The sequence below is a fragment of the Haemaphysalis longicornis genome, unplaced genomic scaffold, assembly GCF_048455015.1.
Source record: "Haemaphysalis longicornis isolate Haplotype H1 unplaced genomic scaffold, Haemaphysalis longicornis Haplotype H1 scaffold_13, whole genome shotgun sequence".
NCBI classification, from domain to species: Eukaryota; Metazoa; Arthropoda; class Arachnida; order Ixodida; family Ixodidae; genus Haemaphysalis; species Haemaphysalis longicornis.
This window is the reverse complement of record NW_027526233.1, coordinates 13,668,917-13,741,005: the sequence shown is the minus strand read 5'-3', so window position 1 is coordinate 13,741,005 and position 72,089 is coordinate 13,668,917. Positions and strand designations below refer to the sequence as shown.

Sequence of the window (72,089 nt, the reverse complement as noted above, 5' to 3'; positions counted from 1 at the left end):
CTGGGATCCTACAGTGCTCACCAGCAAGGACTTCTGAAGCTTCTTTAAGGACAGAAAACCCCTTGTTTTTGTCCAAGACCGATTGCAGCTTCGCACGTGCCTTTTCGGCGACGGGTCCTTCGGGAACGGTGGCGATTCTTTCCTGTGCGTGGAGAATTAGCGCAACGTTCGTAACAAGAGTTTCTCCCGCACTTTCAAGTTTTTTGATAGAATCCGCTAAGAACGTGAAGTTGGCGCCAAGGTACACGGAACTCCTGGAAGGCTATTCACGGAGAGGACAGCTTGAGCCTTTGTGACTGCAACACTCTCGTCAATTGGAAGGCCGTTGATCACGGCCTTGATGTCCGAAAAGTAGCAGTTGTAGTACTCAACAGCTTCTAGCCACGTTCCCCATCGTGTGACGACGGGTTCTGGCGGAAGGGGCACATCAGGCAGCATCTCCTTGAAGACGCGCGCGCGAGAGGGTGCCTTCAGGAACGCGGCCTTGGCTGAACCAATACGCTCGTTGACGTCAGTGAAGTGCTTCCTCAGTTCCTCGCAAACACGATGAAGCGCATGCGCTAGGCAGGTGACATGGAGCATCTGCGGGTAGAAGGCCTTCAGGAGATGAGCGGCCTTGTGCATGTAGGCTGCTGCGTCTGTGTAGTGCAACAGAACCTTGGAGGCCTCGACTCCTGTAGGGTAAAGAACCTTTAGGGATTCGTGTACAAAGAATGCTACAGACTCCCTATTTGTTCTCTCCAAAGGTTTCGAACACACGAGGAAAGCCCTTGTCTTCTCGTGCGCCGCAAGCTTCCCAGCAAGAAAGTGAGCGACAAAGCGCCCTTTGACGTCTGTTGTTTCGTCTACGGAAATCCAAATGCAGGAGTCGCCAAGCTCTTCTCTGATTCTTGCTAATGTCTGTTCATACAAAGGCCGGAGGTAGTTCTTCCTCAAAGTAGACTCAGACGGCACGTTGTGATTGCAGTATTTCTGTAGAAATTGTTTCAGCACGGGATTTTCAATTTTGGTCCAAGGGATGTTTGCGGCCACCAGGGCCTCGCACAAATCAACGTTGAAAGCGTTCGTCCTGTCGTCCTTGAAGGCTGTTGTCAAAAAAGACTGTTTGGATGTTGAGGGCTTGTCCCGCTTAAGGTTTGCCAGGTGACCTGCCGTCTTCTCATGCTGAGCCAGGTGGTACTTCTTCTCGCAAGGAATCTGCGCAAATGCGTTAGGATTTCTTAAATACGAAGCGTATATTCAACATCACAGCGCAGATAAACATGCTAGCATACTAAGCGTCTTGACATGCTAACAGAAGACAAATAAATACGATAAGCATCAATAAACATTTTAACTTCCGCAGAGAAGCGCTCGAACACCCCTGCTGCGTCCTATTTGATGGTATAACTGCACTTGAGCGCCGCGCTGCTACGCGTGTCATACCACCAAAACGTACTTGAAAAACAAGAAGGTGAGATTCCATTCACGTTCTGTTCAACAGACTCGGCGCGCGCCATCAATACCCTAAATTTCACGGTGGCACGGCGGGGGAGTAAGATACCAGATTAAATTGCGTGTTAACTTAGCGTGGCGTACTTCAGTAATTCTAGCTAGCGTCTGCATGTAATTAACCGAAAAGCTACGAGGTGGACTTCGATTTAACGAATGTCCAGTGCATATCTTAAAAACACGCTCCGTTCATCAGCGCTAGTGTTGAAACATCATCCTTCAGTACCAACCGATCAATTGCTCGTTTGATTAAGAAATTTCTGGATTTCCACTTAACGCAGCACACAGGGACGGTACATAAAAATGTGAATCTCCTTCTCAAGGTATCAAAATATTTCACTTCAATAATCTCAATGGTATTCAAAGTTTAGAACTTATAAACAACGCTAGCAATCAAAATAACCAACGTTTGAAAAAATGCAGGCACCGAAAGGAACGCTGTCTGCCGTATTCAAAATACAAAGGTGCCTCATTTCTTTTTTCAGAAGAAGGGGCAGTATAAACAAAAAACAATAACAGCGAATTGCGGCCATGACGCCAAGGCGCCAACCAAGGCGGCGCAATGGACAACTTTGCATAGTTTCGAGTTCGACCACGGCCCCTGGATCAAGCGCACTTGATCGAGGGGCCGTGGTTTCGAATAACACATGAAACACTGACGCCAAGTAAAAACTCGTCGGCTTACATTTTTTCCGCACGGTTGGCAGAACACGATCTCTCCGTCTATTCTGTAGCATGGTGAGTTAAGTGTCCACTGTCGGATCAACGCACTTCTGGGCGTCTTCGTTTCGGCATGGCTGAAAAGGGCAGCGGAGAAAGCCAGACCGTGCACGATGAAAGACCGGACAAGAAGGGAAGGGTGCCTCCTATTGGTCGGGTCCAATCGCCTAGAGCCAATTTCTCCCCTGGTGGTGAACCTTTCAACTAGTAAATTACAAACAAGATAAGGGCGTGTACGTCACAGTGTTTTTAGATACGTCACAGTGTGTTCTTGCTCGGGGCTATGTCACTCCTGCGTCTGTCCGGCGGCGGCGTCCGTCTCTCCTCCACTCTCCTCCTGTCCTCTCTCCGATAGCGAACGCTCTCGCCTAACAGCGGGGGCGGCGGCGGCGGCGTCGGCACAGGTGCGTCTCTCCTCCACTCTCCTCCTCTCCTCTCTCCGATAGCGGACGCGGTCTCAGTCGACGGTCGTCCGTGCTCTGTTTGAACTCTCTCGCAGTACTCGACGATTGCTTGATGCGACGGTTCCTTTAGAGAATCAACCCAACGGAAACACCAATTGAACCACCCAGATGCGTTGCATCACACCAGGGTTCCCGCGAGGGGAGGTGGGCGTAATTTTTCCCCGTCACTTTCTTTGCCCCTGACGGTATCATAGTTCCCCTGGGGAGTAGAGTTGTGCGTCCACCGCCAAGTCCTGCGGGAAAGCCACCCGTAAAGCATGCAGAAGCCGCCGCTCCGGTTGCACCGGCGCAAAGGGAGAGGGGGGGGTGTAAAAAAGAGGACCAGGTTCAATCCCATAGAATTCAGAACAGTAAATATTTCCAGGTAAGTTAATAAAGGTATCAAATTGCACTCGAAAGTGAAAACTGACGCTACATAGTGCTGATTTAGGCGCCAATTTGGGAAAAAAGGCATTTATAGGCATTTATCGGAGTTTCGGCACCAACACCCAAAATAGGCATTTATAGGCACTATAAAACCACCATAAAAGCCATCCTTGACCTCCAATTCGTGCTCATATATCCAAATGGGGCGATAGGAACGCAAGGAAAAAAATAGGCATTTGCCTAAGATCCGGTCTCTACTTATAATCTACAAAAGCATGAAGTAGCAACATTCGGGGACTTTTATACGAAACCAAGTGCGATTGCACGCAGCCACTGCTTTTGTTCGCCACCCGCCGCGGTGGCTCAGTGGCTAAGGCGTTGCGCTGCTGAGCACAAGGTCGCGGGTTCCATTCCCGGCCGCGGCGGCCGCTTTTCTGATGGAGGCGAAAAGCAAAAGCGCCCGTGTGTGCGAGATTTCGGCGCACGATAAAGATCCCCAGGTGGTCGAAATTAATCCGGAGTCTTCCACTACGGCGCGCCTCATCGCCTGCGTTGCGTCGGCGCGTTAAACCCCACAAATCAATAAAATCTTTTGTTCGCCAAACAAACACGGCACAATTGTTTAAGTTATGCGCAATTAACGACAGCCCGCATGCCAGAAAATAGCCAAAATAATAATACCTAATGGCTCTCACACCAAACGGTCAAATCAATATAGTATTAATATGTTGTTTCCAGTCGCTGGACCCGAATTGGTGGCCATAATTAACACACTGAAGCACTTGGCGCACCATGGTACGATAAATGCATGGATGCCAGTGTGCGCCCTCCAAAGCTATTCCTGAGGCTCTTATATAGTTCCTATCACGTAACTATGTGTGTTCTATAGCTTTCGTTAGCGATCCTGAAAACGCAGCGGCATTTTCTCTGTTCAGAGAGCGAGGGAAGTTGAATGCAGTAGCCTTAATCCGTGGCCATAGAAAGTCGCCTCAAAAAAGCAAGCGCTTCCCCCCCTCCCGCCCCCCACTTATAATCAATTACATTTAAAGAAGGCGAAAGATGGTTCTGCCAGTACAGCACTGCCGGGGACATGCTCTTTTTCTTGACTTACGTTTACGGTTAAATGGCGAAACAGATATGTGGCTTAAATCTGATAGCTAACTTATGGTTAAATCGCAAAACTGATACATGGCTCTTTTTCTTGACGCTCGTACTGAGGAACGTTTTATTATTTATACATTCTAGAAGTATAACTCAGCTTTAAAGCGACACTGAAGTGAATTTGTCAAGCTCCAGTTTTTGCTTGCACTGCGTAGACTGGCTCAAATTAGCCCACTTTTCATCGTTTATCCTTTTACAAGTCGGTAATTAATTTATAAAGCGCGAAAGAAGAAAAACTACCATGCGGGGTTTGCGGCGCCCGCACCAACTAAAGACTGTGACGTCGGGAGGAGGTGGCGCCGCTATTGGACGATGTCCAAGGTTAGCATTCAAACAAGTTTCGGTTTCGGTTCTGGAAACCAACATGCTTGACATCCGACGCCATCGTTGGATGGGCATTCTCGATAACTCAGTCATCGTCGTACCGCGCTTCTGCCATGATGTGGGCTGTAAAATGCATTAGATAAGCCTCCCAGGACGTCTTGGAATCGTAGCAATCACTAGCCGAGGCCTACGACGTGGATGAACGCCCTCCGTGTCCCCGGAGGCGCTCAAATGCCATGCGCTTTTCCCCCATATTTGGAGCTTGCCTCACTCATGCCCGTATCGTAAAAAGCGTGTTCGCACCAGGCCAAGGGTGTGTTGATTCTGGCCTGTCCCCACTGCCCGCAAGCCGTCGGTGCTTATGGCAACAGCACGCCAACGAGAACTCGCTAGCGCGTCAGTGTCAGCCTGCGCGCGTTCTGTGAACTACTACGACTACTACTAGGTGGTTCGGGTGAAAAGGAAAGTATGTGCACTGGGGTTATTATTGAGCCCAGGTGGGGGCTCACCTGCATACAACCCAGTGCAGGGAAGGGGGGCACGGGGGATGAAAGATTAGAGAGAAGAAAAGGGGTGATGAAAGAGATGGGTATTCTCTGAACTAGTTCTTGGAGCAGTGAACATTACGGCTCAAAAAAAGGTGAACTCAGAAGTGAAAACATCGGCCGAAAAGAAAAAGTCAACTTATAAAAAACAAGAATGTACTCTGAGGGATTCCAACTCGTGACTTGCACAACATTTGCAGCAAACACTCGTAGCGCTCCAGACCACTCGGCCACCGGATTAGCACTGCCGACCTTGCAAATATGAGGTATATAATGTATAACCAGTTTACATTTTTATCTACGCTTAGCATTTGAAGCAGCTTAGGTGACTATTTGTTGTACTGCGCTCGTGGAGTAAGCGTCCCCTATGTTTCCACACTATCTCACGTCTAGCAATTGCATTTCCTAGACGGAATAGCGTTCGCAGATGCGTAGTCGTGCTGCTGACCACTTGTGCTTGTTCGCCCAGTGCAAGAAAAGTGCTTCCTGCACCCTAGTTTTACGCTGTACGGTAAAAGTATCAGTTGATTTTATTTCCTTAGTAGCTATATTAACTTCGCTGACTCTTCCATCACCTTCAGGTGGCCTTAGCGACCTTGACGTGGAGCTTGATACAGTCTACAAACTAACAAACTAAAGAAAGGCACATTCATTCATTCACAAACGTGTCCTGGCTTGGTTTCAACTGAGCGAACGAATTGCGCCGACCCGTCGGTGGCCGGCGGACGGAAAGCTGGACTAACTGACCCTGTTGTAAGGGCGGCGAGCCGTGCAGTAGCGCAGCCAATTGCGAGCACCCCTCCTCCTGACGTCACACGAAAACACCACAGAAAATGAGCGAGGGTTCAGAGAGGAGGAGAGCATTTTCGAATTGATTTTTCTACTAAATAAATTCTCGTAAACGAGGTCAGAGTGGTCGAAACAGGGCCTAGGGACTCCGGACTAAAATTTACGCTCCTAATCCCGCAATGTTTACAAATCACTTCAGTGTCCCTTTAAGCATTTGTTGCTCTCGTGAAATTCCCTATGACGTGATTTCCGAATCTTAGCTTGCTAGCTTCTTACAAACTTTTGTGCACTTTGTACATTATTATGTGAGATTACATCGCATTCTCTCCAAATAAACTCGTCTCCAATCTTCATCGTGCCCTTTTGTTCCCAAACAGTGAGCCACCGATGTTTTTTGTCGGCATAGTATGTTAACCGCCGTAGTGCAAGATTTAAGACGTATCTATGACAATTATAGTGCGCGTCTAAGCAACTTACTCCAAAGCTGCATACCAACCCGGAACACACAAATTAGAAAAAAACCAATCACTTACGAGGTGAGAGAAAAATTTGCAAAAAAAAATTCTGCGAATCTTTTGCACTGGGGAATGAAAGGGCCAAAACGTAAACAAAATAAAACAAGAGACGGGAAAAAAGGGATGGGGGAAATTCAGAGGGGTGATTCCGTGCTGTGTATCATTATCCGGTTGTTTTAATATTTCTACAAAAATTGCAAGCCCATTCTCTCCGAGGGCGAACACAGTCGGTCCCTGGCGGCTGCGGGATGAACCGCTCGTAGTGTGGATGGCGCTCTCCGGTTGTCTGCTTGTTCACGTTGCGCGCGGCGCAAGACGAGTGCTGCACACGACAAAACAACCAATATGCGTACTCGTTCGACTGTAAGCAATGACGTAGCTGCCTTTGCTTGCGCACTTCCTCTAGAAACGCAATAATCAGCTGCCGTTGCGGGTTAATGCGCTGGTTTATTTCCACGAAACATCTTCGCCGTGGTCACCGCTTGAGTGTGAAACGTGTTATAAACATTGCTTCCACACATTGAACTTTTCTTATTGTTGACTGCAGCCGTCTGCTGTTTCGGGAACGTCGAAGGGGGCTTTTTGAAGGTGGCGTGGTGAATATTTAAAGGATAAAAGTTTAGTACTCGAAATGGGTAGAAGCGACAAGACCTGTGCCTACCCGTGCATTTGCCACACCCGTCTAAAATAACGCTGTTTCGTTATAGAAAGAAGAAACAAACAAATACAATTACACCGCCCACAACCCGTGTGCTATCCCCCATACATTCCTGGAAACGTATTTTGCACCCGCAAACGCCTGTGTGATCATGTTCTTCCCGTACCTTGTCTAAAACAAATACCATTTTTTGGACAGTCGTTGTTTATACTGAGTTGCTAATTTTACGTATTGATTAAAATACGTTTCTAGTGATGCGCAAGAGTCTTAGGGGGATTTCTCGGTAAAATTAGGCAGTTGTGAGTTGGCGTCTGTCATGTGGCATTTCGTGTATCATTTTCACATATAACATTTTCAAATCCCGATATGAATCGCCTGGTCCAGAAATGTCTCACTCAGCATAACGAAATGCCTAATATGGTCATGTCTTAACCTCTTACGGTTGACCTAAGTTTCCCTGGAACACTGAGAAACTTTGCTCCGTCCCACGCTGGATGCAAATTTATGTCTAGCACCGAGCGAACTTTGTCCGAATATGCCCCACGTTTCCACAGAAGAAACAAAACATGCTGCAGGAATTCAGGGTGGGGTCCAAATGAACAATCCAGTGGCAATGAAACAAAGAAACCCTAAGTTTGCCAGCCACGTTCTCACTTGGAGAATGTCTACATAGAACCTGAAAACGAAGTCCTCCACAGCTCTCTTGACTTAGTACTGTCTTACGCGTATTAATACTTCTGACTTCAGCATCTATAAATCCTCAATCAACATAGAGAAGGTAAAAAAAGCATATCTATAGCGCCCCTGTACAGCGTCATTCGCTTAACTTGGCTTAGATAGACTAAAGAGAAACGTTCTTTAAAAAACGAACCGCCTCTTGCCCCTCTTTGTAAAAACTTATAACTCTAGATCCCGGTCCATCCTCTACATTCTGCAGCCACGCCTTTGAGAACTCGCCTCCCATTTCCAAAAAAGAATGCTGAATCGTGGGGAGGCTTCGCGTTCGGAAGAAGAGATACTTTTACACCTTCTGTTTGATGTCCACATTCAATAAATCTTTTCCCCCTTTCGCAAAGCTCAAAAAACGTTTGATTGAGTCATGCGCTCAAAACGAGAGCCCCAAATAAACATTTCGCTGCACCTTTGCATTTTCTTTACATCAGCAGAATGAGTGTGGATTGGCAATGCTGCGTACAAAACTCCAGGGAAAATGCGGTGCTACATACAAATTCTCCATTTCTAAGGGGACTGTTTAGGTCAGTCCTTCTCTGCAATTTCGGAGCATGGGTACAAAAATGAATAATATCTTTTACCGCTTTGCAGAGTTTGTGTTCATATCAACCCCTTGGTGTCAAACAACCTAATTTCCCCACCTGAAGTTCGAAACGTTTTCAGGTTTGAAGTCGCACACACACAGCCGAGCACCTTCGCACTTCTGTGAGTTCACCTTGGCACCAGACACCGTAGAAACTCCGAGACCTGTGGACTGCTGGTTGCACTTTTTCCCGAGATGGACACACCAGAGTCAGATAATCAGCGAAGCAAGAACTTTTACCCGCTCGTGCCTCCCTCTGACGCCACTCACAGCAGCATCATCGATGTTGACACGACACAAAGGTTCCAGGTGCAATGCGACCATAACCGGTGACATCACGCACCCGGGCCGCACTGGCCTGTTGATAATTATAATGGAAGCATGTTAGCCGTTGATAGAGAGATGTCGTAACGTTCCTGTAGCATATGGCGATATATATGAGGAGCTTATCGCCAATGTTGCACCCTTCAAGGAGGATCAAGAGGAACTTGTGCGACACTCTGTCGAACGCTTTGCTGTGGTCTATTTTCAGTAGCGCAGTTCCGGCCCTAGTAGCCGACGCGTTTTCGCACAATATAAGTATTTGGAACGGGTTCGCTGTGATGGGACACTTTGTGATTCCATATGTTTGATGGCCTCCCACGACGTTTTCGAGGGCAGTATCCAGTATTCAGGCTAAACGTTTGGCGAAAATGTTATAGTCAGTTGTCAGCAATGCAATAGGACAGAAGTCGCTTTCAGAACATACGCTTTTCTAATGCTTTTTGGTAGAAGCAGAGTAAATTCTTGTCTCATAAATTCTGGCATAAGCTCCCTTTGCAAATATCATGGTACTCGTCCCTCAGGACTAGAAAGAGAACCCCTTCAAGCGTAATATAAAACGCGCTCGAGAGGCCATCACTTTCTAAGTATTTCTTTTTTTAAACTCCTTGATTGACCACAGTATTTGCGCAGTTGTGATGGTTTGGTTGTTTTCTTTTTCACACCCTCGCTTACTTTCGGCAGCAACACTGGACATCGTCAGGCATTGCCCTCGTCGGAGTGGTTATCTTGTTCTTTAGCTATTTTTATTTCGCTTTTTTCCTTCTAGATATTATCTCCGTCTTGAATAATGACGATTTTATTCCTTATCACAGTTGTCTTGCTTTGGTTTTAAGGATTTTCAGTGGCTACTCAATCCACTGCGTAGCCCCCATCGAATTATATCCCCCTTGTACTCTATTTCAATGAGTGATAACAGCTGTCCCTTTCATTTCTTCATTTCTGCTCTATACGTTCCCGTTTCGTTAGTTTCCATATCTATTAGGTCACGTATAGTGCGGGATAGCGGCTTCGCTTACCTTGCTTTTAAACGGGTTTTCTCCTCCCCGTCGGCGAGCAGCAACACTTTGTATTCTTCTTTTATATCCTCCCAGTTTATAGCATCCACTGGACCCCTAGCACCTCCATGTTTGAATATGTTGCTAATGGTAGCGCTCGTTTCTTTGTCATGTAGCCGAGTGCCGTTAACCTTCCACAAATACCACATACTGTGGTCTGTCCTTGGTGGTGGTGTTTTTCTGAATTTTATCCTGACACATACGTGGTTTGAGAAAGACTCTGGAATGACCTGAGCAACAGTGCTGAACCTGGCCAATTACCTGGACACGTAACAACAGTCCACTCGGGCACGAAAGCCCTCTTGCCAGTTCGCTAATACTGGTTCGCTTCTGTTATGTTTGCCGCGTCTTGTGGATCATAGTACGGCAACAACTTTCGCAATTCGGGAATGCTTGTGTTATTAGGCCTGCTTTTGGAGCAATCTCGAGCCTGCACAACATTGTTGAAATCTCCTACGAGAATTATGTGGCATCGTGTATCTAGATAACTCTTTAAATCTGAAAAACATTCCTTGCGCCATGCAGTGTCATTGGGTGTGTGGACTGATATAAGCCAGTATAGCTCGCCACAGAAAGGTAGGTCTGCACTGCATACCCACCGGCTTTGTTCACCCACCTACCCATTCTGGATATAGAGTAAATAAAGGCATTTTCTTGACCCACACTGGCGTTCCAGGGGTATCTAGAAGAATGGGACTTGTCCCCTCCTTCTGCAATGACTTCCAAAAAACTACGGCCCACTTCATCTATTCCCACTTAAAACTTACCCGATTCTTTAACCTAGTTTTCCCTACAGGAGTTCATCCCCCCTAACAAATAAAGGATTATCTCTCTCTCTTTCTCTCTCTCTTTAGGTGGAAGTTTTCTATATTGCGAAGCCTAGCATATTGAGTCTGCGCTGTAACTCGGCAGCAGCAGGTGAGGTAAGGTAAAGACAGAGATCCGCCAGGCGAGAGAACAAACCGGCGGCGGAATCCACGATCGCCGTCCACTGGAGACATACACGCATGAAATACACGGGTCGAGAAACGCGCAGCGGCGAAGCGTGTGGAAGAGTGATCGAAGATACTTGAAAGCCTGAGGTGAAGAGGATCCTTAAGCGAACCGTGTCGAAGAGCAAGAGGACAAAACACTCCGAGACACCGTCTCATGCGCGAAGTGTAAGGACTTGGCCGGTTGAGTAAACATCAAGACATCTTGCCCTAGACATATAGAGGCAGCATTTCTGGAAGCTGCAGTTCCGTCTAGGTAACAGCAGAGTCCTTCAATGTAAAGCATTGCATTGAAGGACTCTGGTAACCGTCTCGGGTTGTTGTTGGTTTGGGGTCTGTCTGAAACAGGGTCCTCATATCAAACAGCAACAATTCATCCATAATATTTTCGGACGGGAGGACAGAAACCTAATTGCATAACCTTGAATTGTATTTGTAAACATTGAATAAAAAAAACAGTACACGCATTTACTTAAACATTTGAAAAATTTAAACATTTGCTTAAAATATGTTTGTCTGCCTTTCTTTTAAAATAAAACGCTGCTAAGACAAATAACGTACAGTCTATTTTGTTAACTTTGCACACCTAAAGCAATATTACCAAATTTGCAAGAAATAACTGTTTTGTTCAATCTAAAATTTTACCGTTAAAGAACCGAAGCTTTACTCGGTATGCACGAGGCCATCATATACCCTTGAAATACATGAGTGCCATTAACGAGACGCAAGCTTTCGAATATGGCTCTACTTTGCGTTTTGGTTTCGTTCACACAGATATTTAATGTTTGTCTGCGCCCATCATGGTAATATCGGGCAGGTTCATAGGGTGCCTGGAGCATTGGCCGTCGGAAGGAGTGCATAGTACCTCCACGCCGGAATGTGAGCAGTGGGAACTTGGCAGCGGTGGCTACACCCAGTCCTCATCCGGCCCCGCTAGAGATTTTCGTCATCATTTGTCCGATGCAGATAAATTTACAGATAAAACACACAGTTTAAATAACGAATGAAAGCTGTACTTTATGATTCTTGGCTCTACAGGCCCCGTCTTTTCGGATACACTGGGTCCGGTAATGGCTTCCTACACGGCGCCGTAGTTCTGCTTGGCCATGCTGGGTCATGGACTTGGTGGCCTCCCTTGGTGCGGCAATCCCGGTGGTGCTGGATGAAATGAATGAAGGCGGTTTCACCTTCCCGTGCCGAAAGTCTTACGATAGCTTCTTCTCCCGGACCCTGGCGGGCAGGTGACGTTGGTCCAGCGCTCACTGGCATCTCGAGCATTGTGGAAACGGTCTTCTTTGGTGAAGGGCAATTCGGGGCGGGGTTAGGAGGGTACCCTTTTTGTGCTTCCTGACCAACACGTGTTCTTTGGGTGGGTGCCTGTAGGGGAGCTTCCGGGTTGGGTCGCATATATTGTGTTGGGATGCGCTTTGGTGGAACGGGATCTCTGGAGCTGGATGCGGATGCAGGAAGACTGGAGTGCTGTTTCGCGTTCGGGTCTGTTTCTCTTTCGCTAACTGATATATCTATGTACCCAGGAGAGTTTGACCGTTGATTCAATTCTGTTGTGAAGCTTTCTTGGCGCAGAGGATGTTCGATTGTATAGGATGCGTTAGTATGCATGTCGGGAATCAGTGTAGTGGTTAGACGCTTGGCACTGCTGCTCCTCGGACGAGAAACATCTGGAAAAGGACAACGCGAAGCTTAACACGGTGGGAACAAAATATTTGAAAATATTATGGTAGTATTGAAAAATGCGCCAGCGTTTTGTGCCTCCCGTCGGTAAAGTTGGAGCCTCGGGAATAATTTCATTCCTTCATCTTGCAGCAGAATTCCACAACACGGCGTTTCTTCCAAATGCCTCGTCCACGTCCCCAGTCGTTCTTAGCGCTCTGTCACTGTCTCAGGGATCACCTTTGCACGGTTTAACAGTAGTATTGGCCGTCTACGTCCCTCCTTTTGGATGTATACGACTGTCGGCATTTCGTCCCCATCACTTGCACAAATTTCCCTTTGCCGCCCTGCCCTAGCTGCACACCCTATTATAGAACGGGCCCTAGCGTTTATTGGTTTTATGCATCTGTAGAGATAACATGCGTCCGTTGTGTCGCCAGAGGCAGGTGGTGAGCTGGGCTTTGAAGTGACGTCTCCGTGGCAATGTTGGCAAAGTTACAAGGCAATCTCTCGCCACTGACAAGGCAGCTATCTCCAGCCTCTTTTAAAATTTTTCGTTCTGGGATCTTTTGTCGTTCGCCGCGCTGACGGGTACACTCCAAACTTTTTTGGTATGCCAATCGATCACTTACGCAATAATACACGGCCGTGTGAACCACCCAGATCCCTTCTTCACAACGTTCCGATGTTTTTGAGACGCTGGGTCTGTATGAGGACCCCCCTGTGTTTGAAAAGTGCAGTGGTTCGGAGACACAGACCCGCAAAAGTGATTACAGCAGAACGACGGCCCACCGAACGTACTGACCTATATGCAAGTGATCTCGGTGACATTCACGGCTCCTCTCAATTTTTGAGCTCAGGGGTGGGATGAATGGACTGATCGTTTAAGTCATCAATTAAAAAAGACATTTCATTGTTTTCAATTGACAGCTATGCAATTCCTTTACGTAGCATCACCGTCGGCTCACACCCTGAAGATCATTTTGCTATCATGTAACCGAAAATCGAAACCATAAGGTTGGGTAGCGTATGATCACATCATCTTGCAGTTTTCCTTTTGTCCGTCAATCAATTTCTTAGGACTCATTTTTCCTCTTTTACTTGTCTATCATATTTTTTTCTCGTTCTCTGTTTTCTCTTATTTTTGGGTGATCGCGGGCCAGTGGGCAGAAAATTGGCTATGGTTATTTCCGATAGCCGCAAATCGTATCAGGTATCCCTTGTGGGAAAGATACCGTTTCCCTTGATCTGTCAGCCTGGTGGTATCGCGACCCTTTGCTTTCTCTGTAGGCAGCGTCAGTGGGGAGAGGCGAGCTCTGAGGATTGACAAACTGTCGCGGGAAACATGGGGCAGACGCATATAAAATAAGGTACGTAAACAGTAAGATCAAGCTGTCAGAAAAACGGATCATGGCCTGCATTATTTCCTGTAGATATTACCGTATAGTGAACAATTATGAACCTGTATTTAAGAACTTCCAGCGCCAGCAGTGGCAAAAGGATAACACGTTGGAGCCTATAGAAAACGCATATCCGCCTTCCAACTGGTTTCGGCGTCGTTCTCGTTTCAAGTCTAATATTCTAAATGCTCACAGAACTGGATGTAGTCACGTACACAAGAAGGAAAGATGGAGGAACCGGGTTTGTTAAGGACGAGCTTGTGTCCAACAGGACAACAGAGGCCAGCGTGGCGCTCACGCTGCAAAGTTTTGCTCATAGTTCTCTTACAATTCACACACCCCACCGAGTGGAGGCTTTGGAGTCGGCAATAGTGTTAGCACTCCTATAATGCCTGGTTTAATAACGGTCACTCGAAATTTTGTCGCCGAGTCCATCGCCGCTTGCACTCTAAATTCCATTCCAAAATTCCTCCACCTCTCCAATGGAGTTTATGGCGGCATTATGAAAACAAGACACTGCATGACGTTGTTCGAGTGCTTACGATCCCAGGAGGCGCCGGGCTAGCCCTACCATGATGCCAGGTCCGCCAGGAATGGACTGACAACGTTCCATGATATCGTCACTCCTAGATATCGTCACCCCATAGTATTCAAACATTAAATCACAAGTCATTTCAGTTGTTAGTTCTTTGTTGTTTCTCTTCATTCATGTATTACGGTGTATAGAGTTACTTGTGTTGCTGCCATTTCTTTTTGATCCTGCCTCACACCTACACCTGCACCATCAATGATCACCAGTTGTAGATTTTTGGTCTTGTCCTATCCTTATTATTACCCCACAAGATGCCTTTAACGGTACAATAAATGATAATAGATTATGATTACCGCCTCGTCCGCCGCCATTATCCCCCAAAGCTCCACAACTCACCTAGTCACATTAACGTACCTGGCAGCTTCTCCAAACCCACTCTCCCTTGCAGGGCGGTACATCATCACATTCATCTGTCCCTGTACCCATCACGTAACTTCCCCTCATGCAGTATCTGTGACACGATATCCCAGTCCACATGTGGCTGCCCTCTTGACCCTTTCCCTTCAATAACCTCTGACGAGCATTCGGAGGGAGTGCTGGGTAGCTCAGTCAAGGGTGTGCACGCCTTACTCGTGGACAGAGCTGCAGCTGTAGCCCCCGGACTCGCACCGCAGCCACCCGCAGCTATCCTCGCTCAATAAAAGGTTTTTTGCTCTCTCTTTTTACTCCGCGTTGTCCCAGCGCGTGCTCACGGGGGCCATTGCCCCTCGGAGAGCTCGCGTAGCCCCCTGCGAAGCTACAGGCAGCCTATCAGGCGGCTATGTGAGCACGTGTTTCTACAAACCCTACTGCGTCAGGCGCATGGGTAAATATAACACCGTGGAGGAAAGTATTTTGCGAATTCCCAATTTCCCACTGTGACCATGTGCATGTAGCTATCGCGTGGGTTTCCACAAGCAGTATTGCAACTTTTCATCATTGTACGCTTTGAGTGTTTATTGCGACTCCGTGCTGGTTTACGCGCGCTGCTGACGATACACAGCGCCGACTGTTGAACGCAGTCCGAAACGTACGAAGCGCACTGCTTCTAGGAGGGTTTTAAAAAACAAAGAAGTACTCAAGAATTCGGCAGCTGGAAAATTCATGGTACCGTAACACGCAATCCTGAAACTAGACACCTCCAAGTTATCCTGGTTAGAGAATCAGGGTAGAATAAATGCGGCGTAGTTGAGTCAGCCGTGAATTTTTCTAAGCTTGTAGTAAGCCCGTAGTAAACCACCTGTAGTAAACCACCTATAGATGCTCTTGGAAAAGATTTGCTTCTCACATAGCAAACAAAGGGGACCGACTGTGGCTTCTTTTCCGCAAATTAGTAGTAGTACGACCTTGCTTGCATGCATATAAAATGTTTTGAGCTCTGTTCCGTCTTTTTATTTCACAACCCGGTTATAACAATTATCGGTTATAATGATGGGATTTCCTTCGCACTCGGGTATAGTTCTAAGCGGACTAGACTGTACATCAGAAAAGCTTTCCTTGTTCCATTATCATGCTGCATAAAAAACCCCTAGTGGTATTTACTGCTTGGCAGTCATAGACAAATGAAACGCGATAACGCAAACATGAACAACATGACAGAAATAGCGCTTGTTATTTTCATCTATGTCAAATTGACACGTGGCTTAAGTACAGTATTAAATATGAGAAATGCGGATTTCAAAATATACTAATAGCGTTACATTATTACACCTATGGGACGCCAATTTTTTTGTTTTTTGCTTTTCGGTTCAATTTTACCGTTCATATTTCGTTTGGTCATGACTGTACGTCCATTGAAACAAAATTTCCCTCTAAATTACAGCCACAAAACGCACAAGAAAAGGTTTCAACGCTAGAATTATTATATGGAAACCGCCTTCTCGCGATCTCTCTTTACGAGTACCTTTTTGAGGCTTATTCGAGCTATGTGCCTCAAGGTGATACATTATCGTATAATAATGTGAAGTTGTCTTGGCATGGAGGTCCCCAGGCAAACCAATTTCAATTCTCACATATTTGGGCTCAGTACACCCCCTAGACACCGCGGAAGGTATTGGGCATTACTGTTGGGGCATCTTCAATCATACAAAGAATGGCCACCTGTCCCCGAGATTACCCAGAAAGCATAACATTTTAAAATCATCCGGCATAGTCAATTCTTCCACACATACGCACATGTATACCAGAATTAGCAAGCGAGGGCTGCCTTTATTTCTCCCAAGTTCTGTATAACATGTAAATTTCAAAGCAAAATATCGAAGATGCGGGGATCTTATGAAAAGCTACATTTACGTCTTTATCGTAAATTAAGATTTGTATACTTCTGTGAAAGTCTTCGGCCGAATGAAAAAGAAAAGAGTACTGATTTTATTAAGTACTAGGTAACAGTACCAAGTACTAAGTAACAGTACTAAGAAGCCCCGGAGAACGTGAACCTCAATTCACCTTATTTCACAGCTTGGTATTAGGAATTCAAGTGCTGAAAAAACTATTTTTACTGGTCACTGAAGAATAGCAAGCCAAGCAAAGGAAACAAGATTGTTGACCAAACTCAAAACGCCACACCCCAGTGGCCGTCTCATTGCACCATCGCCCGCGTGCCGTCTAAAACGACAGTAAAATTGTTTGCAACAATGCCTTTGAGGTTTCCAGTTACAACGGCGCAAGTTAGCAGGCCCGCCTTCACGCTTCGAAAACTGTGCATGTCATTGCTTAGCGTGAATGGTCTACTGTTAAAGACAAGCTGCCGTTGTTGGTGGCACTCACCGTGGGCGACAAAATCGGCCTGAGCTAAAAATCTTGTTGCGCCAACTTTTGTCCCCCTCCGGTTAGTGTGCGACCTGGAGTAGAACGTTTGGCCCGGTCGCCGGTGCGGCAAGGGGTACGGTGACATCAGTACTAACGTGTGATGCAGGGTAGCGTGTGCGGTGAACCTTCACACACGTGTGCCGAATGCGCTGCTGTATTTTTGTGTCTGAACCGGTAGACAATGTGCCTTATCGCCGAGTAGCAAAACAGTGTCGCGTTCCGCGCTTACACGTCTTCTAATATTTTCCTTTAAAGCAAAATCTCTATCCTTCCGCCACAGTCGATAAACCTACTGAACTATCAGTAGTAGACCTGCCGCACTGAGGCTCCCATCTGAATCCTGATGGCGCTAAGCCCGGCCCTTAGGATTCTTATTGGTTCCCCGCCTTCTGAGACATTGAGTTTCTTGAACGAGCGTTCGCTTTGTGCGGTGGAAACGAAACGTCTGTGTAGAGGAGCACCTAAATGTAAATGTGCTGAGTTATCTGATGTTGTCGCCACAGGAAGCAAACAGCTCTTAGTTCTCAATGCGTCGACTTCTTTAGCTACTGCACGCACATTTCCGCTCATGGTCGTTGTCGGTGAACTCTCAAACACGCATTCGTGGCGCCACATTCGCAGTTCTGCGGTATTAAAATAAAAATGGCGGGCCACCTGCAATAACGTGAAACCTTGGGAGGGGCAACAACTGTAGTGTGTAAGTGTAATCAAAGACTTTAAGTTTCTCGCTTGCCCCACGGCACGTGCTGACCGGGTTCCGGAGAAACGCTAATAGGAGGAGCAACCGCGCGCTTGCTTTGTCAGTGGCACCTTGTCTTGCCTTGAACCAGAGTTCAGCAATTAAATGCACGGCCAGGTTAGAGCGGCCTCGCGCTGTGCGGTTACGGAATTCTCAGCAGCGGTGAGAACAATTCAGAGCAGTCTCGACGTACAGTTCCGCGACACTACGCGTGGTTGCTGCGCGAGACTAGCCCAGCCAGGCCCTTGTTTTCTGTCATTTGCAGGCCGTTTTACGCGGGCGCGAGCTGTCTCCGCACCGTTCGTGCTTAGGCGATTTAACAGCGATTCTGTCGGAGAAGAATATGGTAGCTTTGTTATATTATTGCAGGCAAAACAGCACACTGTACGCCTGGGCTTCTAGGAAATTTTTGACAGGTTTGCAAAGCCAGACACAGATGCTGACCATTCAGTCGTCATCACAGGAGGGTTGGCGGGTGCGCCTTAGAGGGGCAGCCGTTGGAGGTTTTTTTACAGGAATTAGGACGATGTTCCGCTAGATAATACTAGTATATATAATAATTACATTAGTATATTAAAACTTAAATATTGTTGCTTAATAATTTCAGATTACTATTAGTAACAATAATGAATTATTCGGGATTTCATACACTCCGAGGGACTGCCGATGGGCCTTTCTTGCTAATGCGCTATTACGCTCATAATTGTAATATTTTAATGTAGCAAATAGGGGTTGGCGGCCTTTAACAGTCTCATACAATTAGTTGAATAGAATAAGAAAGCAAATAATCGATCGTGTTCATTTAGGAAAAAAGTACTTAAAAAGGTACCATTTTCAATGGTTCAAAAGGCGTATTCAAAAAGCGTATTCGCACCCGGCCAAGGGTCTGTTGATTCTGGCCTGTGCCCACTGCCCGCAAGCCGTCGGTGCTTATGGCAACTGCACGCAACGAGAACTCGCTTACGCGTCAGTGTCAGCCTGAGCGCGTTCTGTGAACTACTACTACTACTACTAGGTGGTTCGTTTGAAAAGGAAAGGATGTGCACTTGGGATATTATTGAGCCCACCTGCGGGCTCACCTGCATACAACACAGTGCGGGGAAGGGGAAGGAGGGGTATGAAAGATTAGAGAGAAGAAAAGGGGTGATGAAAGAGATGCGTATTCTGTGAACTAGTTCGTGGACCAGTGGACGTTACGGCTCAAAAAAAGGTGAACTCAGAAATGAAAACATCCGCCGAAAACGAAAAAGTCTCCTTATAAAAAAAAGAACGTACTCTCGGGGATTCGAACTCGTGACTTGCACAACATTTGCAGCAAACACTCCTAACGCTCCAGACCACTGTTTTTTTTCTTTATTGCATGACTTGGCATAACACAAAAGTTACATGCTCAACCAACAGGTATGTAATAACACCCTGCCATACTTTAAGCAGGCAATTACATTTGTGCACTTTCCTCACACATAAATCGTTCATGATTCTTGCTACATCATCATCGCACCCCTGTGCTGCGTGCACTGTTCTAAGCTTACACACATTTTAAATGAAATAATTTACCACAGGCATAGCGCACACGTCATTGTTACGTACTGCCAGTCTGCTCCTCCATATGGCGTGAAGGCCGAGCAGGAAAAAAACATCGTATGGTATGATATCGTATTTTATGTCAAGGTAACGTATTCCATCTAGTGTTAGTGGGAGATCTTTGTGGAAGGTTCGTTGGAGTACATCCCAAAAACACCGTGTCCCAGCAATCCACAATGAGATGCTGTACATTTTCTGGCTTTTTACAAAGCCTACATTCGTAGCCCCATGGCAAATACATTCCCTTTTCATGCATCCATGTCAAAACTGGCAGGGTCTGTGTATGTAACTTAAAGAAAAAGGTTTTTACCCCCTTGTTACTGGCGTACGCTTAACTCTTTTAAGGACGTTGTTAGTATGAGCTCCGTGGTAAAGCCCCCTATACATAGGTTCCGGGCATAAAAGTTCAAATAACATCACAATACAGACGTTTGCGCTTTACCTGAGAGAAGTAGTCTAGTGTAAATCGTGCGTTCAAAAACCGAAAAGACGACACTACTTCACGTAAGTACCCACTAACAGCGTATCGTTGGACACCTCTTGTTGGCACAATAAAATTAGGCATTGCAGAGGACAATCTAACCTGAATGAATGTTCATATAAATGGGTCACACTGGTCGCGTAGAAAAAAAACCTTGACAATAACTGTTTTACAAACAGATTAGGCAGTCCCAGGCCCCCACCTTGTAACTTTCTAAACAAGCTGCGGCGCTGCCGACCTTGCAAATATGAGGTATATAATGTATAACCAGTTTACATTTTTATTTACTTTTAGCATTTGAAGCAGCTTAGGCGAATATTTGTTGTACTGCGCTCGTGCAATAAGCGTCCCCCAAGTTTCCACAATATCTCACGGCTAGCAATTGCATTTCTTAGACGGGAAAGCGTTCGCAGATGCGTAGTCGTGATGCTGACCGCTGTGCTTGTTCACCTGGCGCAAGAAAAGTGCTTCCTGCACCCTAGTTTTACGCTGTACGGTAAAAGTATCAGTTGATTTTATTTCCTTAGTACCTAAATTAACTTCGTTGACCCTTCCCACACCTTGAAGTGGCCTTAGATTTTCCTACTGGCGTACCAGTCAGCGAAGCGTCGCATGTGCGCTTGTGCAACGCTTGTGTGAAGTGACCTTGTCTTGGAGCTTGATACAGTGTACAAACTAAGAAAGTAAAGCAAGGCACATTCTTTTATTTACAAACGTGTCCTGGCTTTGTTTCAATTGAGCGAACCAATTGCGCCGACCCGTCGGTGGCCGGCGGACGAAACGCTGGACTGACTGACTCTGTTGGAAGGTCGGCGAGCCGTACAGTAGCGCTGCCAATTGCCAGCTCCTCTTCTCCTGACGCCACACGAAAACGCCACAGAAAATGGGTGAGGGTGCAGAGAGGAGGACAGCATTTTCGAACTGATTTTTCTACTAAAAAAATTGGCGTAAACGCCCTCAGAGTGGTCGAAACAGGGCCTAGTGACTCCGGACTATAAATGGCGCTCCTAATCAGCAACGTTTACAAATCACTTCAGTGTCCCTTAAGCATTTGTTGCAATGCATCGGGAAATTCTCTATGGCGTGATTTCCGAATCTTAGCTTGCTAGCTTCTTACAAACTTTGGTGCACTTTGTGCATAATTATGTGAGATTACATCGCATTCTCAACAAATAAACTCGTCTCCAGTCTGCATCGTGCCCTTTTGTTCCCAAACAGTGTGCCACCGATGTTTTTTTTGGCATTGTATGTTAACCGTCGTAGTGCAAGCTTTAAGACGTATCTATGACAATTAATTATAGTGTGCGTCTAAGCAACTTACTCGAAAGCTGCATACGAACCCGAAACACAGAAATAAGAAAAAAACGAATCACTTACGCGGTGAGAGCAAAATTAGCAAAAAAAAATTCTGCGAATCTTTTGCACGGGGATATGAAAGGGCCAAAACGTAAACAAAATAAAACAAGAGACGGGAAAAAAGGGATGGGGGAAATTCAGAGGGGTGATTCCATGCTGTGTATCATTATCCGGTTGTTTTAATATTTCTACAAAAAATTGCAAGCCTATTCGCCCCGAGCGCGAACACAGTCCGGCCCTGGCGGCGGCGGGACGAGCCGCTCCTAGTGTGGATGGCGCTCTCGGGCTGTCTGCTTGCTCACGTAGCGCGCGTCTTCCGCCGCGCGCTGCACACGACAAAACAACCAATATGTGTACTCGTTTGACTGTAAGCAATAACATAGTTGCCTCTACTTGCGCATTTCCTCTAGAAACGCAATATTCAGCGGCTGTTGCGGGTTAATGCGCTGGTTTAATTCCACGAAACATCTACGCCGTGGTCACCGCTTGAGAGTGAAACGTGTTATAAACATTGCTTCCACACATTGCACTTTTCTTATTGTTGACTGCAGCCATCTGCCGTTTCGGGAACGTCGAAGGGGGCTTTTTGAAGGTGGCGTGGTGAATACTTAAAGGATAAAAGTTTAGTACTCGATACGGGTAAGAAGCGACAAGACCTGTGCCTACTCGTGCATTTGCCACACCCTTCTAAAATTACCCTGTTTCGTTTAGAGAAAGAAGAAACAAACAAAAACAATTACACTGCCCACAACCCGTGCGCTATCGCCCATACAATACCGGAAACGTATTTTACACCCGCAAACGCCTGTATGATCGTGTTCTTCCCGTACCTTTTCTAAAATAAATACCATTTTTTGGACAGTCGTTGTTTATACTGAGTTGCGAATTTTACGTATTCATTAAAATACGTTTCTAGGGATGCGCAAGAGTATTAGAGGGGATTTCTCGGTAAAATTAAGCAGTTGTGTGTTTGCGTCTGTCATGTGGCATTTCGTGTGTCATTTTCATATATAACATTTTCAAATCCCGCCGTGTCCCGTTCACTTCGTTCGTCCTTGTCCATTTTGCGCTTACTTACACGATGAATGACCAACTCGCCCAAGAAACCACTCTGATGAACTCCTTGTCCAGAAATGTGTCTCACTCAGCATAACCAAATGCATAATATGGTCACGTCTTAACCTCTTACAGTGGACCTACGTTTAAAGAAAGAGAAAAAATTGCGTAATATAACGCACGTTGTTGCCCACATGTGTGAGGGGTGTGTGCCATGGCTCGCAGGTTTTTTTTTCCCCACAATGCTCGTTTTCAAAACAATTTTGAAAAAGGCGAGCCACAATTCCTGGACAATCTCGGACCAAAGGGGGGTTAGTCAGTTCTGAAAATATGTGTTGAAGTAATGCTTTTTCACCGCTACAGAACACGACGCCTACCGTACTTTGGATTGTAAGCAATACTGATAACCAACGTTTGGCTTTTCGAGTTGAATGCGCTCTCTTTTCGCTGCTCTTGTAACGTTGGCAGACCGCCCCTCCCCGTTCACCCCCCTCCCGAAAAAAAAAATTCCCAGAAAACTTTAATCCTTGCATTTTTTTAACCAATCCTCAAGATTTAAATGCCAAGACAAAGGCGATGTTCAGTTTACAAAACAAAGTAGTTACCGGGAACCCGTCGCGCTGATTCGCAACGAGAAATAAAAAGGAAACGTTTTAGTACATCTGCAACAGCGCAACTTCATTTGCCATCTTTAGGGTTCGTAAGGGACCTTATACGCAAGAATGTAACCCCATCTCGCTGTTGCAGTCACCTGTTAGATTTTAAAAGGAACGCAAATGGTCAACAGAGCAGCCGTAACAGAAAATGTGTGGTCACTACGAGGTCCCAGAAGCTTGGTTTGCACACTGTCAACCTGCCTGTCACTTTACGAAAACCTAGCTAAACATGAGATGTTGCTTGTACTGCGTGCGTTGACAATTAGATTCACAAGTTCACTTGCGACGAAAGCCGCAAAGCAGTGATCCGACACCGTTATTCATCAAACCTTTATTGAGAGTCGCTAAAATTTCATTTAAAACACCCGTTAAAGCGGTTACATTCATATCTCTGGGCTGATCAAAATTCAGCAATTTTATGTGTCCTTTCGAACGCAGAAAAACATCGAAAGCTCTTAGAAAGAATGTCGGGGCAGGTAGGTGATGTTACCATTTCAGAGCATCCCACAAATGCAAGAATGTGTCATGCTACCAGTGAAAGCGATTGAGATTGTCGTTCTAAAGTGAATTTCAGAGATCGAGGCTTCATGATTTGTTTCTGCTTAATTTTTTATTGAAGGGTCAAAGTCATAGTCTGGAAAGATCGAGCTTTCTACGAGGCCAGGCGTAAAAGTTCATTGTCACTATTACGGCCATTCTGAGATTCCCGATGGGTCGTCGCTTTTTTGGGGTAGTAATAAAAACTTACTGGCGCTTCCATGCTATACATTGAACGTTGAGGAACCGAATTACAGCATACGACTCTTGTTTGCGCCTTTCGTGCGCACATACGGCGGCAAAAAGGCGCGAAGCGCGCCCACAGTGTGCATTCTTGATTGATTGTAGGGTTTAACGCGCCCACGCAACGCACGCGATGAGGCGCGCCGTAATGGAGGGCTGCGGATTAATTTTGACCACCTGAGATCTTTCACGTGCGCGAAATTTCGTACACACGAGCGTTATTGCTTTTCGCCTCAATCAGAAAAGCGCTTGCCGCGGCCGTGAATCGAACCCGCGACCGCGTGCTCAGCAGCGCAACGCCTTAGCCACTGAGTCACCACGGCGGGTCAGTGTGCATTCTTGCGGGCCGCTCGGCGGAGCATCCACACTAGCAGCGCGACGCTGTCGCCACCCGCATATGGCTGCTGCGCATGGGGCGACTCAAAAATTCAAATTTTATCAAACTTCAATTTTTTTTCATTTATGTATTTGGATGTCACGTTGCAAGGAGAGTGGTCAAAAAGCCAGCGCAGGCGCTGGCTTGACGATCACCCTACCCCGTGTACACACGTCGACGGCAGGACAGCACTGCCGTTCTCTAATTACAAAGCAAGTGTCATATGTTAAAAAAAATTTTAAAATGAACAAAAACAAGTCGAACCTCAGTCGACCAACCAAGTGCTAAAACGAAAAAAAAAACATGAAAGAAAATGAACAGAACAATGTCTACATGGTCCAGTATAGAATGCACAGTTCATAGGAAACAAATATGCACCTCATTTACATCCTAGAGAATTTCACAACTTGCGCCATGGTACAACATAAAAACAAGCATGTTTGAAAGTACAGCTAACACGTATGCACATTTAGCAGAAGAGCGTCAAATCAACATTGTATTGCTTCCACGATTTAAGCGTTAGGTATCGGAGAATAATTATCGGAAAGTCGAAACTGATTATTCGTTGATGGGCATGGATTTGGTGTCTTCGTATGTTTGTTCCCACCCCGCCACCCTTCATCCTCTTTGCGTATGGCAGAAGCCAGGATTGTAGTTAAAAACAAAAAGAAAACAAAACCAGCAGCGGCGCATACCTTGCACGAGGACATACGAGCACACGAGCGAGGTGGGCCCGAAGTGCCGGTTCTTCGCAGCGGCCGCAGGCAGGAACTAGGGCCCTTACGAGGGCCCTGCAAACGCGGGCACGCCGCTGGTTTAGCCCGGCCAAGCTAAATGACAGACAGACTAACGGTAAGTTGTTTGCGTGTCACACGCCAAGCATACTGATAAATGTGCTTTACAGAAGAAAACCTGGCATTCGAAACCAATCTCGAGCCGTTATTTTGGAAATTTTTGTTAATAATGCAAATAAATCCTGATTATTCAGGTATTTTAATTTATTTTAAAAGGTGTTTATTTTGAACTGGTTTTACCAATTATAGAACCTACACCACATTTGTGTGGAAAAAGTCTTTTGGGCATCTTCCACCCCCTTGGTTTTCAGTAGGCTGCTGAATGCGTGTTGAAAATATGTCCAGCTATTGGTTGACTTACGCCATCAATGCATGCAAGCAAACTAGCACTGCGAAGTACAAGACACTCCTACACACTCCTCCGCAGCTCGTGAGAAATGTTTAGAGGTTAAAAAAAATGTGGTTCGTCTGCAATGGCTTCTGGTTTCCATATATGATGTTCCTCACGGTCCACGTTAAGCTTTGGCACTTGCAACGTCGATTAGAACTTTTCGAAATAAAAGATTACATTTATACACTAAACTTTTTTGCCCCCGTATTGCTTTAAAAATGTGTACAAGCGGAATAACAATATTGTGTATTGATATGCTTTGTTCTTATGCCGCCCTAATTGGTTGCTTTACACTAGTTTTGGGTTGCGAAAATGCCACGAAGTGACTGCAACACCCTCGGTATTTTTTTAGGATTCTAAAAGGGTGTGAGACAGGTGTTCAGTCGGAAAATAGAGAATACTGTGGATGTGAAGGGGGGGGGACCTATCTTCTCCCGAATTTGCTAAGTTTTGCTAAATTTTGCTACGCTTTTTGAAGTATTTTGTGATTTGGCGATGTTCTTTATGGCCTAGGCCTTGTTTCTTTCTCTATTTTTATTGAAAGAAGGTGCTATTATACATCAGCAACAACAACGCTACACTTTTACAGGGCTGACAGCGAATCAAGGCATTCAGGAGTACCGTGAACAGTTTTCATTTCTTTGTTTATAATACACAGATCAACAAGGCATTCCATGTGTATGAAGGCTCGCTTCCATCTTACGCCAGGGTCCTATGAGCTCATTTTTAGTTTTGCTTATCAAAGAGCTGGAACATGCAAACGTTCCACAGAAATGCGTCCATGCTGATTTCGCCGTTTCCAGCGCTACGACGTGAACTGTGCGTGAGCGCCAGATTGCCTAGAGCCCCATCAGATATAAAGTTTCAACCAGGTCATCGTCGGGATTCCCTGGAACACTCAGAAACTTTGCTCCGTACCACGCTGGATACAAATTTATGTCTAGCACCGAGCGAACTTTGTCCGAATATGCCCCACGTTTCCACAGAAGAAACAAAACATGCTGCAGGAATTCAGGGTGGGGTCCAAACGAACAAGCCAGCGGAAATGAAACAAAGAAACCCTAAGTTTGCCAGCCACGTTCTCACTTGGACAATGTCTACATAAAACCTGAAAAGGAAGTCCTCCACAGCTCTCTTGACTTAGTACTGTCTTACGCGCATTAATACGTCTGACTTCAGCTTCTTTCAATGCTCGATCAACATATAGGAGGTAGAAAAAGCATATCTATAGCGCCCCAGTACAGCGTCGTTCGCTTAACTTGGCTTAGATAGACTAAAGAGAAACGTTCTTCAAAAAGGCAACCGCCTCTTGCCCCTCTTTGTAAAAACTTATAACTCTAGATCCCGGTCCATCCTCTACGTTCTCCAGCCACGCCTTTGAGAACTCGCCTCCCATTTACAAAAAAGAATGCTGAATCGTGGACAGGCTTCGCCTTCGGAAAAAGAGATTCCTTTGCACCTTCGGTGTGATGTCCACATTCACTATATCTTTTCGTCCTTTCACAAAGCTCATAAAAGGTTTGATTGAGTCATGCGCTCAAAACTAGAACTCCAAATAAACATTTCGCAGCAGCTTTGCATTTTCTTTACACGAGCAGCATGAGTGTGGCTTGGCAAAGCTGCGTACAAAACTCCAGGGAAAATGCGGTGCTACATACAAATTCTCCAATTCTAAGGGGAATGTTTAGGTCATTCCATCTCTGCAATTTCGGAGCATGGGTACAAAAATGAATAATATCTTTTACCGCTTAGCAGAGTTTGTGTTCATATCAACCCCTTGGTGTCAAACAACCTAATTTCCCCACCTGAATTTCCAAACGGTTTCAGGTTTGAAGTCGCACACACACAGCTGAGCACCTTCGCACTTCTGTGAGTTCACCTTGCACCAGACACCGTAGAAACTCCGAGACGTGTGGACTGGTTGTTGCACTTTTTCCCGAGAGGCACACTCCAGAGTCAGATAATCAGCGAAGCAAGAACTTTTACCCGCTCGTTCCTCCCTCTGACGCCACTCACAGCAGCATCATCGATGTTGACACGACACAAAGGTTCCAGGTGCAATACGACCAGAACCGGTGACATAACGCATCCGTGCCGCACTGGCCTGTTGATAATTATAATTGAAGCATGTTGGCCGTTGATAGAGAGGTGTCGTAACGTTCCTGTAGCATATGGCGATATATATGAGGAGCTTATCACCAATGTTGCACCCTTCAAGGAGGATCAAGAGGAACTTGTGCGACACTCTGTCGAACGCTTTGCTGTGGTCTATTTTCAGTAGCGCAGTTCTGGCCCTAGTAGCCGACGCGTTTTCGCACAATATACGTATTTGGAACGGGTTCGCTGTGATGGGACACTTTGTGATTCCATATGTTTGATGGCCTCCCACAAAGTTTTCGAGGGCAGTGTCCAGTCTTCAGGCTGAACGTTTGGCGAAAATGTTATAGTCAGTTGTCAGCAATGCAATAGGACGGAAGCTACTTTTAGAACATACGCTTTTCTAATGCTTTTTGGTAGAAGCACAGTCAATTCTTGCCCTATAAATACTGGCATAAACTCCTTTTGAAAATATCGTCGTACTCGTCCCTCAGGACTAGGAAGAGAACCCCTGCAAGCGTAATATAAAACGCGCTGGTGAGGCCATCACTTTCTAAGGATTTCTTTTTTTAAACTCCTTGATTAACCACAGTATTTGCGCTTGTGTGATTGTGTGGTTGTTTTCTTTTTCACACCCTCGCTTACTTTCGGCAGCAACACTGGACATCGTCAGGCATTGCCCTCGTCGGAGTGGTTATCTTGTTCTTTAGGTATTTTTATGTCGCTTTCTTCCTTCTAGATATTATCTCCGTCTTGAATAATGTCGGTTTTATTCCTTATCACAGTTGTCTTGCTTTGGTGTTAAGGATTTTCATTGGCCACTCAATCCACTGCGCAGCCTTCATCGAATTATATCCCCCTTGTACTCTATTTCAATAAGTCTACCAAAGATTCACCAAATTCTTTATCTTCACACGTACGACTTTTTGCGGACGACTGCGTAATATACCGTAACATTTCTTCTGATTCGGACAGCTTAGCTTTGCCATCTGACCTTAACAAAATTAATCATTGGTGTTCAATTTGGCTTATGTCATTAAATGTTTCTAAAACAAAGTGTATGTCCTTTCCTAACGCTGATACCCGTTTTCCCAGTCAATACTCGTTGAGTAATATGACACTTTAGTTAACATCTACTTACAAGTACCTCTGCCTCCACTTTCAATCGGATCTATCATGGCACCATCATATAGAACTCACTCTTGCAGCTGCTAACTGGTCTCTCGGGTTATTGAAACGAAATCTTAAACAGGCTCCATCGCAGTTAAAAAAGCTTGCTTTTACCACTTTAATTCGCCCTAAACTAGAATACGCCAGTGCCATTTGGGATCCTCATCAAGCCTACATCGTATCAAATATTGAATCCTTGCAAAACCGTGCTGCTCGTTTCATTTACTCAGATTATTCTTCTTATTCAAGCGTCACTAACGTAAAAAACCGTGCTGAGCTAGAGGATTTGGCCCTTCGTGGGAAATATGTGCGCTTATCACTTTTCCACAAACTTTACAATCACCCGTCATTACATGACAGTTACTTTGAACCCCCCTGTTCCATCTTTCCACGCCGTGATCATCCTAACAAAGTTATGCGCCCGCTATCTCGCACACTTCATTTCGCTCGGTCATTCATCCCGCGCACTAATATTGAGTGGAACAGTTTACCCGCACACATTGCCACCGAGAAAGACTCGGCTAAGTTTTTAGAGCTCATGCGCGCTACGCTGACCATATAATTTTCATTTTTTGCTTTTGTTGTTCTGTTTTTGTTTCTCTTTTTTTAACTATTGTGTAACGCCATGCAATTGCTGCCCGTATTCATGGTTTGCGTTTTGTTGCAGTTGTTACGTTGCATTGTATCTTGTTGTGCTGCTTTTTTCTGTTTTTCCCCTTTTTTTGTTGGTGTAGTTTACACACCATGTGGTATCGGACCCCCCCCCCCTATGTAATACCCTCTTCTAGAGGGCCTTTAGGGGTAAACTGAATAAATAAATAAATAAAGTGATACAGCTGGCCTTTTCATTTGTTCATTTCTTCTCTATACGTTCGCGATTCGTTAGTTTCCATATCTATTAGGTCACGTATAGTGCGGGAGAGCGGCTTCGTTTACCTTGTTTTCAAACAGGTTTTCTCCTGCCCGTCGGCGAGCAGCAACACTTTGCATTCTTCTTTTATATTCTCCCAGTTTATAGCATCGACGGGACCCCTTGCACCTCCATGTTTGAATATGTTGCTAATGGTAGTGCTCGTTTCTTTGTCATGTAGCCGAGTGCCGTTAAACTTCCACAAATACCACATACTGAGATCTGTCCTTGGTGGTGGTGTTTTTCTGAATTTTATCGTGACATATACGTGGTTTGAGAAAGAATCTGGCATGACCCGAGCAACAGTGCTGAAGCTGGCCAATTAGCTGGACACGTAACAACGGTCCACTCGGGCACGAAAGCCCCCTTGCCAGTTCGCTAATACTGGGTTCGCTGCTCTTATGTTTGTCGCGTCATGTGGATCATAGTACCGCAACAACTCTCGCTATTCGGGAATGCTTGTGTTAGTGGGCCTGCTTTTGGAGCAATCTCGAGCCTGCACAACATTGTTGAAATCTCCTACGAGACTTATGTGGCATCGTGTATCTAGATAACTCTTTGACTCTGAGAAAAATTCATTGCGCCATGCAGTGTCATTGGGCTTGTGGACTGAGATAAGCCAGTATAGCTCGCCACGGAAAGTTAGGTCTGCACTGCATACCCACCTTCTTTGTTCACCCACCGATTCTGGATATACAGTAAATAAAGGCATTTTCTTCACCCACACTGGCGTTCCAGCGGTATATGGAAGAATGGGTCTTCTCCCCTCCTTCTGCAATGACTTCCAAAAAACTACGGCCCACTTTATCTAAGCCCACCTAAACTTACCCGTTTATTTAACCTAGTTTCCCCTACAGGCGTTCATCCCCCCTAACAAATAAAGTATTATCTCTCTCTCTCTTTCTCTATCTCTTGCGAAGCCTAGCGTATTGGGCCTGCGCTGTAACTCGGCAGCAGCAGGTGAGGTAAGGTAAACACAGAGAGCCGCCAGGCGAGAGAACAGACCGGCGGCGGAATCCACGATCGCCGTCCACTCGAGAAATACACGGATGAAATACACGGCTCGAGAAACGCGCAGCGGCGAAGCGTGTGAAAAGGTGATCGAAGATATTAAATGCAGAGCATTTGTACAACTAACGATGTCAATCGTGCATCGGCATCCGCAGCAGCCAGCCTCCCCCTACACTATAAAAAGAAATAACAGTTACCGGCGCCTGGTTTCGATCCCACGACCCAGCGGGCGGAACGCAAGGTACATGGTACTCTACCCAATGCGCCACAAAATCGACTCAGAATGAAAGGCTACGAACGCGCCTTATATCCTTGACTCCTTCAAACTACGTCAAGAAGCTGCTGATAGAACGCATTCACTACCTGTGGGTGGAACGCTAGGTACATGGTGCTCTTCCCACTGCGCCACAAAACCGACACAGAATCAAAAGCTACGAACGTTATATCCTTGACTCATTCAAACTACATCGTCAGCGGCGTGCGCTGGCGACTCAGCGGCGTGCTAGCGGCGTGGTAGCTGCGTGGTGTACACGTGATAGCACCACCCCCCCAAACACTAAACGTTAACGCAATACACCCACCCCCTATGCGACGCATTTACTCGAGTCCCCCTCGCGGGGAGATGGGCCCATTTTTTGAAAGCCTGGGGTGAAGGGGATCCTTAAGCGAATCGTGTCGAACAGCAAGAGGACAAAACCCTCCGAGACACCGTCTCATGCGTGAAGTATAAGGTCTTGGCCGGTTGGGTAAACATCAATGCATCTTACCCTAGACCAGTCTTGGGCAGTAACAAGTTACTAGTAACGCGTTACCGGTAACTAGTTACTTTTTTCAGTAACTTGTAACTGTAACTAGTTACTTTTAAGTTAGAGGAACTTGTAACTGTAACACTGTTACTTTTTTGTGGAGTAACTGTAACGAGAAATATCGTTACAGTTACTTTATTTCTATAAAAAAATTATCCAACAGCAACACTCATTAACGGCCGATGTGCAGTTTGCGTGTTTCACTTTTTCGGCCTTTCTTCCGCAGAACCTTTGTGTAGTTCACCTATGCCAGCTCACTCCCTTCGCACGGGTGAAAAACATCTGTACTAGAAATGTTTAGGCGTGCACGTGTGCGTGGTGTCTCACGCGGTCTACTAAGGGCTCGAAGTTTATAAGTCTAAGCTGCAGTATTTTCCGCAGCAGCGCGACATCGCTCTCATCCAGGCCATAAACAACGCTGCGAAACGCGTCTAAGCGCACGTGGATGCATGTTGACGCGCGGCTGCACCATTTTTGCCACATCTGGAGTACAGTAAAAGTGTTTGACACAAAGGCGAACAGGAAAAAAAAAACACCCACAAACGCCGCACAACGCACTGAAACCTTTTCACTTTCGCGGAAGCCTGCAAAACTCCGGTCAGGGGGTCGCTTTCTCATTAGCGACGTGCAGCCCCGTTTGTGGGGTCATAAAACATCGCGGGGAGTCTCTCGGCGGCCTCGCGCTCGTCGAGCCCTGTGCGCACTGTAGAGTGTTCGATTCACAAGACGCCGTTGCTTGCGACCATTGTGCTCTTTAGAGACGCCTGGCCGTATTTGGGACCACGCGTTTGGGACCCCTGGTCTAGAGGCTTCATCGAGCTGTCAACAGTACTCGAACGAGGTCGAGGGAGTAATAAATTTCACGCCCCTCCACACATTCGACGATCCCATCGATGGTGACCGCCGAGTGCCCTCACGCAAGCCAGCATCTTGGCCGGCAGACGTCTGACCACACTGCCACTGCACGAAGAAATGTTCTTGAAAAGCCTCGCGACTTCGTTTCGAGGCTGTGGCCGATACGAAAACAGTAGCTACATCTCATTCTGAATGTTGAGTGCAAGGAATACTTGGGCGAGCTTCGTTCGGCCTACGCCTCAAAGCAAATGAAGGGAGGGGTTCCTGGGATCGGCGACGTGATTGCTGTGGAAGGCTGGGATTGTGAGAGCAGTGTTTCCCGGTCGAGACGGCGAAATCCCCCTTTGTGAGGACAGGTCGGAAGAGAGGCAGGGGGGGAAACAGTAAAGCGTTCACTTCAGTTTCTATTCCATTTGGAAATATCTTGTTTCATTCCGGGGATGGGGGTGGCTGGGGGTTGGGGCGGGAGAACAACTCCGAGGGCCCACAGAAAAACGTCGCTTCGGCAATGGCTCAAATTGGTCTCCGTCTCCGACCACAAACACGAAATAAAAAGTTAACGAAGCGCATTTTTTGAATAGGAAGGAAGGAAGGAATAGTACAGGAAAGGCAGGGAGGTTAACCAGATTACTGTCCGGTTGGCTACCCTACTCAGGGGGGAGGGGATACGGGAAATCAAAGGGACAGAAAGGACAACGGTACATATTAAAGGAGAAAATGAGAGAAAGAAAAGTAGAAAAAACCCAAGGCGTGATCAGGCAACTATAAAGGCGGTACAAACAACGCACACAACCAGAAAATGCACAAAACTAACAGTCCACTGATAAAATGGGCGAACTAAGGGCACTGCACTATAGTAATGTCCCTTCAATTTTTGAGTATCTTTCAAAAATACCTCGACAACCGATGTACTCCCACGTCCGTTTCCCCATTCCTCCAAGGGCCTTCCGTCGATCCGCCACCTTCTCCCCCTTTTTCCCATACTCTCTCACTACGCGGGGCGGACAAGCGACGGCATTGCAGGCGAAAATAAATTAAGCTGACATTGAAAGATTGTTTCGGCTGTGTTGTACATCCAGCTCGGTATAGTATAAGTGCGGCCTCTCTGATTCCAATTTTGAAAAATAACTAATTATGTGCTACAATGAAGTTTGCAAATAAATTTCTTACAGCGAGAGTGCAGCAACAAAACATAAAGTTCCTTGTGATGGATAGCAAAACTTCTGTTATAAAACAAATTAAGGCGTACACAACGATTGTTGGTTTGGGCATGAGAGTGCATCATTTTAGGTTCCCCTCGTGTAGGCTTTACTACGTGTACATTTTACTGCCTTCATGCCTTCGTACGTTTCTATTAAATAAGCCAAATTTTTTCAGAAGCGGAAAAGTAACGAAGTTACTTTTTTGCAGTAACTGTAACTGTAACTAGTTACTTTTGGAAAATTCGTAACTGTAACTGTAACAGAGTTCCTTTTTTGGGTTAGGTAACTGTAACTGTAACACTGTTACTTTTTTTCGGTAACGTGCCCATGACTGCCCTAGACATATAGAGCAGCATTTCTGGAAGCTGCAGTTCCGTTTAGGTAGCAGTCTCGGGTAGTCATTGATTTGGGGTCTGTCTGAAACAAGGCTCTACAATCCATAAGCTCCAACTCATCAATAATAGTTGCAGCAGCAAAACAAGGTCAATTGAATAGCGTAAGGTTGTATTTTTAAACCTTTAATGAAAAAAAAACAGAGTACACGCAGTTACTTAAATATATAAAAGATTTAAATATTTGCTTAACATTTTTTTGTCTGCTTTTAGTTTCAAATAAAACCCTCACAATACAAATGACCTACATTTTTTGTTAACTTTGCACATTAAAAGCAACATTACCAAATATGGAGAAATAAAAAGTTTGTTCAATTTAAAATCTTACCGACAAAACACCAAAGCTTTACTCGGTATGCACAAGGCCATCATATACACTTAATTACACCTGTCATTAACGAGAGGCAAGCTTTTGAATATGGCTCTACTTTGCGTTTTGGGTTCGTTCACACAGATACTTAATGCTCATGTCTGCGCCCATTATGGTAGTATCGGGCAGGCCAATGGGTGCCTGGAGCATTGACCGTCTGAAGGAGTGCATAGTACCTCCACGCCGGAATGTGAGCAGTGGCAACTTGGCGGCGGTGGCTACCCCAGTCCTCAACCGGCCCCGCTAGTGATTTTGTCATCATTTGTCCGATGCAGATAAATTTGCAGATAAAACACACAGTTTAAATAAGGAATGAAAGCTGTACTTTATGATTCTTGACGCTACAGGCCCCGTCTTTTCGGATACACTGGGTCCGGTCATGGCTTCCTAGGCGGCGCCGTAGTTCTGCTGGGCCAACACCAACTAGACTACTTCAGGCTCCCGCACTCCCGCGCAGTACTGGCGTGACGTCATCGCACCTTGCCCGACGAAAAGATGCGAATGCACTTTATAAGCGACCCCAAACCATCCACCGCCGGCGGCGGCGGCGGCGTCCGCAGTGCTCCTCTATATTTAAAAAAGAAACAGCATCCGGCGCCAGGTTTCGATCCGAGGACTTTGCGGCCGCAGCGCGACGCTCTACCGACCAAGCCACGGACGCGACGCTGATGTCAGTGTTAGTGACGCGCCTTATATCTTTAACGCATTCAAACTACGTCGTCATCGGCGTGCGTTGGCGACTCAGCGGCGTTATAGCGGCTTGATAATTGCGTGGTGTACATGTTATACTACAAACCCGATGGAAGAGAAGGCGGCGAGGCGGTGGGCTGCGGGGGCCGAGCGCAAGCGCCGCAAGCGGGCCGAGAACCGTGCATTCGCACTTTCACATTCTCCCCCTCGGGGAAATGCGGGGAATTTTTTTGTCGTCATTTGTCCGATGCAGATAAATTTGCAAATAAAACACACAGTTTAAATAACGAATGAAAGCTGTACTTTATGATTCTTGACGCTACAGGCCCCGTCTTTTCGGATACACTGGGTCCGGTCATGGCTTCCTAGGCGGCGCCGTAGTTCTGCTGGGCCAAGACCAACTAGACTACTTCAGGCCCCCGCACTCCCGCGCAGTACTGGCGTGACGTCATCGCACCTTGCCCGACGAAAAGATGCCAAACGTTGCCATGCGTTCCGGACAGATGGCGCTAGTCGCTGCACGCCGCATGACAGAAAATGTTTGCGGGTTACGGGATCTCCGTAGCCGTGCACGTGGTCGTTTACTTTGTTGTGTGTTTCAATCGCAAGAAATTGTGTCCCTAACCTGTGGTTTTTATGTTGCGCGCGCTTCTGGAAGCATAGGCCGGTGCTGTGTGCCAATGTGCCGAGGAAACTACGATGGGGGACCAAAAGTGCGGTTGTTCTCGTTCCCTAGAGACCCGAAGCAAAGAGACGATTGGAAACGTGCGGTGCGGCGCGACGATGTCGATGTTACACAGTTGAAGGACCCCAAGGTAAGCGAAATTGTGTATATTATTAGTCCTCATAAGTGAATACTATACTAGCTGCGATAAAACTATAGATTTTCGTAGGATCCTTCCATTTATGTGGGTCCACTCGCTTGCTGCATCCGACGCTCTGTTGAGTCAGCTTCAAAATTTGCGTGCCCATTTCGGTCGTGCGTAGGTGTGCGAACGCCACTTCAAGCCCCAGTATTTGAGGACAACGTCGACATACACGGACGTTGACGGGCGGACCATCGAAGCGCCCATGAAGCTCGCACGGCTGACGGCTGACGCACTGCCAACAATTTTTCCTGACTGTCCAGCATACGTGTCTGATATGCGGAAGACACGCGAAGGTCCTCATGGAAAGAGGAGGAGGACTGAAAATGAAATACTTCAGCATGCCATCCAGCAGTCTAAGGTCACTTATGAAGCCGAGTCACAGGAAAACAAAGTTCAGAGCCTCCTTGACATTACCTCTAGCATGGAGCGCACACGAAACAAGGTGTTTTGGTCCCCTACCGTGTGTGATTCGTGCGTGATTTTTGCCCACGTGGAGATCACATCTCAAGCCACGGAAATAGTTGTGTCTGTGGTGGTGACTTCTGACATATCTGTTAGCGTGTTTTTAAGGAATGTTCATTTGTTTTCTAGCGAAGAGCTATGCATTCCTTAAAAAATCTTCGATTTTCGGGTGCTAATTGATCTCCTGGACAGTGTGGAGACTTACAGCAGCGAGAGACCAATCCAGAAACAGGACAAAGTGCAAGGAACCTTAAACCTAGTCGTTTCCCTTCTTGATGACATCGCTGATGAGGATTTAGAGGAAAGCGCAAGGGCTGGCGCACTGTTGTTCCTAAGGGGGCAGTGTCACCTCCTAACGAGAAAGGCCAACGCTGTGAGGTACTTTTCAGACCTTCTTGTTTTTTCTAGTATCTTTCACACTATTTCACCGCATGCTTACAAATTTTTCCGCCACAGTGGAAAGCTACTGCTGCCACATCCTGAAACAGTCAAGAGAGTTTGCGCAGCTTGTGATGTCAGCCTTCCCAAAGAACTGAGTGAGGAGGGATTTTTGAGATTCATAAAGCGTAGAGCGAGCATTCTGAAGCAGCACGAAAGAAATGTGTCGCTTATGTTGGATGAAATACACCTGCAGCAGTTTTTCGAGTGCGAAGGTGGCTGTTTAACAGGATCTGCTGCTCATAGCGCGGAGCCAGCTAAAACAGCCCATCTTTTCATGGTTCAGTCGCTTTTGTCGACATACAAGGACGTTGTGCACATTCTTCTTGTGATCCGAATATCAGCAAATGAGCTACATGATGTCTTGAAAAGGGTGATTATGAGCCTCGAAAGCGCTGGCCTTCATGTTGTCGCGGTGATGACCGATAACAACGCCATCAACAGGAAAATGATGTCGCTTTTCTGTAATGGTAAAGAACCAGACATTGTCTACCCGCATCGTGCAAACTCACAGCAGCCTTTATGTTATGTAGTGGACACTGTACATTTGTTGAAATGTGTGCGAAATAATTGGATAAAACAAAAAGATGATGATAAGTGTTTTCATTACCCGCCATTTGAAAGTGTGACCGAAGAAAACGGAAGCGACCGGAAAGCCTCCTTTTTTCGTCTGCGACGCCTGTATCAGATGGAACATAACAAACCGGCAAAAGTTGCGCATGGGCTTACGTATAAAGCACTCTATCCTACCAACTTGGAGCGTCAAAATGTAAAGCTGGTACACAAGATTTTCAACAGATTTGTGTCGTCGGCTCTAGCTATTGAAGGGGAGAAGCTGCAGTTACCAGTGCTTGAACAAACCGCAACATTTATTGACCTGATTATTAAATGGTGGAAAGTCGTGAACGTCAAAACACCGGAAAAGGGGCACAGACAGACGGATGTTTGGCAGGAGCCAGTGCGCGACATGCAATGCCAGCAGATTGAGTTCCTGGACAAGTTTGTGACCTGGCTCGACGCTTGGAGCTGCAGAGGCACTCAGTCTAACAGGCTGACCAAAGAGACGCATTTTGCACTACGACTGAGCACCTATGCCTTCATCGAACTAGCAAGGTAATGTCTGCACGAGCTTGGCTTTAGATACGTACTCTTGGGAAAATTCCAAACTGATCCTCTAGAGGCAAGGTTTGGAAGGTACAGACAGCTCTGCGGGTCGCAACACAATGTTTCTATAACCCAAGTTTTTGAGGCAGAAACAAAGATTCGTCTTCAGAACACGCTTATCCTAGAGGACATGCCTTTGTCCAAACTTGAGGAAAAGGCGCTGACTGCTGAAACTCCAATAAGAAAATACAACGTCGCACTCACTGAAGACAACCTAAAGACGGCGGCTGCTGACATTCATGCCATAACGTACATTGCTGGCTATTTTGCATAGGCGGCACCGAAGCGCCAGCCATGCGATGACTGTCGCACGCAACTCACCATTGAGGATCGAGAGCTGGAGATGAACGATCAATTGTTGATTGACAGCATGAGCCGGGGAGACCTAAAGTTTCCGAAGCCATTTGTGGTGCGCGTTGTTCTATCAACCAAAGTCGTTCTAGAGCATCTTACAGGCAAAGTGTATGAACACCAGTTTCACGGGGAAGGCAATCAACGATTGCCCACCAGAGTATTATGCTCTTCCTGCTAAGCGACAGTGAGGAACTGGATAGTTGCACGAGTGGCCACCACCCAGATGTAGTCATGAAAAACGTCATAAGGCCAGCCATCAACACACTTCTGAAGAACTATGTTGCTCGACGAAATGACAGCATATCTAGGCAGAAGAGCTCTACAAATCAGAGAAAGCTGCTTACACTGAAGTGAGTTATGTTTGCGGATATCATTTTGCATGTGCAGGTGCTGACATTTTTTGCAATGAAGCATCACTCATGTGTAATTTGGAAGTGACATGGAAACAAGTACCGAGCCTGTTGTATGCTAATATGTTTTTTATGTGCAAGTATTTCTTTTGGTAGCAATGAAGCAGTGCCATAGTGATTGTGAATAATGTTGTAATATAAGTATATAAAATAATATATGTGCCACATGCTACCATATTTTTTACACAATTGCAAAAATGTCATTAGTTTGCTGCAAACATGTGTGTGCGAAAAAAAGTATAGTGAGCAACTGCATAACCTGTGTATTTGTGAATAAATATTTCATTTTTATGTGAGTGTGCGAAAAAATTATAGTGAGCAACTGCATAACCTTTGTATTTGTGAATAAATATTTCATTTTTAATGTCATTCAACTCTTGGTAACTTTATTCAGTGGCAGCGCATGATGCCAAACGTGGTGCTACTTCAACGAAAGAGTATTCTTGTTTTAGTTTTCTGCGTGTAAATTCTTTATGAATTATACACGCTTCTACCATGAAGATTGGTGGCATTCATAAATAAAATCCACCCTGAACGTGCACACAAAGCACGCAGCTGCGCCGACCGCAGCTAGCTGCGTCGGGCCAGGTCCGTGACGTCACGCGAGCAGTGCGGAGGCCTGAAGTAGTCTAGCTGGTGTTGGCTGGGCCATGCTAAGTCATTGACGGGTGCTTGGTGGCCTCCCTTGGTACGGCAATCCAGGTGGTGCTGGATGAAATGAATAAAGGCGGATTCACGTTCCCGAGCCGAAAGTCTTACGATAGCTTCTTCTCCCGGGCGCTGGCGGGCAGGTGACGTTGGTCCAGCGCTCACTGGCATCTCGAGCATTGTGGCAATGGTCTTCTATGGTGAAGGGCCATTCGGGGCGGGGTTAGGAGGGTACCGTTTTTGTGCTGCCTGACCAAAACGTGTTCTTTGGGTAAGTGCCTGTGGGGGAGCTTCCGGGTTGGGTCGCATATATTGTGTTGGAATGCGCTTTGGTGGAACGGGATCTCTGGAGCTGGATGCGGATGCAGGAAGACTGGAGTGCTGTTTCGCGGGCGGGTGTGTTTCTCTTTCGCTACCTGATATAACTATGTACCCAGCAGAGTTTGACCGTTGATTGAATTCTGTTGTGAAGCTCTGTTGGCGCAGAGGATGTTCGATTGTATAGGATGCGTTAGTATACATGTCGGGAATCAGTGTAGTGGTCAGACGCTTGGCACTGCTGCTCCTGGGACGAGAAACATCGGGAAAGTGCAATGCCAAGTTTAACACGGTGGGAAAAAATATTTGAAAATAGTATGGTAGAAATGAAAAATGCGCCACCGTTTTGTGCCTCCCGTCGGTAAAGTTGAGCCTCAGAAAGAATTCCATTCCTTCATATTGCCGCAGAATTGCACAACACGGCGTTTCTTTCAAATGCCTCGTCCACCTCCCCAGCCGTTTTAGCGCTCTGTCACAGTCTCAGGGATCACCTTTGCTTGCTTTAACAGTAGTATTGGCCGCCTACCTTCCTCCTTTTGGATGTCTACGATTGTCGGCATTTCGTCCCCATCACTTGCACTCATTTCCCTTTGCCGCCCTGCCGTAGCTGCACACCCTATTATAGAACGGGCCCTAGCGTTTATTGAATTTATGCATCTGTGAGATAGCATGCGTCCGTTGTGTCGCCAGAGGCTGGTGGTGAGCTGGGCTTTGACGTGACGTCTCCGTGGAAATGTTGGCAAAGTTGCAAGAAAATGTTTCGTTCGGGCATCTTTTGTCGTTCGCCGCGCTGAACTTTTCGGTATGCCAATCGATCACTTACACAATAATACACGGCTGAGTGAACCACCCAGAGCCCTTCTTCACAACATTCCGATGTTTTTGAGACGCTGGGTCTGTATGAGGACCCCCCTGTGTTTGAAAAGTGCAGTGGTTTGGAGACACACGCCCGCAAAAGTGATTACAGCAGAACGACGGCCCACCGAACGTACTTACCTATATGCAAGTGATCTCGGGGACGTTCACGGTTCCTCTCAATTTTTGAGCTCAGGGGTTGGATGAATGGACTGATCGTTTTTGTTATCAAATAAAAAAGACGTTTGATTCTTTTCAATTGCCAGCAATGCAATTCATTCACGTAGCATCACCATCGGCTCGCACCCCGAAGATCATTTTGCTATCATGTAACTGAAAATCGAAACCATAAGGTGGCGTAGCGTGTGATCACATCACCTTGCAGTTTTGCTTTTGTCCGTCAATCAATTCCTTAGGACTAATTTTTCTTCCATTCTTAGTTTATGATATTTTTTTCTCCTTCTCTGTTTTCTCTCATTTTTCGGTGATCGCGGGCCAGTGCCCAAAAAATCGGCTAATTTCGGATAGCCGCAGATCGTACCAGGTTTCCCTGGTGTGAAAGATACCATTTCCCTCGATCTGTCAGACTGGTGGTGTTGCGACCTTCCGCTTTCTCTGTAGGCAGCGTCAGTGGCGAGAAGAGAGCTCTGAGGACTCACAGACTGTCGCGGGAAAAATTGGGCAGACGCATATAAAATAAGGAATGTAAACAGTGAGATCAAGCTGTGAGAAAAACGGATGATGGCGTGCAATTTTTCCTGTAGATATTACTGTATAGGGAACAATGGTGGACCTGTATTTAGGACCTTCCAGCGCCAGCAGTGGCAAAAGGATAACACGTTGGAGCCTATAGAAAACGCATAATCGCCTTGCAACGGGTTTCGACGTCATTCTCGTTTGAAGTCTAATATTCTAAATGCTCACAGAACTGGATGTAGTCACGTACACTAGAAGGAAAGATGGAGGAACCGGGTTTACTAAGGGCGAGCTTGTGTCCAACGGGACAACAGAGGCCAGCGTGGCGCTCAAGCTGGGAAGTCTTGCCAATAGTTCTCTTACAATTCCACCACCCCACCGAGTGGAGGCTTTTGAGTCGGCAATAGTGTTAGCACTCCTATAATGCCTGGTTTAATAACGGCAACACGAAATTTCGCCGTCGAGGCTATCGCCGCTTGCACTCAAAATTCCATTCCAAAATCCCTCCACCTCTCCAATGGAGTTTATGGCGGCATTATGAAAGCAAGACACCGCGTGACGTTGCTCGAGTGCTTACGATCCTAGGAGGCGCCGGGCTTGGCCTACCATGATGCGAGGTCCGCCAGGAATGGACTGACAACGTTTCATGATATCGTCACTCCTAGATATCGTCACCCCATAGTATTCAAACATTAAATCACAAATCATTTGAGTTGTTGTTAGTTCTTTGTTGTTTCTGTTCATTTATGTATTATTGTGTATGGAGTTGCTTGTGTTGCTGCCATTTCTTTATGAGCCTGCCTCACACCTACACCTGCACCATCAACGATCACCCATTGTAGATTTTTGGTCTTGTCCTCCCCTTATTATTACCCCACAAGATGCCTTAATGATACAACAAATGATAATATATGATGATTACCGCCTCGTCCGCCGCAATTATCCCCCAAAACTCCACAACTCACCTAGTCACATGAACGTACCTGGCAGCTTCTCCAAACCCACTCTCCCTTGCAGGGCGGTGCATCATCACATTCATCTGTCCCTTTACCCATAACGTAACTTCCCCTCATGCAGTATCTGTGACACGATATCCCAGTCCAGATGTGGCTTCCCTCTTGACCCTTTCCCTCCAATAACCTCTGACGAGCAGTCGGAGGGAGTGCTGGGTAGCTCAGTCACGGGAGTACACGCCTTACTCGTGGACAGAGCTGCAGCGGTAGCCGCCGGACTCGCACCACAGCCACCCCGCTTTTCAGAAAAGCTCCTCTAAGCTATCCTCGCTCAATAAAAGGTTTTTCGCTCTCTCTTGTTACTCCGCGTTGTGCCAGCGCGTGCTCACGGGGGCCATTGCCCTAGGAGAGCTCGCGTAGCCCCCTGCGAAGCTACAGGAAGCCTATCAGGCGGCTAGGAGAGCACGTGTTTCTACGAGCCCTACTGCGTCAGGCGCATGGCTAAATATAACACCGTGGAGGAAATTATTTGGCGAATTCCCAATTTCCCACTGTGACCATGTGCATGTAGCTATCGCATGGGTTTCCACAAGCAGTATTGCAACTTTTCATCATTGTACGCTTTGAGTGTTTATTGCGTCTCCGTGCTGTTTTACGCGCGCTGCTGACGATACACAGCGCCGACTGTTAAACGCAGTCCGAAACGTACAAAGCTCACTGCTTCTAGGAGGGTTTTAAAAAACAAAGAAGTACTCAAGAATTCGGCAGGTGGAAAATTCATGGTAGCGTAACACGCAATCCTGAAACTAGACACCACCAAGTTATCTTGGTTAGAGAATCAGGATAGAATAAATGGGGCGTAGTTGAGTCAGCCGTGAATTTTTCTAAGCTTGTAGTAAGCCCATAGTAAACCACCTGTAGTAAACCACCTAAAGACGCTCTTGGAAAAGATTTGCTTCACATGCAGCAAAGAAAGGGGACCGACTGTGGCTTCTTTTCCGCAAATTAGTAGCAGTACGACCTTGCTTGCATGTGTATAAAATGTTTTGAGCTCTGTTCCGTCTTTTTATTTCGCAACCCGGTTATACAATTATCGGTTATAATGATGGTATTTCCTTCGCACTCGGGTATTGTTCTAAGCGACCTAGGCTGTATATCAGAAAAGCTTTCCTTGTTCCATTAGCATGCTGCATAAAAACCCTTGTGGTACCTACTGCTTGAGCAGTCATAGACAAATGAAACGCGATAACGCAAACATGAACAAGATGACAGAAATAGCTCTTTTTTTCATCTATGTCAAATTGACACGTGGCTTCAGTACAGTATTAAACATGAGAAATGCGGATTTCGAAATTTGTTAATAGCATTGCATTATTAGACCTATGGGACGCCAACTTTTTGTTTTTTGCTTTTCGGTTCGATTTTACCGTTCATATTTCGTTTGGTCATTACTGTACGTCCATGCAAACACAATTTCCCTCTGAATTAACAGCCACAAGATGCACAAGAAAAGGTTTCAACGATAGAATTATTATATGGAAACTGCCTTCTCGCGGTCTCTCTGGACGTGTACCTTTTTGAGGCTTAATCGCGCTACGTGCCTGAAGGTGATACATTATCGTATAATAATGTGAAGTTGTCTTGGCATGGAGGTTTCTAGGAAACCAATTTCAATTCTCACGTATTTGGGCTCACTACACCCCTTAGACACTGCGGAAGGTATTGTGCATTACTGTTGGGACGTCTTCAATCATACAAGGAATGGCCACCTGTCCCCGAAATTACCCAGAAAGCATAACTTTTTAAAATCATCCGGCATAGTCAATTCTTCCACTCATACGCACATGTATACCAGAATTAGCAAGCGAGGGCTACCTTTATTTCTCCCAAGTTCTGTATAACATGTAAATTTGAAAGCAAAATATCGAAGACGCGGGGATCTTATGAAAAGCTACATTTACGTCTTTATTGTAAATTAAGATTTGTACACTTCTTTAAACGTCTTCGGCCGAATTGAAAAGAAAAGAGTAGTGATTTTATTAAGCACTAAGTAACAGTACTAAGTACTAAGTAACAGTACTAAGAAGCCGCGGAGAACGTGAACCTCAATTCACCTTATTTCACAGCTTGGTATTAGGAATTCAAGTGCTGAAAAAACTATTTTTACTGCTGCATTGAAGTATAGCAAGCCAAGCAAAGGAAACAAAATTTTTGACCAACCTCAAAACGCCACACCCCAGTGGCCGTCTCATTGCACCATCGTCCGCGTGCCGTCTAAAACGACAGTAAAATTGTTTGCAACAATGCCTTTAATGTTTCCAGTTACAACGGCGCAAGTTAGCAGTCCCGCCTTCACGCTTCGAAAACTGTGCATGTCAACGCTTAGCGTGAAGGGTCTCTTGTTAAAGAACAGCTGCCGTTGTTGGTGGCGCTCACCGTGGGCAAAAAAATCGGCCTGAGCTAAAAATATTGTTGCGCCAACTTTTGTCCCCCACCGGTTAGTGTGCGATCTGGAGAAGAACGTTTGGTCCGGTCGTCGTTGCGGCAAGGGGTACAGTGACATCAGTTCTAACGTGTGATGCAGTGTAGCGTGTGCGGTGAACCTTGACACACGTGTGCCGAATGCGCTGCTGTATTTTTGTGCCTGAACCGCTAGACAATGTGCCTTATCGCCGAGTACCAAAACAGTGTCGCGTTCCGCGCGTACACATCTTCTAATATTTTCCTTTAAACCAAAATCTCTATCCTACCGCCACAGTCGCTAAACCTACTGAACTATCAGTAGTAGACCTCCGGCACTGAGGACCCCGTCTGAATCCCGATGGCGCAAAGCCCGGCCCTTAGGATTCTTATTGGTTCCCCTCCGTCTGAGACATTGAGTTTCTTGAACGAGCTTTCGCCTTGTGCAGTGGAATCGAAATGTCTGTGTAGAGGAGCACCTAAATGTAAATGTGCTGAGTTATCTGATGTTGTCGCCAAAGGAAGGAAACATCTCTTAGTTCTTAATGCGTCGACTTCTTTAGCTACTGCACACACATTTGCGCTCATGGTCCTGGTCGGTGAACTCTCAAACACGCGTTCATGGCGCCACATTCGCTGTTCTGCGGTATTAAAATAAAAATCGCGGGCCATCTCCAATAACGTGAAACCTTGGGAGGGGCAACAACTGTAGTGTGTAAGTGTAATCAAAGATTTTAAGTTTCTTGCTTAAACCTATGGACGAGGTTTGGCCAGGTAACCCTGTGTATCCACCGTGGCTTCTTTCAAGTCCAGCTGTTCAGTTGACTGTGCAGGGTTTATTCCGAAAAGGGGATTTACCTGCTGTCACCGCGCAGCAACTGTCTCTTTGTCAAATGTATATACTCTACCCTGGCTTCACACATGTGTACACAGACGGGTCTTGTCTACATATCTTGTCTACATCTGCATTTGTAATACCGAGCCTACACTATGAACACCAAATTAGGCTCTCCCATTACACTTCCTCAACTGCGGCAGAACTTTACGCTGTTCTGTTGGCCTTGCGGTTAATCGGCCGTGTGGCAGTTCCACAAAATTCGTTGATTCTTTCTGACTTTCAAGCAGCATTAGCATCTATGAAACACACTGGGAATGCTTTCAACGATCCATTGGTGTATGAAACTTTGAAAGCATTAACTAGAGCCTCTGAGGTGCACCATATTGTGTTTCAATGGATTCCTGGCCACTGCAATATTCCCGGCAATGCAGCGGCAGATGTTTCAGCTCGCCAAGCGCACCTATTACCAACCTCCGACATATTGCCCCTCTACATTTCGGACTTGCGGCATATTTTAACGAGAGCTAGTGACAGCCTTTGCCATGCTACATGGCTTGACGAACTGTCCCAAAGCAGCCAGCTCTTTGAGGTTGATCCCTTACTGCGATTTCAAATTCCAACACCTACATCGAGATGCTTAGAGACGCTTATACACCGCTTGCGTATTGGCACTGCTTACAACAAGCATTTTCTCCACAAAATCGGCAAAGTTCAGAGTGCAAGAAGTTTATGTGGTCATCCTGATGAAACGATTCATCATGTAATCTTAGAATGTCCCCAACATGACGATGCCAGGAGGAACTTCAAAGGTGTGCTCATGTCCTTAGACAATAGGCCGTGTAACCTCGCCAAAGTTCTCGGACCATGGACAACACCCCGTCAGCGACGGCGTTCTTTTTCTGCACTTAAACTCTTTCTAGAGACTGCTTTTATTAGGACTTTATTTGTATAAAATGTACCTCTACCTTTGGTATTATTCCGCTTAGAGTCTCCAACCATGACTACCCACACTACGTTTTATTGCGTTTCTCGTTGTGCCGTTTTTCCTTCCTCCATTCTGTACTGCACATTGTGACTTCTTTTAGTGTGTGATTTGTTTGTAATCTTCTGTGTGATTTGTGATCTGCTGTTATGTGTGACGTTCCCCTAACCACCATCAAGTGTGTACCATAGTTGCTGACTTCCATTAAGGGACACCAGTGGCTAATTTGTGTTTGCAGTGTATTGTGTGCATTGACTCCATGAACATTGCAAGAACTCTCCCGCAAGAGCTTCCTTCGCCGACCTCGCCAGTCAGGAGGAGGAATAAACGTGTATCTGAAGCTCTCAGCCCTGGGGAAGAGTCCTCATTCCAGGACCCCTTGACTCCGTCCGGCTTCTTGGGCTCGCTGCACCAGCCAAAGCTGGTCGTCAGGGTCCGAACTGGACAGTGCTCTCTCCCAGTGCTCAGGGGAGGGGAAAGGCAGGGGGGTAGGTGGGGGTTCTTATCACAGCCCCACATGATACGGTAGAGGGTGCCCAGAGCCTCGCAGAAGCGACATTGCGAAGACTACAGGTTGGGGGCCAGAATGTGGGCTCTAGTGGGGTGGGGAAATGTGTTTGTCTGAATGCCTTGGAGGTGGCGCTCTTGTTCTTTGGTGAGGGTTTTGTGCGCAGGAGGATATAGCATTCGTTCCAGACGGTAATGCTTAGTGACTTCGTGGAACGACAAGAGACGGGAGACCTGCCAGTGCTCGACGAACTCTTAGCTTGCCCGGTGGGTCAACTCTCGGGCACAGTGAGTTTGAGACTCTTGAAATGTCTATTACGAACAGTACCTTACGCGAGAAGCAGTAGCCGGCGCTTCTATAAAGCGTCAACCTCTCCTATTTTTTCACCAGGTATTAACGGAGAAAGAAGAAGTTTCTGGCTTGCCCAACGGCGCGTGCTGACCGGGCGCCGGAGAAGCGCTGGTGGGAGGAGCAACCGCACGCTTTCTTTGGCGGTGGCGCCTTGTCTTGCCTTGAACCAGAGCTCAGCAATTAAATGCACGGCCAGGTTAGAGCGGCGGCGCGCTGTGCGGTTACGGAATTCGCAGCAGCGGTGAGAACAATTCAGAGCAGTCTCGACGTACTGTTCCGCGACACTAGGCATGTTGGCTGCGCGAGACTAGCCCAGCCAGGGCCTTGTTTTCTGTCATTTGCAGGCCGTTTTACGCGGGCGCGAGCTGTCTCCGCACCGTTCGTGCTTAGGCGATTTAACAGCGATTCTGTCGGAGAAGAATATGGTAGCTCTGTTATATTATTGCAAGCAAAACAGCACATTGTACGCCTGGGCTTCTAGGAAATTTTTGACTGTGTTTACAAAGCCAGACACAGATGCTGACCGTTTAGTCGTCATCACAGGAGGGTTTGCGGGTGCGCCTTAGAGGGGCAGCCGTTGGAGGTTTTTTTACAGGAATTAGGACGATGTTCCGCTAGGCGATAATACTAATGCATATAGTAATACATTAGTATATTAAAACTTAAATAATGTTGCTTAATAATTAATATTACTATTAGTAACAATAATGTATTATTCGTGATTTCATACGCTCCGAGGGACTGCCGATGGGCCTTTCCTGCCAATACGCTATTACGCTCATTATTGTAATATTTTAATGTAGCAAAAAGGATTTGGCGGCCTTTAACATTCTCATACAATTAGCTGAATAGAATAAGAAAGCAAATAATCGATCGTGTTCATTTAGGAAAAAAGAACTTAAAAAGGTACCATTTTCAAGGGTTCATTCGATTACATTGTCGATGCTACTTAATAGTGGTCGGTCTATGCAATCTATGTTACCGCGTTCAGTTTCGTAGTACAAAATTTTCCTTCACAATTAGCGGCAGGAGGAAGTTCCTTCACTTTTCGACGCTTGCAGAATTCACACGCGTTCCCGTTAACTCCAGGAAGTGAATGCGAATTAATATCCCGGTTCATCTCCACTAACGGGAAACCTGGGGAGGGCGAAGCGTGCAGGGCAGTGCACCTTAGCGTTTTTGCCAACGGTAATGACACCGTTGTGGGGTAGAGGTATACAGCTTTGCCGTAAAAGTATCTTGTCTTTGAAGCACGAACCTGTCTAGAGCGAGGCGTAAACGAGTGTCCCGGCGTCCTTTAGTATGCTTTACGCATTGCTCCAGCTCGACTGGTCAACGAGTGTTGCGGTGTTTTTATAGTACGCATTACGGTCTAGCGCGAGGCATAAGCGAGTTACGCCGTGTTCTATTGCCGTGACCACATCAGACGAACGACGACTACGACGACAACGACGAAAATAAGAGATCGGATCACCCCAGCCCCTAAAAGGCTTCGCCCCTCAAATTTCGTCGACGTAATCGAAAAGCCCCGCAGCCTTTTTTGCAATGGGGGTGAGTTCAAGAAAGGAGGATTTCTACATACCATCCTTCCAAGGGACCCAGATCATGGTTGGCACGTTGCTCGCATCGTCTTAAACCAATTACCTGAATAAAAAATCTCTAGCGCCTTGAACGTTAATCGAATAATGGGAAGGTTAATCGACTAAACGACCACGTCTAGTAATAAGAAAGCCTTGGCTACTACTTATAATGTACAAAAGTACGAAGTAGCAACATTGGGGAACTTATATACGAAACCAAGTGCGATTGCGCGCAGCCACTGCTTCAGTTCATTAAACAAACAGGGCACACCAAACAGTCAAATTAATATAGTATTAATATGTTGTTTCCAGTCGCTGGACCTGAATTGGTGGCCAGAATTAACACACTGAAGCACTTGGCGCAGCATGGTGCGATAAAAGCATGGATGCTAGTGTGCGCCCACGAAAGTTATTCCTGAGGCTCTTATATAGTTAATATCACGGAGCTATCTGTGTTCTATAGCTTTCGTTTGCGATACTCAAAAAGGCAGCGGCATTTTCTCAGTTCACAGAGCGAGGGAAGTTGAATGCAGTACCCTTAATCGATGGCCATAGAAAGTCGCCTCAAAAAAGCGGGCGCATCCCCCCCCCCTCCCGCCCCCCTACCCCCTTATAATCAATTACATTTAAAGAAGGCGAAAGATGGTTCTGCCGGTACAGCGCTGCCGGGGACATGCTCTTTGTTTTGACTTACGGTTACGGTTAAATGGCGAAACAGATAGCTGGCCTAAATCTGATAGCTAACGTATGGCTAAATCACGAAACTGATACATGGCTCTTTTCCTTGACGCTCGTACTTAGGAACGTTTTATAATTTATACATTCTAGAAGTATAACTGCTCTTTAAAGGGACACTGAAGCGAATTTGTCAAGGTCCCGTTTTTGCTTGCACTGCGTAGACTGGCTTAAATTAGCCCACCTTTTTATAGTTTATCGTTTTACAAGTCGGTAATTAATTTACAAAGCGCGAAAGAAGAAAAACTACCATGCGGGGCTTGCGGCGGCCGTACCAACTAAAGACTGTGACGTCGGGAGGAGGTGGCACCGTTATTGGACGATGTCCAAGGTTAGCATTCAAACAAGTTTCGGTTTCGGTTCTGGAAAACAACATGCTTGACATCCGACGGCATCGTTGGATGGGCATTGTCGATAACTCAGTCATCGTCGTGCCGCGCTTCTGCCATGCTTCCGGCTGTAAAATGCGTAAGATAAGCCTCCCAGGACGTCTTGGAATTGTAGCAATCACTAGCCGAGGCCTACGCAGTGGATGAACGCCCTCCGCGTCCCCGCAGACGCTTAAATGCCATGCGCTTTTCCCCCATATTTGGAGCTTGCCTCACTCATGCCCGTATCGTAAAAAGCGTGTTCGCACATAGACAAGGGTCTGTTGATTCTCGCCTGTGCCCACTGCCCACAAGCCGTCGGTGCTTATGGCAACAGCACGCCAACGAGAACTCACTAGCGCGTCAGTGTCAGCCTGCGCGCGTTTTGTGCACTACTACTACTACTACTACTACTACTACTAGGTGGTTCGGGTGAAAACAAAAGGACGTGCACTGGGGAGATTATTGAGCCCAGCTGGGGGCTCACCTGCATACAACCTAGTGCGGGGAAGGGGGAAGAGGGGGGATGAAAGATTAGAGAACAAAAGGGGTGATGAAAGAGATGGGTATTCTGTGAACTAGTTCGTGGAGCAGTTAACATTACAGCTCAAAAACGGTGAACCGAGAAGTGAAAACATCGGCCGAAAACAAAAAAGTCCACTTATAAAAAACAAGAATCTACCCTCGGGGATTCGAACTCGTGATTGCACAACATTTGCACCAAACACTCCTAGCGCTCCAGACCACTCGGCCACCGTGCGAGCGCTGCCGACCTTGCCAATACGAGGTATATAATGTATAACCAGTTTGCATTTTTATTTACTTTAAGAATTTGAAGCAGCTTAGGTGACTATTTGTTGTACTGCGCTCGTGCAGTAAGCGTCCCCCAAGTTTCCACAATATCTCACGTCTAGCAATTGCATTTCTTAGACGGGAAAGCGTTCGCAGATGCGTAGTCGTGCTGCTGACCGCTGTGCTTGTTCGCCCAGCGCAAGAAAAAAGCTTCCTGCACCTTAGTTTTACGCTGTACGGTAAACGTATCAGTTGATTTTATTGCCTTAGTACCTATAATAACTTCGCTGACTTTTCCCCCACCTTCAAGTGGCCTTAGATTTTCCTACTAGCGTACCAGTCAGCGAAGCGTCACATGTGCGCTTGTGCAGCGCTTCTGTGAAGCGACCTTGACTTGGAGCTTGATACAGTGTACAAACTACCAAAGTAAAGAAAGGCACATTTTTTCATTCTTTCATGTCCTGGCTTCGTTTCAACTGAGCGAACGAATTGCGCCGACCCGTCGGTGGTCGGCAACGACGAAATGCTGGACTGGCTGACTCTGTTGGAAGGTCGGCGAGCCGTGCAGTAGCGCAGCCAATTGCCAGCTCCTCTCCTCCTGACGTCACACGAAAACGCCACAGAAAATGGGTGAGGGTGCAGAGAGGAGGACAGCATTTTCGAATCGATTTTTCTACTAAATAAATTCGCGTAAACGCGCTCAGAGTGGTCGAAACAGGGCCTAGGGACTTCTGACTATAATTGGCGCTCCTAATCCCGCAATGTTTCCAAATCACTTCAGTGTCCCTTTAAGCATTTGTTGCAATGCATCGGAAAATTCTCTATGACACGATTTTCGAATCTTAGCTTGCAAGCTTCTTACAAACTTTGGTGCACTTTGTACATAATTATGTGAGCTTACATCGCATTCTCTGCAAATAAACTCGTCTCCAGTCTGCATCGTGCCCTTTTGTTCCCAAACAGTGAGCCACCGATGTTTTTTTTTCGGCATAGTATGTTAACCGCCGTAGTGCAAGCTTTAAGACGTATCTACGACAATTATAGTGTGCGTCTAAGCAACTTACTCCAAAGCTACATACGAACCCGAAACACACAAATTAGAAAAAAACGAGTCACTTACGAGGTGAGAACAAAATTAGCAAAAAAAGTTTCTGCGAATCTGTTGCACGGGGGCATTAAATGTCCAAAACATAAACGAAATAAAACAAGAGAGGGGAAAAAAGGGCTGGTGGAAATGCAGAGGGGTGATTCCGTGCTGTGTCTCATTATCCGGTTGTTTTAATATTTCTACACAAAATTGCAAGCCTATTCGCCCCGAGCGCGAACACAGTCGGACCCTGGCGGCGGCGGGACGAACCGCTCCTAGTGTGGATGGCGCTCTCGGGTTGTCTGCTTGTTCACGTAGCCCGCGGCGCAAGACGCGTGCTGCAAACGACAAAACAACCAATATGAGTACTCGTTTGACTGTAAGCAATGACATAGTTGCCTTTGCTTGCGCACTGCCTCTAGAAACGCTATAATCAGCGGCCGTTGCGGGTTAATGCGCTGGTTTATTTCCACGAAACATCTTCGCCGTGGTCCCCGCTTGAGTGTGAAACGTGTTATAAACATTGCTTCCACACATTACACTTTTCTTATTGTTGACTGCAGCCGTCGGCCGTTTCGGGAACGTCGAAGGGGGCTTTTTGAAGGTGGCGTTGTGAATATTTAAAGGATACAATTTAGTACGCGGAAAGGGTCAGAAGCGAGAAGACCTGTGTATACCCGTGCATTTGCCACACCCTTCTAAAATTACGCTCTTTCCTTATAGAAAGAAGAAATAAACAAAAACAATTACACTGCCCACAACCCGTGCGCTATCGCCAATACATTACCGGAGACGTATTTTACACACGCAAAACGCCTGTGTGATCGTGTTCTTCCCGTACCTTTTCTAAAATAAATACCATTTTTTGTACAGTCGTTCTTTATACTGAGTTGTTAATTTTACGTATTGATTAAAATACGTTTCTAGGGATGCGCAACAGTATTTAGGGGGGGGATTTCTCGGTAAAATTAAATAGTTGGGAGTTTGCGTCCGTCATGTGGCATTTCGTGTGTGATTTTCATATATAACATTTTCAAATTCCAACATGAATCCCCTTGTCCAGAAATGCGTCTCAATCAGCATAACCAAATGCCTAATATGGTCACGTCTTAACCTCTTAAGGTGGAGCTAAGTTTAAAGAAAGAGAAAAATCGCGTAATATAATGCACGTTGTTGCCCACATGTGTGAGGGTGTGTGCCATGGCTCGCAGGTTTTTTTTTCCCACAATGCTCGTTTTCAATAGAATTTTGAAAAAGGCGAGGCACAATTCCTGGACAATCTCGGAGCAAAGGGGTGTTAATCAGTTTTCAAAATACGTGTTGAAATAATGCCTTTTTACCGTTACAGAACAAGACGCCTACCGTACTTTTGATTGTAAGTATTACTGATAACCAACGTTTGGCTTTTCGAGTTACATGCATTCAATTTTCGCTGCCTTGTAACGTTGGCAGACCCCCTCTCCCCGTTCGCCCCCCTCCCGAAAAAAAAAAACAAAATGCCCAGAAAACGTTGATCCTTGCATTTTTTACACCAATCCTCAAGATTTAAATGCAAAGACAAAGGCGATGTTCATTTTACAAAACAAAGTAGTTACCGGGAACCTCTTGCGCTGATTCGCAACGAGAAATAAAAAGCAAACGTTTTACTGCATCTGGAACACCGCAACTTCATTTGCCATCTTTAGGGTTCTAAGGGACCTTATACGCAAGAATGCAACATCTCGCTGTTGCAGGCACCTCTTAGATTTTAAAAGGAACGCAAATGGTCAACAGAGCAGCCGTAACAGAAACTTTGTGCCCACTGTGAGGTCCCAGAAGCTTGGTTTGCACACTGTCAACCTGCTTGTCACATTGCGAAAACCTAGCTAAACATGAGATGTTGCTTGTACTGCGTGCGTTGACAATTAGATTCGCAAGTTCACTTGCAACGAAAGCCGCAAATAAGTGATCCGACACCGCTATTCATCAAACCATCATTCAGAGTCGCTAAAATTTCATTTAAAAGACCCGTTAGAGCGGTTACATTTATATCTCTGGGCTGATCGAAATTCAGTAATTTTATGTTCCCTTTAGAACGCACAAAATATCGTAAGCTCTTAGAAAGTTTGTCCGGTTAGGTAGGTGATGTTACCATTTCAGAGCATCCCACAAATGCAAGAATGCGTCATGCTACCAGTGAAAGCGATTGAGATTGCCGTTGTAAAGTGAATTTCAGAAATCAAGGCTCCATGATTTGTTTCTGCTTATGTTTTTATTGAAGGCTCAAACCCATAGTCTGGGAAGATCGAGCTTGCTACCAGGCCCGGCGGACAAGTTCATTGTCACTATTACGGCCACTCTGAAATTCCCGATGAGTCGTCGCTTTTTTGGGGTAGTAATAAAAACTTACTGGCGCTTCCATGCTATACATTGAACGTTGAGGAACCGAATTACAGCATACCACCTTGTTTGCGCCTTTCGTGCGCACATACGGCGGGAAAAAGGCGCGAAGCGCGCCCACAGTGTGCATTCTTGATTGATTGTAGAGTTTAACGCGCCGACGCAACGCACGCGATGAGGCGCGCCGTAATGGAGGGCTGCGGATTAATTTTGACCACCTGGGGTTCTTTCACGTGCGCGAAATTTCGTACACACGAGCGTTATTGCTTTTCGCCTCAATCAGAAAAGCGGTTGCCGCGGCCGGGAATCGAACCCGCGACCGCGTGCTCAGCAGCGCAACGCCTTAGCCACTGAGTCACCACGGCGGGTCAGTGTGCATTCTTGCGGGCCGCTCGGCGGAGCATCCACACTAGCAGCGCGAAGCTGTCGCCGCCCGCATATGGCTGCTGCGCATGGGGCGACTCAAAAATTCAAATTTTATCAAACTTCAATTTTTTTCATTTATGTATTTGGATGTCACGTTGCAAGGAGAGTGGTCAAAAAGCCAGCGCAGGCGCTGGCTTGACGATCATCGTACCCCGTGTACACACGTCGATGGCAGGACAGCACTGCCGTTCTCTAATTACAAAGCAAGTGTCATATGTTAAAAAAAATTTAAAAATGAACAAAAACAAGTCGAACCTCAGTCGACCAACCAAGTGCTAAAACGAAAAAAAACACGAAAGAAAATGAACAGAACAATGTCTACATGGTCCAGTATACAATGCACAGTTCATAGGAAACAAATATGCACCTCATTTACATCCTAGAGAATTTCACAACTTGCGCCATGGTACAACATAAAAACAAGCATGTTTGAAAGTACAGCTAACACGTATGCACATTTAGCAGAAGAGCGTCAAATCAACATTGTATTGCTTCCACGATTTAAGCGTTAGGTATCGGAAAATAATTATCGGAAAGTCGAAACTGATTATTCGTTGATGGGCATGGATTTGGTGTCTTCGTATGTTTGTTCCCACCCCGCCACCCTTCATCCTCTTTGCGTATGGCAGAAGCCAGGATTGTAGTTAAAAACAAAAAGAAAACAAAACCAGCAGCGGCGCATAGCTTGCACGAGGACATACGAGCACACGAGCGAGGTGGGCCCGAAGTGCCGGCTCTTCGCAGCGGCCGCAGGCAGGAACTAGGGCCCTTACGAGGGCCCTGCAAACGCGGGCACGCCGCTGGTTTAGCCCGGCCAAGCTAAATGACAGACAGACTAACGGTAAGTTGTTTGCGTGTCACACGCCAAGCATACTGATAAATCTGTTTTACAGAAGAAAACCTGGCATTCGAAACCAATCTCGAGCCGTTATTTTGGAAATTTTTGTTAATAATGCAAATAAATCCTGATTATTCAGGTATTTTAATTTATTTGAAAAGGTGTTTATTTTGAACTGGTTTTACCAATTGTAGAACCTACACCACATTTGTGTGGAAAAAGTCTTTTGGGCATCTTCCACCCCCTTGGTTTTCAGTAGGCTGCTGAATGCGTGTTGAAAATATGTCCAGCTATTGGTTGATTAACGCCATCAATGCATGCAAGCAAACTAGCACTGCGAAGTACAAGACACTCCTACACACTCCTCCGCAGCTCGTGAGAAATGTTTAGAGGTTAAAAAAAAATGTGGTTCGTCTGCAATGGCTTCTGGTTTCCATATATGATGTTCCTCACGGTCCACGTTAAGCTTTGGCACTTGCAACGTCGATTAGAACTTTTCGAAATAAAAGATTACATTTATACACTAAACTTTTTTGCCCCCGTATTGCTTTAAAAATGTGTACAAGCGGAATAACAATATTGTGTATTGATATGCTTTGTTCTTATGCCGCCCTAATTGGTTGCTTTACACTAGTTTTGGGTTGCGAAAATGCCACGAAGTGACTGCAACACCCTCGGTATTTTTTTAGGATTCTAAAAGGGTGTGAGGCAGGTGTTCAGTCGCAAAATAGAGAATACTGTGGATCTGAAGGGGGGGGGGCACCTATCTTCTCCCGAATTTGCTAAGTTTTGCTAAATTTTGCTATGCTTTTTTAAGTATTTTGTGATTTGGCGATGTTCTTTGTGCCCTAGGCCTTGTTTCTTTCTCTATTTTTATTGAAAGAAGGTGCTATTATACATCAGCAACAACAACGCTACACTTTTACAGGGCTGACAGCGAATCAAGGCATTCAGGAGTACCGTGAACAGTTTTCATTTCTTTGTTTTTAATACACAGATCAACAAGTCATTTCATGTGTATGAAGGCTCGCTTCCATCTTACGCCAGCGTCCTATGAGCTCATTTTTAGTTTTGCTTATCAAAGAGCTGGAACATGCAAACGTTCCACAGAAATGCGTCCACGCTGATTTCGCCGTTTCCAGCGCTACGACGTGAACTGTGCGTGAGCGCCAGATTGCCTAGAGCCCCATCAGATGTAAAGTTTCAACCAGGTCATCGTCGGGTTCCCTGGAACACTCAGAAACTTTGCTCCGTACCACGCTGGATACAAATTTATGTCTAGCACCGAGCGAACTTTGTCCGAATATGCCCCACGTTTCCACAGAAGAAACAAAAGATGCTGCAGGAATTCAGGGTGGGGTCCAAACGAACAAGCCAGCGGCAATGAAACAAAGAAACCCTAAGTTTGCCAGCCACGTTCTCACTTGGACAATGTCTACATAAAACCTGAAAAGGAAGTCCTCCACAGCTCTCTTGACTTAGTACTGTCTTACGCGCATTAATACGTCTGACTTCAGCTTCTTTCAATGCTCGATCAACATATAGGAGGTAGAAAAAGCATATCTATAGCGCCCCAGTACAGCGTCCTTCGCTTAACTTGGCTTAGATAGACTAAAGAGAAACGTTCTTCAAAAAGGGAACCGCCTCTTGCCCCTCTTTGTAAAAACTTATAACTCTGGATCCCGGTCCATCATCTACGTTCTCCAGCCACGCCTTTGAGAACTCGCCTCCCATTTACAAAAAATAATGCTGCATCGTGGACAGGCTTCGCCTTCGGAAAAAGAGATACCTTTGCACCTTCGGTGTGATGTCCACATTCACTATATCTTTTCGCCCTTTCACAAAGCTCATAAAAGGTTTGATTGAGTCATGCGCTCAAAACTAGAACTCCAAATAAACATTTCGCAGCAGCTTTGCATTTTCTTTACATGAGCAGCATGAGTGTGGATTGGCAATGCTGCGTACAAAACTCCAGGGAAAATGCGGTGCTACATACAAATTCTCCAATTCTAAGGGGAATGTTTAGGTCATTCCATCTCTGCAATTTCGGAGCATGGGTACAAAAAGGAATAATATCTTTTACCGCTTAGCAGCGTTTGTGTTCATATCAACCCCTTGGTGTCAAACAACCTAATTTCCCCACCTGAAGTTCCAAACGGTTTCAGGTTTGAAGTCGCACACACACAGCTGAGCACCTTCGCACTTCTATGAGTTCACCTTGCACCAGACACCGTAGAAACTCCGAGACGTGTGGACTGGTTGTTGCACTTTTTCCCGAGAGGCACACTCCAGAGTCAGATAATCAGCGAAGCAAGAACTTTTACCCGCTCGTCCCTCCCTCTGACGCCACTCACAGCAGCATCATCGATGTTGACACGACACAAAGGTTCCAGGTGCAATGCGACCAGAACCGGTGACATCACGCATCCGTGCCGCACTGGCCTGTTGATAATTATAATGGAAGCATGTTAGCCGTTGATAGAGAGGTGTCGTAACGTTCCTGTAGCATATGGCGATTTATATGAGGAGCTTATCACCAATGTTGCACCATTCAAGGAGGATCAAGAGGAACTTGTGCGACACTCTGTCGAACGCTTTGCTGTGGTCTATTTTCAGTAGCGCAGTTCTGGCCCTAGTAGCCGACGCGTTTTCGCACAATATACGTATTTGGAACGGGTTCGCTGTGATGGGACACTTTGTGATTCCATATGTTTGATGGCCTCCCACGAAGTTTTCGAGGGAAGTGTCCAGTCTTCAGGCTAAACGTTTGGCGAAAATGTTATAGTCAGTTGTCAGCAATGCAATAGGACGGAAGCTACTTTTAGAACATACGCTTTTCTAATGCTTTTTGGTAGAAGCACAGTCAATTCTTGCCCTATAAATACTGGCATAAACTCCTTTTGAAAATATCATCGTACTCGTCCCTCAGGACTAGGAAGAGAACCCCTGCAAGCGTAATATAAAACGCGCTGGTGAGGCCATCACTTTCTAAGGATTTCTTTTTTTAAACTCCTTGATTAACCACAGCATTTGCGCTTGTGTGATTGTGTGGTTGTTTTCTTTTTCACACCCTCGCTTACTTTCGGCAGCAACACTGGACATCGTCAGGCATTGCCCTCGTCGGAGTGGTTATCTTGTTCTTTAGGTATTTTTATGTCGCTTTCTTCCTGCTAGATAGTATCTCCGTCTTGAAAAATGTCGGTTTTATTCCTTATCAAAGTTGTCTTGCTTTGGTGTTAAGGATTTTCATTGGCCACTCAATCCACTGCGCAGCCTTCATCGAATTATACCCCCCTTGTACTCTATTTCAATAAGTCTACCAAAGATCTACCAAATTCTTTATCTTCACACGTACGACTTTTTGCGGACGACTGCGTAATATACCGTAACATTTCTTCTGATTCGGACAGCTTAGCTTTGCCATCTGACCTTAACAAAATTAATCATTGGTGTTCAATTTGGCTTATGTCGTTAAATGTTTCTAAAACAAAGTGTATGTCCTTTCCTAACGCTGATACCCGTTTTCCCAGTCAATACTCGTTGAGTAATATGACACTTTAGTTAACATCTACTTACGAGTACTTCTGCCTCCACTTTCAATCGGATCTATCGTGGCACCATCATATAGAACTCACTCTTGCAGCTGCTAACTGGTCTCTCGGGTTATTGAAACGAAATCTTAAACAGGCTCCATCGCAGTTAAAAAAGCTTGCTTTTACCACTTTAATTCGCCCTAAAATAGAATACGCCAGTGCCATTTGGGATCCTCATCAAGCCTACATCGTATCAAATATTGAATCCTTGCAAAACCGTGCTGCTCGTTTCATTTACTCAGATTATTCTCCTTATTCAAGCGTCACTAACCTAAAAAACCGTGCTGAGCTAGAGGATTTGGCCCTTCGTCGGAAATATGTGCGCTTATCACTTTTCCAAAAACTTTACAATCACCCGTCATTACATGACAGTTACTTTGAACCCCCCTGTTCCATCTTTCCACGCCGTGATCATCCTAACAAAGTTAAGCGCCCGCTATCTCGCACACTTCATTTCGCTCAGTCATTCATCCCGCGCACTAATATTGAGTGGAACAGTTTACCCGCACACATTGCCACCGAGAAAGACTCGGCTAAGTTTTTAGAGCTCATACGCGCTACGCTGACCATATAATTTTTATTTTTTGCTTTTGTTGTTCTGTTTTGGTTTCTCTTTTTTTAACTATTGTATAACGCCATGCAATTGCTGCCCGTATTCATGGTTTGCGTTTTGTTGCAGTTGTTACGTTGCATTGTATCTTGTTGTGCTGCTTTTTTCTGTTTTTTCCCCTTTTTTTGTTCTTGTAGTTTACACACCATGTGGTATCGGACCCCCCCCCCCTATGTAATAGGGGTAAACTGAATAAATAAATAAATAAATAAAGTGATACAGCTGGCCTTTTCATTTGTTCATTTCTTCTCTATACGTTCGCGATTCGTTAGTTTCCATATCTATTAGGTCACGTATAGTGCGGGAGAGCGGCTTCGTTTACCTTGTTTTCAAACAGGTTTTCTCCTGCCCGTCGGCGAGCAGGAACACTTTGCATTCTTCTTTTATATTCTCCCAGTTTATAGCATCGACGGGACCCCTTGCACCTCCATGTTTGAATATGTTGCTAATGGTAGCGCTCGTTTCTTTGTCATGTAGCCGAGTGCCGTTAAACTTCCACAAATACCACATACTGAGATCTGTCCTTGGTGGTGGTGTTTTTCTGATTTTTATCGTGACATATACGTGGTTTGAGAAAGAATCTGGCATGACCTGAGCAACAGTGCTGAACCTGGCCAATTAGCTGGACACGTAACAAAGATCCACTCGGGCACGAAAGCCCCCTTGCCAGTTCGCTAATACTGGGTTCGCTGCTGTTATGTTTGCCGCGTCTTGTGGATCATAGTACCGCAACAAATTTCGCAATTCGGGAATGCTTGTGTTAGTGGGCCTGCTTTTGGAGCAACCGCGAGCCTGCACAACATTGCTGAAATCTCCTACGAGAATTATGTGGCATCGTGTATCTAGATAACTCTTTACCTCGGAGAAAAATTCCTTGCGCCACGCAGTGTCATTGGGCGTGTGGACTGATATAAGCCAGTATAGCTCGCCACGGAAAGTTAGGTCGGCACTGTATACCCACCCGCTTTGTTGACCCACCCATTCTGGATATACAGTAAACAAAGAAATTTTCTTGACCCACACTGGCGTTCCAGCGGTATATAGAAGAATGGGTCTTCTCCCCTCCTTCTGCAATGACTTCCAAAAAACTACGGCCCACTTTATCTAAGCCCACTTAAACTTACCCGATTCTTTAACCTAGTTTCCCCTACAGGCGTTCATCCTCCCTAACAAATAAAGGATTATGTCTCTCTCTCTCTTTCTCTATATCTTTCTCTCTCTCTCACTCTCTTTCTCTCTCTCTCTTTTAAAAAACTTGAACTTGAAGCTTTCTATATTGCGAAGCCTAGCAGTCTGCGCTGTAACTCCGCAGCAGCACGTGAGGTAAGGTAAAGACAGAGAGCCGCGAGGCGAGAGAACAGACCGGCGGCGGAATCGACGATCGCCGTCCACTCGAGAAATACACGGATGAAATACACGGCTCGAGAAACGCGCAGCGGCGAACCGTGTGGAAGAGTGATCGAAGATATTTGAAAGCCTAAGGTGGAAGAGGATCCTTAAGCGAACCGTGTCGAACAGCAAGAGGACAAAACCCTCCGAGGCCGTCTCATGCGCGAAGTGTAAGGACTTGGCCGGTGGGGTAAACATCAAGGCATCTTGCCCTATACATATAGACGCAGCATTCCCGAAAGCTGCAGTTCCGTCTGGGTTAGTCGTTAGTTTGGGGTCTCTCTGAACAGGGCACTAAATCCTCAAGCAGCAATTCGTCAACATTACCTTCTGCAAAGCCGACAGTGTGAAGTGCATAAGATTACGTTGTATTTGTAAACCTTTAATAAAAAAAGCACAGTACCCGAATTCACTTCAACATTTAAAAAAAATTTAAATATTTGCTCAGAATTTGTTTGCCTGCTTTTGTTTTAAAACGACACCCTGCTAAGACAAATAATGTACATTTTTTTTTGTTACTTTGCACATGTAAAGCAATATTACCAAATTTGCAAGAAACAACGGATTTTTTCAATTTAAAATCTTACAGTTAAACAGCGAAGCTTTACTCGGTATGCACGAGGCCATCATGTACCCTTCAAATACATGAGTGTTCTATAACGAGAGGCAAGCTTTTCAATATGGCTCTACTTTGCGTTTTGGTTTCGTTCACACAGATATTTATTGCTCATGTCTGCGTCCATCATGGTAGTATCGGGCAGGCCCATAGGGTGCCTAGAGCATTGGCCGTCTGAAGGAGTGCATAGTACATCCATGCCGGAATGTAAGCAGTGGGAAATTCGCGGCTGTGGCTACGCCAGTCCTCATCCGGCCCCGATAGAGATTTTTTTATCATTTGTCCGATGCAGATAAATTTACAGATAAAACACACAGTTTAAATAACGAATGAAAGCTGTACTTTATGATTCTTGGCGCTACAGGCCCCGTCTTTTTGGATACCCTGGGTTCGGTCATGGCTTCCTAGGCGGCGCCGTAGTTCTGCTTGGTCATGCTGGGTCATTGACGGTGTCTTGGTGGCCTCCCTTGGTACGGCAATCCAGGTGGTGCTGGATGAAATGAATGAAGGCGGTTTCACCTTCCCGTGCCGAAACTCTTACGATAGCTTCTTCTCCGGGTGTATTGTTGACACTGCCGGACAGGTGACGTTGGTCCAGCGCTCACTGGTATCTCGAGCATTGTGGCAATGGTCTACTTTGGTGAAGGGCCATTCGGGGCGGGGTTAGGAGGGTATACCCTTTTTTGCTGACTGACGAAAACGTGTTCTTTGGGTAGGTGCCTGTGGGGGAGCTTCCGGGTTGGGTCGGATATATTGTGATGGGATGCGCTTTGGTGGAATGGTAACTCTGGAGCAGGATGCGGATGCAGGAAGACTGGAGTTCTGTTTCGCGGGTGGGTCTGTTTCTCTTCGCTACCTGATATAACTATGTACCCAGCAGAGTTTGACCGTTGATTGAATTCTGTTGTAAAGCTTTGTTGGCGCAGAGGATGTTCGATTGTATAGGATGCGTTAGTATGCATCTCGGGAATCTGGTTAGACGCTTGGCACTGCTGCTCGTCGGACGAGAAACATCGGGAAAAGGACAACGCCAAGTTTAACACGGTGGGAAAAATATTTGAAAATAGTATGGTAGAATTGAAAAATGCGCCAGCGTTTTGTGCCTCCCGTGTGTAAAGTTGAGCCTCGGAAAGAATTCCATTCCTAGGATGCTGGCCCGACGTGCCAAGAAGCGGCCCCAAATGGGCCGGTCTTAGGACACACTTTCTGTGCTGCCTTGGAGCCCCATTGACTTAAATATTGCCATATCGACCTTTAGTTAGAAAGTTACAAGGGGACGGGCGGTAGTTCCACTCACCCCTCCCGAGCCACACTCACCCATCCCGAGTGCGCTTCTACTGCGCGCGCTATAAGCGGGGCTTACCGCGGTGAGCCCCACTATTGAGCTTTAGATCACTGTTGGGTATTCGCCGCAGAAGCCCTTCACTGTGGTAATTGTTCATGGCTGGATCGCTTTTACCTTCGGAAATGTGTGGTCACTGAGCTCCTGCGATGGGGCACCCTATAATTTTATGTCTGGTGGCATGTTGATTTAGGATTATGATTTCTTTCGATGGCCTTCTCATGTCGAAATGCTCGAAGAGGGTTCGGTTTCAGGACTACCGCAGGGTCTGCTACACACACTCGCGTGCGACAGAAAGCTCCGAGTGGTGAGAGAGAATGGGAGTGAGTGCGTGTGGTGACGGCAAATGGTGGGCCGGAGTGAGTGCGTGAGGTGATGGGGAGTGGTGATCGTGAGCGCGAGTGAGTGCGAGTGTTGACGATGAGCGGTAAGTGCTAGCGCAAGAGAGTGCGAGTGGTAACGGCGAGTTGTGAGCATGAGCGCGGCGAAAGGTGTGAATGGTGGAGGGTGCGTAGTGAGCGTGCGTGAGGTCGACTGGTGACCGTGAGTGTGAGTGAGTACTTGAGGACTTTTCCCTCGTGACATTGAGTGAGTGGCTCCCAGTTTTGCAGAAGTATGTCCGCTGGGGAGCGCCAACACACCAACTGGTGGCCCGACAGCCGCTCCTGCTCTGCTCCGAACTGAGGAGCATGCCGGGGCCATAATGATGGCATATCCATTTCTGACGCGTCGGAGTCATAAAAACTACACACTACGTTCGACAGTGACAGCAAAGTCACTTTGTTTTCATTTACCATTACATGCCGTTTCTAAAACTAAGGACATATACAGTAATACCTCGTCAACTCGAAGTCGTAAAAACCAGGGAAAATTTTGAGATAAACGAATTTTCGAGATACGCAAAGTTGCGCTAATCGCCGGGAAAAATGAGCGCTCTTCAGAAAATCACTACTACTTACCGGCTCTTCAGCGGCAGTTTCTAATCTTTCTTCTCGTGCAGGTTTAAAAGGGAAAAAAATAACATACAAGAGACTTTAACCGGCTGGGTTATGCCGCACTGCCATTTTATTTAGCAGAGAAAAACTGCCTAATGCTCGTCTGCTTTGCGGTCGTACTCGGGCCTAGGAAGGCGTCCTCCAGCTGCTTGACGCATCGCATCAGTCGATCTTCCCCGCCGCTGCACTCGACCTTATTTCGAAGCAAGCGCAGCAAATTTCTCGTGTCAGGAGATGTCGGCACCTCTCGAGGTGGTTCGTCATCGCCGTCGTCTCCGCCGTCCCCTAAGTTAGTGGCCATTTGAACGGTTTCGGCGTCCGTCATTTCTCCGGTCACCACCACATCCTGCTCACACAGAGCGTACTCCAGAAAAGTCACTTCATTTTCGGCGGCACCGTTACCTGTAAGATTGATGACCTCTTGACAAAGTTCCTCACAGTCTGTGAAGTCATCTGTCTCCGCCGTCTCTGCTTCTGGCAAGCTGGCGGCACGTGAAAACCCAGCCTGCGCAAAGCAGTTGGCGATAGCCACTGCGCGAACTTGCTGCCAAGCGCTGCTGAGAAGGTGTACTGCTCCCAGCAGGTCAATTTCGTAGCCTTTGCCGTTTTCATAAGACAACAAAATTCTGTGGAGAAGGCTCTTTCGGCAGATTTTTCGGGCCACTTCGATGACACCTTTGTCCATCGGCTGCAGCACAGACGTCATATTTGCAGGTAGAAACTCGACTGTCATTGCCTCCAAATTCTCTATTTTGCCGTGGCCTGGGCAGTTGTGAAATCTTGTGAAATGGTCCGGCGGCGGAATTTTCGTTCCACTCCCTGTCAGGATTTCGAGTTATCCGCAATCCGACCCAAAAATACTTCGAGATAAAGGGAAAAATATACATGGGACGTATAGGAAAATGTTTGGTGCCACCGAAAATTTCGACTTAGCCGAATTTTCGAGATATGCGATTTCGAGTTAACGAGGTATTACTGTATTTGTGTGTGCCTAGTTGCCCACAGGAGAAAGCAATGCTTTTCCGCCTGCTACTGCAAGAGCCTGTAGATATAGCCCTTCATCAAGAAATCAAACCATTTCATCCGCAACCATTTCCACTTCCACAATTCACCAGCATGTGGAAACAGCGGTGGAATCGCATGTGTGGGTGTGCAAAAAACCTTTGTTTACCGTATATCCACAAAGGGAGGTGACCAAAGCGGGCGGGTATGAAATGTACACCTAATTTTCTGGGACGAGCAATACTATAGCAATGACACCATACGGCGCAAGGAATTCTCCTCGAAGTTGATGAGATACCTAGATACACCATGCCACATAATTCTCGCAGGAGATTTTAACAACATTCTGCAGGCTCGCGATCCCTCAAAAAGAATCCCGACTAACACACGTATATACGAATTGCGGAAGTCGTTGCGGGACTGTAATTTACAATATGCGGCAAGCATAAAAGCAGCGAACCCGGTTTTATGCACTGGGAAGGGGGCTTTCGTGCCCGATTGGACCAATTTTACGCGTACAGTTACTTGCCTAGCTTCTTCGCTGTTGCTCAGGTTATCCCAGTTTCTTTCTAAAACCACGGATTTTTCACGACAACAATTTCGAAGAAAACTGCGCCACGGAAAGATCACAGTGTGTGGTATTCGTGGAACCTTAACGACTGTTTGCTGGATGACGAAACGAGCTCTAGCATTAGCAACGTATTCAAACACGCAAGTGGAACAGGCGTCGTGGACGCCATCTAGTGGAAGTATCAAAAAGAAGGATCCAAAATGTTACTGCTCGTAACAGGGGTCCAGACAGCCTGTTCAAAAACCATGGAAGAGAAGGCGCTCACTCGCACGTCTAGGTGACCCAATTGATACGGAAACTAATGGACAGGGAACGCATACAGAATGGAAAGAAGGAAGCAAACTTAACTTAGAATGGATTGCCGGAAGCCGCATGGGAAAGGGGAGGGCAGAGGGGATGCAAACAATGCCGAGCCATGGAGGCCGCACAGGCGAAGCTTCTGAGTGCTGTCAATGTATCCTCTCTTTGTGCGAGTGAACCCACGCCGAGTGGTGTTGGGCGCGAAGTACGGGAAGTCTAGGGGAAGACCAGACGAGGTACGGAAGGTCAGGTTTGGAAGGGCCATGGCATGCGTAGCAGAGCACATGGGGGCCCAAGTTGACAAGGCGGGAACTGCGTGCAGAATCGCTCTGTTGATGTCCTGCGAGGTTTGCAGAATGGGTGTTTCCCACCCATGTTGCCGTTGGATAACCTGCCAGCGATATGTTGTTGCCCTGCTGTGAGTCGTTAGCCGGGGTTCAAAGTGAATGCGTCGTCCAGCCACCGTGCGACAATTTAGGATATTATGGCGAGGGCTGAACGGGTCCGGTTGAGAAAACCGGCGAACCGCTGGATAAGCCTGCTGGCAGACGATGCGGGTTATGGGGTACTGATGACTGCAGGTAAAGGCGCCCGGCATATCTACGACGCTGGCACTCCCCGGGAGAACCAAAGGTGGGCTCCGCTGGCAATGCTATCCCCGGCGGACGGTGCTGTGAGGAAGGTGCCTTGTTCGCCAGCCTGGGGGCGCTTTCCCTACCGGGATGCCCTCCACGTCCAGGGATCCACCAAAGTATTACGGGTGTGTGGAAGGTGTCGTGAAGGCAGCTGAAGGATCTTTAATGCAATGTGCTGCAGAGTGTTTCTGTGTAGTTTCAGAAAGGAAACGTAAAGCCTCAGCACAATACGTGATAATGTGCACTCGGTGGTATGTGCGCTGCTTGCATGCCTGCAGAACGGAACGTGCAAGGCACTGAGAAATCGAGAAATTTAATGTAAAACCGTGTTTTCCCCGCAGTTTGGCACAAGCGATGCTCACTCATCCGGCTGAGGTAAACCAAGAGCGATGACACTGTGCAGAGGCAATTTGGAATGCTCGTTTCGAGCCGAGTAAGTGATGAAATCTTTTTAGATGCGACGCATCTCTTGCTCGGGGGTATGTGCCTCCGGCGTCGGTGTCCGCGCGCCACCTGCGCATGCGCAACTCTCCTCCGTTCTTCTCTCCGACAGCTGTGCGCAACACTCTAACTCCGTCTCATTAACATAAACAGCAGCTGTGTGCGCGGGCTTCGCTCCGCTTGCTTGTGCTCCGGCACGCAAGTGCGCGCATGCGCAACTCTCCTCCGCTGTCTCCTCTCCTTCAGGCGCTGTAAATATAAAGGAGGTAGCGCGTTGCGGCGGTTCAGTCAGCGTTCGCGATCCACTGACCGTGTACTTCAGCGACCACAAAGCCGTTGTGCTCAAAGTAAAGTGCAACCGCTGAAAATGGCTACCAGTCTCTCTCTCTCAGTAAAAGAATGAAAATTACACCAATCTTTCCCGCGTATGAGAACACCCGCATGTGATGGAATGCATCCTACGCGTTCACAACACGTTTCACGCGATTTAGAGAATCAACCCAATGTAAACACCAATTGAACCCCCCCCCCCCTCCGATGCGTCGCATCACATCGGGGTTCCCCTCGCGGGAAGATGGGCGTAATTTTTTTAGGTTAGCGAAAGGGGTAGTAGGTGTAGCGGCGCGGGTCCGCCGCGCCGAGACGACGACGACGACGAAGGCAGAACCACGAGGCGCGCGCTCACGTGCGCTCGCGCTGGAGGAATAAAAATCAGTTCGAGCCCAAACGCTGTCGTGGCTGGTTGTCACTGCGCCGGTCGCGACATAGGCTTAGTGCGGCCTTCAAACTGAAGGTACTAAGGTATCTCTTTTTCCGAAAACAAAGCCACTTCGATTTGGGAGCTGGGAGGCGGGTTCCTGAAGTAGTGGCAAAAGAACGTAGAGGGTGGACCGAGAGCCCGAGTCCTAAGGTTCTACAAAGAGCTGGAAGAGGCAGTTGTGTTCTTTTAAGTAAGTTCCTCTCTTGACTATTTGGGTAAAGTGATGAGAAAGACTCTGTTATGCAGCGCTATATACATACCCTTCCCACTTCCTCTATAGCGTTCGAGGATCGCAAGCGAGCGGAAGTCAGATGTATTAAATTGTGTAAGCAACTACAAAGTTAACACAGCTGTGAAGGGTTTATGTTTAAGGTTTAACTTAGGCGTTCTCCCGTTGAGTACGTGGCTGGCGAACGTTAGATTTCTTTGTACATAGTTGATGAACTGTTCGCTTTCACCCCACCCTAAATGCTTGCAGGTTGTCTTTTCTTCTGTATGTGGTTCAAACTGTATGTGGTTCCCACTGCACATCTGATGGGGCTTCCGCAATCTGGCGCTCACACACAGAATATGTCTTGGCGCTGGTAATGGCTAAATCAGCATGAGAATATTTCTGTGGAACGTTTGACTAATCGAGGTTTGGATAACAACACTGAAAACAAGCTTACGGGACGCTGGAGGCAGCAGTGAAAATATTTTTCAACACTTGAATTCCTAAGACGAACCAGCAAAATAAGGTAAACTGGTGTTAACGCTCCGAGGTACTTTTACTGGACGCACCGCTTATCAATCAGTACTGGTTCTTATCAGCAGGCGGAACACTTTGAAGAATAATAAGAAAGGTCAATTTACGATAAAGACGTAACTGAAGATTTTGATCAGAGCCCTGGATATTCAATATTTTGCTTTCAGGATTACACATTATACAGGACTCGTGAGAGCTAAATGCAGCGCTCGCTTCCAAATTTTGTTAAAGATGTACGTATGAGTGAAGGAATTGATTACACGGGGTGATTTTAAAATAATATGCTTTCGGGCAATCTCGTGGCACAAATGGTCATTCGTAGTCTGACTGAAGATTGCCCAACAATATTGCACAATACCCGCTACGGTGTACTACAAGGCGGCGTCCTGAACCCCAAATTTTGCAACCGAAACTGATTTGCCTGGCAACCGCCATGCCAAAATATTTCAGATAAATATACGCTATGGTATTAGATTTAGGCCCATGGTACGTGTCAGACTCAAAAAGGGCCACGCCTAGAAAGAAGGCGGAATTATGGATTCCAACTAACGACTGTAGCGTTGCAACCCTTTCTTGTGCGGTGTTTGTGTGTTCCTGTTCATGCTTGCGGGATCGCGTTTCATTTGTCCATGACTGCACCAACTCTAAACGAAGAATAAATGAAGGAATGATATTTATTAAGTTAGGCAACCAACGTGGCTGTAGGTGACGAAGGCGAAGAAGGGAAGGAGACGGTGGAGGTGAGCACTCAATCGTTAGACACGGCTCGTTGGAGATAGATGATCAGTCATTTTTTTGGGAGTGGGAGTGAAATCCCAATCTCGCAGTATCTTTTCCAGGCGACACTTTACTGAAACAAAAAACAAACACTTGGAGCATGCAGAAAAGTTTGGTTTGGGCAAACGGGGGCATGAGGAGATGAGGTTTGGGGGGGGAGCCTTGAGCAAAGAATCACGAGAAGATGCGAAATCTGCACACTGCTAAGAAGATGTTTGAGGACTGAAAAACGTTTTGCTCGCAATGGGAACAGTACGGAGAGACTTAAGAGACAAGTGCAACCAGTGTGGAGGGTGTAAGGGCAGCAATAGTGAATGTTTTCTTAACACGGGCTTCTTCGGACCGGGGCAGTTTGGTGGCACCGTGCAGGTAACCCTGCGGAGTCTTCTCAGCCTAGTCGCTTTCTGCGATAATGTCTATCATAATCTGGTCACAGGCGGGGATTTACACCTGGACTAGGTGCAAGACTGGGAGCAATGAATGGAGGTGTAGACTGAAGCCTCTGCCGCGCTGTATTATGTGAAGCGTGATTATCGACCCCATTTGGCCCCAAGCCCCGGTATCCCGGCCACGCTGACCTGTTTTTTGTTTCAGGGGAGGAGGGATGTGACGAACGTGACCAGGAATGTGAGGCCCGGATTTGATGAACGGTATCGTGATCGAAATCAGCCGAATTGAATTCTCTAATAGCGACGTCGGAATCAGTGAGGATGCGGACTCTGGGTGCTGGTGGTGCACGAGCCATGTAGGTCATGTCATCCAGGACTCCTAGGAGGCCATGGAGCTCGGTTTGGAGAGGCGACAGGGCGATGATAGCCTTAGTAGTAGTGCAGCTAAGATCACTGCATTCTTCACAGCGCCACGCCAAACCGAAAGATTTGTCTTGTAGGCTGGAGTCTCTAAATATGTCCACCTCGTTTGGTAGACTCTACGTCATGCATCGGCAGACAGCGCGCAGGTGTGGAGCAACGCTAGGTAGAAAGACAGCCGTTCGTGTTGAAGAAACCACGGCACCTCGAGCCAAGAAAGAGGCAAAGAAGCGGGCATGCGTCCGATTGGAAAGCTTTTCAGATAAAGATGCTCAATAATGTTTGGTGATTGTTTCCCTTCGTAACACATTACCTGTTCTGATGGAGGCGAAAAGCAAAAACTCCCGTGTGGTCGAGAATTCGGCGCACGTTAAACCCCAGGTGGTCAAAATTAATCCGGAGCCCTGCACTACGGCGCGCCTCATCGCCTGCGTTGCGTCGGTGCGTTAAACCCTACATCAATAAACACATTAGCTTTCGCATTGCATCTCGGAACTTAATTACAGTGTCTTTAGCCCCACAACGTAGACCAAAAGTGACCCATAGAGGTTTAAAAAAAGAAGAATAAATATTTATGCTTTGTGGCGTGATCACAATGGTAGAAAAAAAAAGCCTAGGTCAGGATGACCATTCGTCCGGGAGACAAAACAGATTCCATTCATGGCAGGACTGAGCGAAACTCCAGGACTTGTACTCTCTCGCGTATGCGCGAGGGGCGCTGCAAGATCCAGCATCACCACTGGAGCCTCTGGTGCAAATTATTGGGCATCCGTGCTGCTGTTAGTGCAAGACTGAGGAAAATTCTCACCTGACTCAACTACAGCCGAGCCCACGACACCGGAGGAAGTGGCCATAGCCCTGGCGCTCGTTCAACCCGGCGTCGCGGTGGTGGTCACTGACTCAAAGAGAGCCTACAGCGGTTTCAGAAAGGGGGTGATCTCCTCAGAGGCAGCCACAATACTATCGAAAAAGAGGGCACCGGGCCGAGCCATAGAGCTCACATGGGTGCCTGCCCATACAAAGGTAGCCGGCGACGTCATCGCTGACTACCACGCCCGAGCAATCACCCTCCGGGCAGGGCAGGACACGGACACCCGAACTCCGGCACTCACATATAAAGAAATTACAAACGAATAAAAAAACACCCGCATTTCCCCGAAGGGGAGCATGGGGAAGTGCGAATGCAGGGGTGATGCTATGAGGGGGAGTTATGTTGAACTGTGTTGGCATTCGACCGTTAGTTGCATTTAACACCCCCGCGTGATCAAGTGGGGATTCACACACCCCGTTAGTCGTTCTCTGGAAATCTTGGTGAATTAAAGTGTATGTTCGAGGAGATCACACACACACGCAAGTAAAGTGAAACGACAGTATTCTTTATTCAGCACTTGTTGGTGTTGTCGTTGTAGTTGACGGTCATTATGACCGCCTTGTGGTCACTGAAATGTACGGTCAAGAGTTGTTGCAAGACCTCGCGTATCAGACAGTTCATCGCAAAGGCCAGGTCGATGTAGCTGCCGTTGAAGGTGGTGGGAGATGCACGGGTGATGCGAAAGAATTCTTCTTGGCCAATCGCCCTAAGTGGGTATGTGGTGCGGACGGACGGACGGCGGTGGACGCGTGATTCAGGGTCGCTTAAGAAGTGCATTCGCACTTAAAAAAGACGAGCGGCGTACCCTCCCCGAGCCACACCGCACCCTGACCAGGGAGCAACAGCCAATACTCAGGCGCATCCAGGCGGGGTCACTAGCCCACCCCATCCTGTTGCATACATTTTACCCTGAACACGAAGGGGACCGCTGCCCATTCTGTAACACAAACAGCGGTACGCTCACACACATACTGGCGGAGTGAACTGAACTCAAGGCCCCTATACCCCCCACCCTCCCTCCACCCCCCCTACACCACTCCACGAGCGATGGGAGACCTTGCGGTCCAGCCCCGCCCTGTTGACCCAGCTCGCGCTTACGGCCAGGGGCCAGGAGCTGCTGGCCCAATACGGTTCCCGCGACCTGGGAACCGCTCCGTCTGGAGTCTGAAAACGCCTCGAGCTCAAATAAAGTTACTACTACTACTACTACTACTACTACTACTACTACTACTACTAC

The 72,089-nt window shown here is 46.6% G+C and overlaps 1 pseudogene; it reads left to right on the top strand.

Moving 5' to 3' along the window:
• The first annotated feature begins 11,835 nt into the window (after window positions 1–11,835).
• Window positions 11,836–37,479, top strand: LOC144164455 (uncharacterized; annotated as a pseudogene).
• The last annotated feature ends 34,610 nt before the right edge of the window (window positions 37,480–72,089 follow it).